The sequence below is a fragment of the Sylvia atricapilla genome, chromosome 1, assembly GCF_009819655.1.
Source record: "Sylvia atricapilla isolate bSylAtr1 chromosome 1, bSylAtr1.pri, whole genome shotgun sequence".
Taxonomy (NCBI): Eukaryota; Metazoa; Chordata; class Aves; order Passeriformes; family Sylviidae; genus Sylvia; species Sylvia atricapilla.
The window spans coordinates 31477160-31540459 of NC_089140.1; the positions used below are offsets into that span (position 1 = coordinate 31477160).

Genomic DNA, 63300 nt, shown 5'->3' on the forward strand with positions numbered 1-63300 from the left:
GTTCTTAGGATTGAAGAGAAGATTCACTTTGAAAGGAAGTCCTCTATAGAATCTTTCATCAGATGGTATGGAAGCCTTGCGTAACATATAAGAAGTGATGAAATAAGAAACCTTCAGATTTTGAAGTATAATGGCTCCTAAAATAAATCAAAATTAAAGAAAAAAAAAAAGGGGGGGAGAAGGAAAGAAAAAATATTAGAAAAAAATTAATAAAAGAGAATGAGAGAGAGAGTAAAAGTAAATAATTTCCTCTCCTTGCCATTTGCAGTTTTGTTTAGTTTGGGAGCCATTTGAACTTGTAAGCAACTAAGTATTTGAACTAAGCATTTGAACTGCTGTCCATGCTGCTAGGTGAGATGAGCAGGTTACTCAGGTCAGCTAGGTTAAATCTTGCCCAACACACTTATTCATAATGAAATCTCTGGTGAGCTGAAAGGTCTTTTCAGTCTCCATCTAGAACCTCATTTGGGTTGTGGTCATGAAGGCTTGGGAGACCAGAGGAAGTCATTATGTGGTTATACTTCAACACACAAGTAGTACATGTTTAATTTGAGGCTTCCCTGATAGAATGCCTGGTCTATGACATTTCTTAAGCCCAGAGGTTCATTTATCCACATGTGACCTGCAGTCCCCTCCAATATCCCCCTCCCTATACTATTGTCAAGCACACAGTGCCCACTGGCAGCACACAGAGTGGAGCAGGTGTTGACTGAATGCAAAAAAAGAAGTTGCCTTTCCACAAGCACAATAGAGCTGAACTAAAACAGTGCAGCACCCATAACCTGGTGAGTGGCATCTTTACCCTTGCTGTGTACTGCTGGCCTTTGGAGGAAGTGTGTCAGGGAAGTACTGTTTTGATCCCACTTTTTCCTTATTTGGCATACTCCCATGGAAGATTTAAGTTAACTGTTCAAAAATATGCTTTGTGCAAAGAGTAGTCAACATTTAATATGTAGAAAGAACAATTAATTTATGTGGAGTTTGCCTCATTTGTAAGAATCATAGTGAAAAAATGCAGAATCAGCACTGCCTGATAAAGACATGGCTCCTTCATCCAGGTTTTCCTCACCATTGGTGTAGAGTGGTCCTGTTCAGCTGTGCATTTGGAAAGCATTCTGGATAACCCCACATTTATGCCAAAAGCTCTGCGGTCCCATTGCCAAGCACTGTATTGCCAGAAAGAAATCCACTCCAAGCTTCCTAATGCAGGGCATGGAATATAATTTGTACTAGGCAACCTACACATTGTGTTGAAAGGAGACCATGAGAACAAGGGCCAAAAGCTGAGAGATTTTTGTGATAAAAGATGAGGACATGGAGAGATACTAGAAAATGAAATGCATAAAGAGGTACATCTGTATTTATCTACAAATTTTACAGTGTAAAAAAGAGCATTTACAAAATGTACAAGTGTTAAGTGCATGCAGAGTACTGAGTGCTTCTAACACGTTGATTTATTATACCATTTGACAATAGTTTCCCAGTAATGGATCCTAACTGTTAGTGATGGTTTTAGAATTCAATTGGAATGAAAACAGGACTTTGTCTCTTTGGTTTTTTATGAGTTGCACACCACATTAGAAGTGATCACCTGTGTTGTGGTATTCTGAAATTGGCCAGTGGCACAGTGTGTTCTATACAATGAATGCACAGACCAAAGTTATTTCATACTCTCCAGCTTTCCAGCTGTGTTCCCAAGTCTTACATGTGTACATATGCTCTTTAGAGATACTAATTTCTTGATTTTTATTTCCTGAGAAATTAATGCCATTAAGTAAACACACACACAAAACCCCAAATGAACAAACAAAAAATCCCTTTATCCAGCCCATTCATAATTTATGACAGTTTAGGTAATTTTAAAAATATTGCCCCACATTTTGTCTAGTTAAAAACTACTTCACACAGACCAAAATTGCAAATGAGTCTTTCATAATGCTTAACAACAGACATCCAAATCATCTACTTGATGAACAAGGTGCAGTTCTTAGGAAATTTGGGGCTCTCAGACTCAGGTGTACTGAAGAGACTGTCAGTCAGTAGCATCAAACAAGTGATGTTGGGTAATCAGACACAAAGGTCAGGAACCAATCGCTGTGCAAACAGAGAGATAGTGGTATTTTTTTTAACTTATATTTTCAAGTCTTGCATAAATGCTGAGGAGGAAATCATAGAATCATAGAGTGTTTAGGGTTGGATAAGACCTTTAAAATTGTTAAGTCTATCCATTAATCCAGCACTGCCAAACCTGACACTAAATTATACCCTTAAGCACCTCATATACACATTTTTTTTAATACCTTCAGGCACAGACCCTTCATCAGTTCCCTGGGCAGTCCGTTCCACTGGCACCCCTTTCAGTAAAGAAAGTTTTCTTATATCTAGTCAAACCTCTCTTGGTGCAACTCCTCTTATCTGGTCTCTTGTTACTTGGGAGAAGACACCGACTTCTACCTGGCTACAACTTCCTCCCAGGTAGTTGTTGTAGAGGGCAATAAGGTCTCCCCTAAGTGCCCTTTGCTCCAGGCCAAAAACTCCCAGTTCTCTCAGCTGCTCCTCATAAGACTTCTGTTCCAGACCCTTCCCCAGTCCTCATTGTTTTTCTCTGGACTCATGCCAGTACCCCAATGTATTTTTTGAAGTGAGGAGCCCAAAACTGAACACAGGATTCAAGTATGGATGGTCTCACCAGTGCTGAGTACAACCACTGTCCTGCTCCTGCTGGCCACACTATTGCTGATATAGGCCAGACTGGGATTGGCCTTCTTGATCACATGGACGCACTTGGAACTCATATTCCTCAAAGAACCAGTGGTGAGAGAGAAGAGAGGATAATGTTCTTGGGGAAAATAGATTCCAAGTTCAAAGTTCCTTGGAATAGCATTTTTTTTTTCAATGCTAGAAAGGGCTTTCAGACATTTAAAATTGTCACTCTACTATTGCTGTTACAAATACTAGCCTAGAAGAATTCACGTTGTATAGGCAAAAAAGGTAGTAAGGTCAAAAAAGGTTATATACACAAATATTCACCTTCTACTTTCCATCATCAACCTATAACATTCATACTTTTAAAATATTCCTTACTATGAAAACAAAGATCAACTTCAGCAAAGTTGGTGGCAGCAGAGATCAGCAAAAGAGGAGATGGGGCACAGTATACTGGACACAGAATTTTATTCAGAAAATGAGAAAAGATACTGCCTTTGGGAACTAACATGGCACACACCCAAACTGCAATATATAAAAAGAGCATCTCATCCACTCACTTTCTTCCCTGGCATAATTTTGGTAGCTATTTTCTTAAATAGGTCCAACTCTTTTTTTGCAGGTTTCAGCTAATTTTCAGAGCAGAAGCCAATGATTTCTCTGCAACTCAACTTTACATCCACAGTCACCAGTCACATGGGAAAGAGCTCATCTGCCTTGGAATATGCCAGGTATTAGTTCTTCTAGTTCTATTATTTTGTTGAATAAAGAAGAAATACTGTGAAAGTCTCCCATATGGTGTGCATTAGTACAGTGGTGAACATTAGTACATCACACCCAAAACTCTGCTCACTTCCTCAATCAGAAAGAGAAGGGTGACCTTCTTGTCTTTGTTAAATTGTCCAGTTGTAGCTGAACTCCCATTTCACACATTGGCAGAGCAGACCCACTGCTTTGTCCATTCTCATTTGTTTCAGTTTCTTTAGCTAGCTTTCCTTATGTGCAATGCATTTCTCATAAAGGTTTTTTGGGAGTGGGGGGTAGGAGGATGTTTGGGGTTTTTTTGTTTTGTTTTGGTTTTGGTTTTTTTGGTTTTTGGGTTTTTTTTGTGGGGAGAACCCATTCCCAAATGTTAATGTATGACTAATTAGAAATGACTCATATGCTCCCCTAAATTACTAACTCTGCTTACGAATGAAAAAAGCAGAAACAATGTTGAGGACTCTGGGTGCAAGCCCCTTACTTTTGTTATCATCTATTTAGAAGTCAGAGCAATGGTCTCGTTCCACGCTCCTGGCCCAGCCAGCACCGAGACTTCTGTCCAGGACCCTGGAGAGCGCCTCGCCCGTCCCCGCGGGACCGCCCGCTGCTCCCAGGACTTGGAGGAAAAGATTCCTGGAAAAAAGTCTTTTCAGAGGAGGAAAAAAGGGTATGGGTTGGGTACCCATCCTGTTAAGCGGAAGACAAAGCAGGTATGTGTGCTGCAGATCTTGGTGAGAAATTTCCCTCAGGGAATGTTGTCTTTGGTCACTATACATTCCACACTTCCTGTTCTTTGCCTGCAATGGGAAAATAGTTTGTTTAAGCAGACTTTTTACAAACAATCCATTAATTTATTTTTTTTAAGTTGTATCCTGAAATAGGACTTTTAAATCTTTTGATGGCATAGAAATGTCTCTGAGTCCTTCCTTCCTCCCTCTGAGAACTGCATAGAGACACTTTACCTGTCATTTACCTTTGCCTGCATTGTTTACATCCCCCAAACTAGATCACACAACTTTCTTGTGATAACAATAACAACTGCACACATGAGCACAGTTTTACAGAAAGTAAAATGTGTTTTTACCTGGCAGCTACACTGCAGAACACTCTTCTCCAAGGATTGTTTGTAAAGTCTGCAGATCACAGGGTGAAAACTTTTAAGTAGCGGTAGAGTTTAATTGTCTGGAAGATGGACTCTAAAGCCTATTCTGGTTTTGGAGATTCTTTACCCAAACAATTTTCCTGATAGGGATTTTACTAAAAATATCATCATTAGAATGACTTGATAGAATCCTAAAAATAGGTCACTGAGCTGATGTTAGCACACATGTCTGGAAATACGTGTTTAGTTTTAAATTGAAAAGCATAATTCAGATCACTTTTAGTCTCACAGTTTCATTGTGATGATCAGCTGGGAGAACTGAAGTGTCTCCTGCTTTTTAATGACTTAGGAGAATACACTATGAAGAGAAAAGAATGCGCAATGGGATTCCTTTTAATACTTAATCAGAAAACAAACCCACACTATTCCTTACCAGAGGTGTTATTCTTCACCAACACAAAGCACTCAAATTGCTTTAGGCATTCTCATAAAAGCAATTTCAGTTATAAAGAGAAACACAAGGTAAGGAGGAAATGTTCAAGAGCTGATGTTTTCTCTTATTTAACTGACAGGTTCCTTGAATACTTGGCTGGCTTTTTATTTCATATCTTTCAGAAAATTTATATTCCAGCTCCTGAACAAAAAGAACTCTGAGCACAATATTTGTTTACTAATTATGTACCAAATGGCTGACTACTTATTCTTGCACGTGGATAACATACATCAATATAGAGCACATGAAAACACACATATTATACATATCAATAAGCTTATGGGTGGAGGATCAGATGATCATTTTACATCAGTTACAACATTCCTTTTTGGTGACTGTCTGTGAGAGTGCACACATCCATTCATAACCCTTCCTTGTCGATGGAGGATAGGACATGACAGGCATTTAGTTACAGGTTATTAGTGATTTGAAAGAGTAGGTGTAAAATGGGGCTCTAAGAACAGCTGCAGAAAAGAGTTTTTATTTTTGTAGAGAAAAAAGAGAATGCTTCATAGTACTAGAAAACAACAGATTTGAAAATGTTCCAAAAGAATATCTAGAATTCCAGATCCTTTTCTAAGACCTTGAGCAAAAACCACTTTGTGGTTGCTGGCACTAAAGACATGCTATACAGCTTGAGTAAACCTAATGCTTCTATTCAAGACTCTCTCAAAGAAATAAAGCTAACTAAAAGATTAGATGGAATCTGAGTTTTAGATCAGAGATTCATTTGTAACAGGATTCCTTTTAATAGAAAATGCTATTTAATATTATTGATGTGGGCATTATGGTCCCCAGAAGCATGTCATCTTTTTGAAGAGCTCTGTAATTCCTTTGGTAAGATGACTGTACAGAAGTCTCCTTCCTTTTTGATGACTGTCCCAGAGGGCATTTACTGAGTTCAAAGAAAAGGCATATTTTTTTCTATTGCAAAGGCAATCTATACAGAAGAGCGCAAAGAATCTCACTTTTTTCTCATCTTATAGGCACTTTATTTAATATGTATATTCATGAATAATGCTTCTTTTTCTAAACTGTTGACTCATCTTTACTTAGGTGCATATTATCATACAGCATTCTGAGCAAGTGATGGCATAACCTTATATGTTATATAGGCTTATCCCAAATAACATTCTTTTTGTGTCAACTGCCCAAGAGAGCAAAAATAATTATATAATAAAAGAGACAGAAAATATGGGTGCTGAATTGCAGGTAAAAATGACTGTACAAGTTAATACAACAGTTCATGGAACTCACTACAGCTATTTTTTGTGATTCTGTGATTTTAGCCTCAAGAAAAACACAGGACTAAACCCTTGAAAATCAGAATGAATCTGTGATATTTTTTTTTCTTTTTCTTGACTCCTGAATACTGGTTAAATCTCTGATATGTTCAGATGTCCTGCTTTCCACTGGGATAAAGTTGTTTTTCTTCCTAATAGCTAGTACAATGCTGTGGTTTTGATTTAGCATTCTAATAGTGTTGATAACACGGATGCTTAGCTGTTTCTGGATTTAGCATGAGAGTATTGTTGATAACACACAGATGTTTAGCTGTTTCTCAGCAGTACTCATACTTTTTCAAGGACATTTCAGTTTCTAATGTTCTGCCTGAGAGGAGGTGCAAAAGAAGCTGGGAGACAACATAGCCAGGACAGCTGGACCAAACTAGCTGAGGGGATATTCCACACCATGTCCAGGATATAAACTGGAAGGGAGCTGGGCTGGAGGTTCTAATGAATGCTTAGGGCTGGGTTGGGCAGCAGTCAGCAAGTGGTGAGCAATTGTATTCTGCATCCCTTCTCTTGCCTGAGTTTTATTCCTGACTCTCATTCTCTTGTCTTCTTTTTTTATTACAATAATCATTAATATTATGTTTTTTTTCAAATATTAGACTGTTTTTTAAATTTTATTAAGTTCAAATTTTAAAAATATTTTTAAATTAATTAAAAGTGTGTTGCAACTATTTCATTTTAAAGGGAAATCTAAACTTTATCCCTTAATTATAATGCCCCTATATCTAAAGTTTTTACAGCAAATCTAACACTGTGTGGCAAGAACTGTAGCATGTGTTAATCCATTTATTTGTGTCACATTCATCATATATGCATGCAGAATCTGAATGCAATTAACTATACATACAAAATTTCTACTTACAATTCAAGAAAAGTACTCAATTTCAGGTTATTAATCTTGTATTTCAGGTTTCCACGCTTAAATTTCCTTAGATCTTGTTCTAGATTTATGCCAGCGATTAATTGCAAAAAACCCAGCATAAGTAATTTTCAGTTTCATATGAATATATTTTGTTTCTCATCATAAATACTATATTTAACGTATGTAACTCATGAAGGTACACAGCCAGTAAATTTTCATGTGGCAAAGTGCATTAAAACTCTTTCTGTATACCTTTTTATTACAGGCAAATTAATAAGACTTTCTACTACTAGACTGTCAAATAGTGTCACAAAGATGCTATAAAGCTACTCCAGGAACGAAGACATTATTTCAAAAGGTTATATTTTCCATTTTGCTAAATATACTACAGATCATATGAACAGTATGTTACAGTTTACCATTCATCTGCTTTAAGAGGGATAATTCTCATCTGAGAGATCTTGACTGCCTCTGTGGTTGTGTCAGATTTAATGGGAACGGGTGATGTTCATCACCATCCTGGGGTAAGATTTGAAGAGGACAAAAGACAAATCACTGCATTTCGCTGTAGACTCTGTAACCTGGCTTGGTTTTGAATCAGACCCCACATAATTTAAAGTAGGAAAATACCTCAATTATCTTTAAAAAGTAGGTTCTAAACAAACAATCAAGCACAGTAAGGCCACAGTAATCTCAGTTGCTGAAAGGAGTCTGATGCCCAGTTCCTGATCTGTGCTTAAGCACCTCCTGAAACAGATCAGCATACTCCAAGTGTAGAATTTCCTGGAGTAAAATAATCACCTTCTAGAGGTGTTAAATTAGTCTGTACAAGTCTATAGCTGCACTTTCCCTAGTGCATACAGAAACATCAAATACTGAAGACCAAACAGCGTTTAACATAGTTACTTATTACCTGTCAATCCATAGGTGGAGACATAGATCTTCCAGGGACTTCTACGACTTTGGTGCTGTAACTTGGTTTTTGTAAAGCAGGGTTAACCTTTACAGGGTTAAAAACCCTGTAAAGCCTCATCTTCTTCCCCGCTGCTCCTTTCCCTGTAGCAATGACAGATCAGGTAAAATGGGTAGCATTGACCAACTCCCTGCTTCTCCACAAAATCCACTGCACAGGCTGAGAAGGAAAGTGCTGGTGCTCAGACATGTCTATCACTATCCCAGTCCTGTTTCCCATCCACTCTGTGAATTTTTTAGAAAAGAAGAACGTAATAGATTTTTATCATATCCTATTCATATCTTCTTTATCTTTGCAAGCCGTTCTATGGCTTTCCCAGTCCTAATTCATGCTCCTACCCCCTTTCTGCTGGCCCACACAGTCAGGGATTCACAGCTCACATTGGCATCAGCAAACTGCTTTTTCAGCAAGATGATATTTACTTCAATATTTGAAGCAAATGCTTTAATAACAAATTAAGCAGTAAGAATAAAGTTAAAGATGCATGCTGAAGGCACAGAAAAATTTAGATTACTAAAGTGAAGCTAATGCATGTGGGCTGTTAATGAGTGATACGACCTCTAAGACTATGTGGGACAGTTGTTGAAAAGAGCTGTCATTCTCTCCTGCTACAGCCTGAAGGAAGCCAGCTCATTCTTTTGCCTTCAGAGCTTGATAATGACTGATAGGTTGCAGAAAAAGCAAAGAGTTTAGGATTCAGTGAGGAAACCAATAGTTTATATTTCCCCAATAATACACTCAGATGTAGACTCTTTCATCTAGGCTACTAGAAGATAGTAACTCTTTGAAGAAGACATTAGAAATTTATGAAGTATCTCAGAGATTTGATGTCAAATAACAGATGGCATTTATGCAGCAACTTTAAAACAAATAATCTTTCATTTTCTTAGAAGCTTCCTACAGAAATTAACCCCATTGCTACTAAATTTTTAAAGCACATCTGAGTAGCTTGTGTACCTCCTTGTACATCTATCTTTTCACATGTAAGTCAAATGAAATATTTAGGATAAATATTTATCACATAGTAAATAATAACAAAAAAAGGCCCAAGTAACCTTCTAGTTTTATATACCTTGTTTATTATCCTCATCATAAATACTATATTCAGCCTTTCAGCTTTATATAGTTGTGCTATGCTAAGGTTAGCACAGACATGAGGCTTATAGAAACCATCATCTTTATCATTAATTTTAGCCAAAGTTGCTCTATTAGAATGAAAATAATGATGGTAACCGTTAAAAAGAAAACTGTTAAAAGACAAATTATTTCTCTAACTTGGAATGGAATTGCAATGGATTTTTTTTTTCATTTTGCATTTTGAAAGGTTAAAAATTGAGATAAAACCTAGTGAAATTTATGCAGAGGTGTCTGTGGCAGACTGTCAGGTATAACACAGAGGGCAAATTGAGGCATTTATTTGTTCTAATCGTATTAGAATAAAATTCTTGCAATGTTTATGCTGCTTACATATATGAAAAATACAGAAAATGACAAGATTGCCCCTATAGAAGCAGAAAATATTTGCAGTAATGTTATCCATCATCTTTCATGTATACATCACCTGTTTGTGACGTATAATTTTCCAGGTTGCACCCATGAAAAAATACACATTTATGAAGACCAAATGTTTTGTGTTTTGCCATGAACTCTTTAGCTCCTTTTTCAGCTGAGAAAATGTTGTTGCAAAATTTGATTGGGAAGGAGTTGTTTTCATCTGTAGCCTCGTAGTGCCCGTGACTACCGAAATTCCAAAGAGTTTCTGATATTCTATGCTACCAAATGGTTAAAGAAGAATAATGTATTGTTTAACTCTCTTCAATATATTTTCCTCATCTGCCTGGAATTTCCTGTTGAAGACACCTGTTTTATTTCTCTGAAACAGATGGGAATGTTAGGGCACATCCTTCCAAGGGGACGCTGTCCTGGTTCTAGGTACTTAAGGAGTGGGTTTAGGTTTTCCTTTCACAGAAACACAGAATCACATTATGGGAAAGGTTGGAAGGGTCATCCTAGAGCACACTGCACAGAGCTGCATCCAGATAGGTCTTGAATATCTCCAGTGAGGGAGGCTCCACAACACCTCTGGGCAACCTGTTCCAGTGCTTGGTCACTGCAGAGTAAATAATTTCTTCCTCATGTTCAGGCGGAATTTCCTGTGCCCACTTGTCCTATTGCTCAGCACCCCTGAGAACAGCCTGGCTGCAGCTCCTTGGCACCCTCCCTTCAGACACTGACAGATATTCGTGATGTTCCCTTTCAGTCATCTCTTCTTGAGGCTGAGCAGGCCCAGCTGCCTCAGCCTTTCCTCATAAAAGAGATGCTCTGGTCCCTTAATGGTCTTTGCAGCCCTCTTCCAGACCTGCTTCAGGAACTCCATGTGTCTCTTGTGCTGAAGAGCCCAGAACTGGATACACTGCTACAGGCACAGCCTCACCAGGGCTGGGAAAAAGGGCAGGATCATCTCTCTTAACTTGCTGGAAATCCTCTTTCTGACGCCCTCCAGGATTCCTTTGGACTTCTGGGCCACAAGGAAACACTGCTGTCCTTGCAGTGGTAACAAATACAGAGCTGTGGCTAGAGAAAGGCTGGACAGACTACCTTGCTGGGGGAAAGCTGGAGAGCCCGAGGGCAGACTGTGGTTACTAATAGTCCTGTGAATCATTTGCATCAATGGGGGTTTTACAGGGCTACATCACCACATGTTTCATTCTCTCCTGACCACTTCCTCGTCTTTCAGCTTCTGCCACCTCCATTTCCTCACTCAAGACTACAATTACAATGAATGACTATGACTTCTGATGCTGCTTTGCGTTTGGCCTGACCAATATAGACAGGTTATTAAAGGAAGCTACAAGAAAGCTGTACACACCTACTGAGTCAGAACAGGTTTTTACATATGCAGCAAATCAGAGCCAATCCCATCATCCAGGCTGTGATCAGAACTGGTTTAAGCCTAGGCTACTTTGAAGAGTATGTCCTCACTTGAATAAAGCAGGAAAGCACTGACAAAATTAAGAATTATTCTAAGTAAAAAGTCTTCCTATTTGCCTTATGCAAGGAGTACAATCTTAAACGAAACAAAGCTCAAACTGGTGGGTTTTTGAACATGGTTAGATCAGTCTTTCTGCTATTAGATGTTGCTTTTATAGCCACTGAAGAAGTAACTAAAAGTGTTTTTGATATTCTGTGGAAGTGTCTGCCACATAAAATTAAAACATAATGTTTCCAGAAAACATTGGTAAGTTGGCTTTGCTATCTATCATTAAAGAATAATCTTTTGTGTTGTTTGCAATCTGATATACTTGTAACTCTCCTCTTCTTCATAATAATTGTCTTTTTTTCCACCTGAGTAAGCTAACAGAAGGATCTGGGGTTTGAGCTTGTCATTCTCTCTTCATTCACTCTTCCTTTCAACCAGGCACACAGAAAAACAGCTCTTGTTCAACATCAAAGTACTGGAGCCTGTCTTTTCAGTGCTGAAATGAAAAGCCACGGACTTTTTCTTTTAAAAAGCCACACTTGTCATTCTTCTTGTTCAAGCCTAATTACAGATATTTAAAGGTGTCTGACAGCCACAACTGACATTGCTTACAGTCTCTTGAAACATGCACTTCTTAACTTTAATATCCTTTCCAATAACTGTTACTTTTTAGTTTCGTTTTAAAAAGAAAACTGCTCATTTTTCAACAGTATTTCATTAATGCAAAATAATTATTTTTGATCTGGATGAGATATCTATTTATAAACCTAGCCCCTTCTTGTGCCTTCTGTGCAGTTGGCAGGGAAGCTAGCTGGAAGGGGCCAAGGGGCTGACCACAGCAGGTCACCTTTCCACAGCCCATTGTGCAAGGGCCCAGACAGGCAGATGAGACTCAGATGATCAGCTGTTCTAAATTAGTGCTTTGTTTCATTTATTTTCTACTTCAGTTGTCGTGGACCTACAAAGATCACCCAGTCCAACAGCCCTGACCACTTCAGGGCTGACCAAAACTTAGAGTATATCATTAATGGCATGGTTCAAATGCCTCATAAACACTGACAGGGATGGGTGATCCACCATGATCTACCACCTCCCTAGGAGGCGATAGGATAGGATAGGATAGGATAGGATAGGATAGGATAGGATAGGATAGGATAGGATAGGATAGGATAGGATAAGATAGGATAGGATAGGATAGGATAGGATAGGATAGGATAGAACAGAACAGAACAGAACAGAACAGAACAGAACAGAACAGAATAGAATAGAATAGAATAGAATAGAATAGAATAGAATAGAATAGAATAGAATAGAATAGAATAGGTTTGTGTTGGAAGGGACCTAAAGGATCATCTAATTCTAACCATCCTGCCATAGGCAGGGGCATCTTTCACCAGATTACTCAGCTCCATCCAACCTGGCCTTTAACATTTCCAAAGATGGGGCCTCCTTAACTATCCTGAGCAACATGTTCCCGTGCCTCATCACTCTTAAGGGAAAGATTTTTTTTTTCTCATCTCTAATTTAAGCCTACTCTCTTTCAGTTTGAATCCATTCCCCCTTGTCCTGTGACTACCTGTTTTTGTAAATAGTCCCTCTCCATCTCTCTTGTCTTTTCCCTTCAGGTACTAGGAGGTTGTAATTAGGTCACTGTGAAACCTCTTTTCCAAGCTGAATGATGCAGAACTTTGGCTCTGCTTCAGCTTGTTTTCATGCCTTCACTGATGTATACCTGACATTTACCACTGCCTGAAGTTATGAACACCTTATCATTCTGAGCAGTGATGAGAGGCTAGTTTGGGAGGAGATGAAAGAGCTGCAGTTTCTTGTATATGGGTTGGAAGGAACAAGCCATGTCATTCTATGTGGAATGGAAGCTAAAGACAGTGAAAGATATCTCTGCTTTCTTGCAATTTCAATTTCCCAGTTTCTCTGAACACCAGCTATGTAATTAGCTCAGTATTATCCAGGGACTAGGGATACAACCTGGAAGGTTCTCACTGTGCTTTGAACCCTCTCCTTAATAGGTAGTGAGACTGTGGGGAGAAGACTTGCTTAGTCTTCAAAACTTTGTTAGGTTGCTGTGAAGAGCTGATACTGCTAGTATGTACATGAACAGAATCTCAGAGAGCTAAAAATCACTTCTGTTAGGAAATGTGGGACAGCCTCATTAAAAAAAAAGGAGAAACAGGGCATTGCTTGTTGTAAAAATTTCTTCATTAGAGTATCTCCAGATAAATCATTTCAGAATAAAGCTGATCAAACAATTTCTAAAATTTCTTATTGGTTAATTCAGTACCATATTAAATGCCGTATCGAGACAATGCCTTCTTGATCATTTAATCATGGTTGTAATTCTACTGGAAGTCACTCAGAGGCTACAGTCCTCTAGGGCTTCCCCTATCTGTCTTCACAGTAATTGACCTAGTAAAAAAAAAAAACTTTCCTTTTTCACTAAATGAACTTGAAGTTACTTTAAGCAGGGTGAGCTGATGAAACCACTCCTCACTACATAAAAGGGAAAAACACTCCTTGTATTTCCCCTTCTCTATGCCCCCGAGCACCTGCTCTGACCATGTAGGTACCACCAGGCACCTCTTTGTGACCTATTCATCCCAGTGACACAGCAAAAACACAGGAAAAGAGAACGTTCTCTATGAGCAGTGAGCTTCTTGAGCAGTGAGCTCAGCTGGCTTGTGGAGGGGGCTGATGAATATTACAGCAAGTAGAGAAGGAGGAAGGACTCTGTGGGAGCAAACTGCTTGCAATGAGGCCCTGTGAGCACAGGAGGAGCAAAACCTCTCCTTCTCAAGGGACAGAGAAATGTTAGAACAGGGGATTATGGAAATACATCCCAGGAAATTTTACCCTCGGTTTCTCTCTCAAATGTGGCAGTGTTTACTTGTGTGAGTCTTACCAGGAATACTGTCCAGGGAAAGGAAAAAAGATGAAATGCAGTGGAAACAGATTGTTCTTTGTAAAATCACTGGAACAGTATTAACCCAGACAATATAAGAATAAAAATGTCACTGCATAATTCCAACATGTTTTTCCTTTTTAAAATACATTGCTGCTTTCCGATAATTTTTCATGTATGTAATATTTTTGTTGTTTCAAGATTACCCAGTAACAACTGTCTTTAATGCTAGCATTTAAAACTAGTTTCCAGTCATTAAATCAAATACTCTGAACATCCTGAAGAGAATAATTTATTATTATAATACATATAAATAGCACATTAATGTAGACTATAGAAAAAAATATTGAGAATAATCAAATACATTACTCATGGAACTGGCAAAATAAAAACATTTGAATACTCATTTTTCTATACACAACACATTGTATAAAATCAGTTTTATTAATAAAATATCATAATAAAAATTAAAATAAAATTAAAATAAAATACTACATTATGAAAATATAAAAATTTTATTGGGTGAAACTATATTCTGGAAAGTAGGACTATTCAGATTAGGTCATGCACAGACCTAAAGTTCAGTTCTGTTACCAATGATACTTAAAATTACCAGAACAAGGCAGGTCATAATAAAGTACATTTTGACTATGCCACCTGTTGAGAATTCACCTTTTTTTCTTCCTTTTGGTTGGTCTCCTATATAAAGCATAGGAGGGAGATTCGAGGTCCCACCAAGAATTCCTTTCATGTCAGGGCAAATTCCTTTGGAAAATGTTTGTTCCTTGTTTTATGCACTTTAATTTAAAATTTGCTTTCTTAGCCGTAAAAATTGCATGCAGGTCCACTACAAATATCTCAACCAAGCTGACTTCATATAAAATAGAGGCACAAAATTTAAACCCACGATTATACTCATAAATGATCTTAAACACTGAGAAGTATTTTATCATCAGTACACTAAAGCAAGCCCATAACACAAATATAGCACCTTATTTCTTCACAAATAAGATGTAACCTCAAAAATTGATTATTTTGTCTTTTTTTCCATGCTATACATTCTGAATAAGAGCAAAGGGTGTCAGCCCACTGGCTTTCTCAGTAACAACATCTTGTTCTAGTGCTATGTTAAGTTAATCTATGGATTACCTCCTTTATTTTTCCAGCAGAATGACTATCCTCTGCTGACTTCAAATCCCTTAGGGCTTCAGTATAACCCAGTATTCCTAATTTAAGCTTGTTTTTCATGTCATGGATAAAATTGTTTTTTTCCCCAAAACATTACAGCTTTTATTTTTCTTGCCCATAAAAGCCATCATGTGCATCAACAGCTATTTTATATCCTTTTTGCCCTCTTATGACCTACATTCAAAACTTTTCTTAGAAGAAAATCTTTCTTCCCACTCAAGAAAGTACTCTAAACCCATGTTTAAACGACTCTTTATTGCAATCTCAGTGAGACAGCAAAGTCCAATAGTAAGTAAGATCCTCTTGTATTTGGCAGATATAAGTTCAATGATCCACAAAAGCTCTTCTTAGTTCTCTAGACAAATCATCTAGTGAGATTCATGATCTTAAATAACCTTTTTGAGTAAAGACTTTAACATCTCTGGGCTTTGATATCCCAGCTGAAGTGGGATAAATAAAACTCCTTGTTTTTACCTGAGTGTTGTAAACATAAGAATGTAAAAATTAGAGGGCGCTTACACATCCTGGAATAAACATTTAGTGATAAGATCCTCTTTATGAGACTCGCAGGGATCTCATAGATTACAGACTCAAGCAATTTTTCACTATGTTTGTATATTGGAATGTACTAATTTTTTACAAACAGGAAGATCTTTATTAAATTCTGGTGCAAAATGGGAACTGCACCAAAAAAAAGTGCTACACAAAAATACACTCTTGTATTTTTAATTAAGAAATAGAAGTAATAATTAAATTAAATAGAAAAATGAATAACACTACAATCAGTGCACTTTGTACTATTAAATTATTAAATACCATAAATAGCTCAAGCTTTCCTTAGTGTTCCAATTAAGTTTCAACTGCATAATACTCTATTATCACTGGTATACCTGCAGCAAAGGCAGGCTTGAAGAGCATTAGCTTCCAGTTTTTGCCTTCATTAGTAATTGTAGCAATAGTGCTAACCAGAGTTTATAGAACCCTATTGATTAGTATTTTCACTGTCATTGATTGCAAGACAGACTGTTCATTTTTGAGGGATGGTTCCACAGCTCTAGGCAGCTGATCCAACACCCTTCCACAGCTGATGCACACACGGCTCCCTGCCCTTCCCACCCTTCCTTTCCAGCACTGACCACTCACCCTCGATGGTTGCACCATGCCAGCTCCACAGCTAATGAGGTCTTTTTGGGAACCACTTTTAGTCAGCAGCGGGCCATGTCAATTCACAACAAAGCCTGTTCTAACGGAACAAGGAAGGATGGATGCCTGAGGAGACAAGAACATGTGGATCAGGAAGAAAGGTAGAAAGGGCATGAGGAGCAAGGTTTTCTTGGCCACTGAGATCATTTGCAGTCACTGCTGACTCTTGCCTTTAATGTGTTCCTTCACTAATAGTATATGCAGGCTAAAAAGGTCAGTAGGCAGGGCAGGTTTGTTCATACTAAAGTGATACTTTCAGTGCTTCTTTTCTGGAAGGCATTTTTGGTATCTGCTGACATCGCATCCCAGGCATCTTCTCCAGATTTTTGGGTCTTCTTCTGATGAAATGAGAAGATCAGACACTTGGGCTAACACCAACAGGTTCTTCCCAACCTATGGCACAGCCACACAGCTATTGGCATCCTCTCCTCAGAAGCCAAATAGCAGAATTGGCAACAGTGGTCATTAACTTGTGACTGGGAGATACTGGGCTGGTCAAGAACCCCTTTTGGTTTTGGTCTGGTTTTTTGTTTTTAACTAGTAAAAATACTTGCAATAAAGAATTAAAAAACAAACAAACAGATAAAAACAAAAAAAAACACACACACAAAAAAGGCTGACATACTTTAGACCTGAAATTCTTTAAGAATATGAAATGTCCAGCAAAGGAACTTCTCCAAATTTTAGAGTACTGTAAGACTTGTAAACCCAGTGAAATGGTAGTGCCTGATCACTCAAAGCTTCAGCTTTCGGCTTAAGAGAAATGTCTAGGCGCAAGGCCAAAGAGGATACTAGACCAACAATCCCACATGCTACAGTAGCTCTCCAGTGTTACTCTATAGCACCAGTCATAGCAGCATTAGCCTCTCTGTAAATATCTGCATGGGCAGGGGGTCAGCTTTCACAAATTCTTTGAGAATGGTAACTGTTTCATCCTTCCTGCTTATTTTCAGGTTAAGCCACATATTCTGTGAAACTTTAATTATGTGCTTTAAAATCGTTATGAGACCACCACATGTCCTGATGCCACTCATATACCACATCTCATACTGAGTCCTTGTGAGGCATCCCTCATTCTGGGCTTGTTTGTTCACTAGGTATAACTTAAGCTAACTCTTCCCCATGTGTCTTAAGGTCAGACTAGTTCTTCCTGTTTGCATTTCCTACTTAGGTTTTCCATCCCAAGTTGACACCAGTCAATTTGTCCCTGGTATACATACACAGGTTGAAGCTGAAAACCAATGTGGAAAATCGTGGAGTCTGGGCTTGAAACCCAAGCTGAAGTAACAGTTCACGTGGGTCATGCTGCCAGCAAAGGCAGCTCAAGAGTCCAAACAGCATGCTTCTCTTTCCAACTATGATAGACACAACAGCACAGTCTCACAGTATGGCTGAGCCTCTTGCAAAGGACAGAAAGAGGAAGAAAGAAAGAATGAAACAAAGAGAATAGGTGTAGAGGTGTTATGCTAACCTCACAGTGAAGGAATGGTGTCACACCTCTCATAGCTGATCTACTCTGCTTCTGAAAGGTGCAATTCTAGTCTGTGCCTGGCCACATCTTCTCACCTTCCCTTTGTGTTGGGGCTGTGCTGCCTCATCACCACAGGCAGCTGAAACAGGCTTAGTTGAGGAAATATCTTTTGTGTGACTGTTTTTTTCAGTTGGGTTAAGTGAGTTTCTCTGAGTTGCTGCATGGCCACACTGGTACAACCACAAGGAAATAAATGTTGATGCACACCTGGGCAAGAAGAATAGTCATTCTTTTTGGATGTGTATCCTCTCAAGTTGGCTAAAGGCAGTTGTGAAGCCACACAGCTGAATATGAACCCAGCATAAGTGAATACATTGATGTATATCAGTACACTAAACTAAATGCCAAACCCAGAAGAGATTATTTAGTAAGTGTAGCACTGCATTTGCTAATGACTAATGCTGCAATGACCAGTGAGATCAGTACAGACCACAGTGATTTGAAAGATTGTGCCTTTTCTGAGATGAGCATTGTCAAGAACAAGCAAACTGAGAGAAAGCACAGAGGTTAAATGTTCCTGAAATCTTTCTGTAACTAAAACTGGGAGATTACAAACTCTGTCAAAACAAGAATAATTTAAAAAATAAAAGTAGAAAATAAAGAATCCACAATACGTCCTGTGATACAGAATAGTAGAAGGGATCAAAATGGCATAAGCTCCAGCGTGCCAGTTTTCTGCTTCTAGAGCTGCTACCTGCTCTGCTCTGCCAGCTATCTCAGCTTTACACAGAGACTGCAGAAAGTTTGCACAAAGTATTTACTGATCACATGGAACAGGAGGTGTCAAGTTTGGCTTTGGTTATCCTGGTTTTTCCTCTTCTCACTCTCTGTTTGAACCAGGAAAAACAGTTCATGTCAGCATAGGATTCCCTGAGGCAGGGAATTCCACTTATAATAAAATTTGTTGCCAAACTGACAAAATAGTTTAGCTGCTCATAGCAAAATATTTCACTTGCACCTCTATGTGGTTTCAGCAGCCACTGTCTGGCTGTTTTCTGCCTCTTCCTCTCCCCAATGATCGAATGCATACATTCCCAAGGAGGGAGACTAAGTCATACCCAAAGAGTTTGGAACGCCATTCATGCTCTTTAATCATCTCAGCTAAGCACCAGAGCAGAGCTTACTCTAGAGCTGTGAGGTGCCCTCCTGAAGCTTCAGGACATATGTCACTTTAGTGAGAATATCTTCAATCTTTTAATATGTAAAATATACACACAAAACCAGAAAGCTTCGCTCTTTCTCTCCCTTAATTATGTTTTAATTATTATTTTCTCAGGTAGGTAAAGAGAGAAACAACTTCCATATTATATTTTATGTTGACCTTTAGTCATTTGCTTTGCAAGTTCAATATTTCACTGTAGGGAGAAAAAAAAAAAAAGTTATCTTTCACTATCTAGCAACTGAATTTAGCAGCAATCATACATTTGTCATTGCCAGTATGTATTACATCAGGAAACCACGAGATTAATTAGATTTCCTGTTCAGCTTAGAGAGCAGCAGAAGGCATCTAGCCAGTGCAGAGTTGTTATCCACTGTTACAAGAGATGTAACTCTGACATTAAAACTGTTTAGTAGTTCTTCATCTGAAGACTAACATGAATGGGCTGCATGATGTCAGATTGGTTCTATTCATTTCTGTGAGCTGCTTGTTTCAATGTACAATAAATTCATTGCCTAAGAAAGCTGTCTTTCATGCCAAGCAACTGTGTCTGCACTCTAAAATATAAATTTAAATATACAGCTATAAATTGAGGTGTTCTTCTAAGGTGGATGGAGAGCTGTTCATGACCACATTCTTCTGCTAAGAAGAAAAACTTGAACTCTGCAATTTCTTAGCAATATCTTCTTTGAGTACCATGTAATTCCAAGGACTATGCAAAAGCAACTTCCTTTTTTTCCCTCACATAATAACTGAAACTTGATGAAAAGAGAAGAATTTTGTAATGATTTAGAATGTGACTTCTTAACTCTTCAGAAGTGAGTCTTGGCAATCTACATGAAGCTCTTTACAAACAAGAAATCATGTCTTATATTTCCACCATAATTTAACTCTAAAACAAGGTAAAAAGGAAACCACTAAAGAAACTATAAAAGCATGACCAATGTAAAATGACACATTCTCTTCACTGTTTTTTTGACATTTTTTTCTTATGAGAGAAGAAGGAACAGATTTCTGTAATCACCTCCCACAAACCACAGCATCAAATACCTGTATTTACTAGGCCAACAGCAAATGGGTGTTTTCCTCCAGAGAGGTTTAAATTTTATTAGCAAATATCAATTACAATTGAAAGGTTACAACTATTTAGTGGACAAGGTGTGGTTTGGGTTTTTTGATGTGGGTTTTTTATTATTATCTGGAGTGCCATCTGTGGCAGAAGAGTTACTCAGTTGTGTGATAAAGCTCACCTGCACACCCACAAAGATACTCAGAGACAGTAGAAGGATGGGGAACACAAATTATACCCTGTTGGGTTACCCTCAGACCCACCACAGAAGCCATCAGACCACTGAGGACCCATCTCTGCAAGTCCAGAGGAGTACAGGGAAGGTAGAGCAGCAGGCAGAAACCTAGAATCATACAATCAAAGAGTCATTTACATTGGAAAAGACCTATAAAGTCATCGAGTCCAATTGTAAATCCACCACTGACAAGTTCACCACTAAACTATGTCCTTAAGTGCCATGTCTGCAGGTCTTTTAAATACCTCCAGAGGGGTGATCCACCACTTCCTTGGGCAGCCTGTTTACAGGCTTGGCAATCCTTTCAGCAAAGAAATTCTTCTTCATATTCAATCTAAACCTTCCCTGGTGCAACTTGAGGCTTTTTTATCATGTCTTATCCCTATCCTATTCAGCTGGGAAAAGAAGATGAACTCTTCCCGGCTACAGCCTCCTCTCAGGCAGTTGTGTAGAGGAGTAAGGTTCCTCCTGAGCCTCCTTTTCTCCAGGATAAACAACCCCAGCTCCCTCATGGGATATGCACTCCAGACCCTTCACCAGCTCCGTTGCCCTTCTCTGGACACACTCCAGCACCTCAGTGTCTTTTTTGTAGTGAGGGGCCCAAAACTGAACACAGGATTTGAGGTGTAGCCTCATCAGTGCTGAGTACAGAGGGGCAATCACCGCCCTGGTCCTGCTGACCACAGCTCAGCCTGAACCAAGGACTACCAAGAAACAAATACTTTATTCAGGCTCCTCCCTGGACTGTCCCAGCAGGCACCCAGTGTCCAGGTGAAAAAGCCAACATGACAAGGTGCTACAAGCAAGCAGCTCTCTAGATCCCCTTTCAGACCAAGCAAAGGTGCTGCCCAGGGGTTGGATACATCATTCAATGCAGGAGAAAAGTGTTTTCAAGCTGTACAGGATTTAATACATAATGTTTAGGGGAGGATCCAGAGGCAGGAAAAGGGGACTGTTTAGGTGATTTAGGGAGAAGCAAGAGTGGGAAAATTGAGGGGCAAGGGGATAAAAATGGACAGTTGTGTGTAAACACAGTGTATTTCAATATTTCTATATCTCACTACCTATATTCGTTTTTTGCTCATGTTTTAATTCTTCTCACCACTGATTTATTACAAAAAAGCAATTTGGCAACCAGTAATTTATTATAATTATTATTCTAATTAGCTTCAGTAATATTTAGAAGGAAAAGTCTCTTAAAGCTGCAAAATATACTAATAAACTAGTTATAATTTCCCTTCTAAAAAGTCATTTTACTTTATTTTCTGTATTGCAAATTTTGTCTTTAAAAGCGTTCCCTTTATTTTCTCTTTTTGAAGCAAGTGTCAAATATTCAGAACAGAGACACAATTTTTATGTTCACACAGTACTCAAACATTCACCTCAGATATCTTCTGTGAAGTGGTACTAGAATTAAAACATTTATAACACTGCATTGCCATCACTGTTTCCAAAAATTCTTGAACAACAGGTACTCTGAAGAGAGGAGAATAAAATATCATCTTCAGAAAGGAAAAATCAGTAGTCACCATTATTTCTACTTCAAGAACAATACTCCAATAAATTATGAAATTGACACTTTTAAAGCACATGGAGAGTCAGTGAAAAAGAAACAGGTAGGAAAGATTTGTTGCAAAAATAGTTTGATAAACTGCTGTGTTCTCTTTCTTTAACAGATTATCTGGCTCATAGCAAAAAAAGGTAGCAGAAGAGGTATTGACTTACTGGAATCTTTGGGCACTATCTTACTTAAAATTCTCATTAACAGAGTAAAAAAACATTTTGTTCTGGGCTAACTTGCTGCACACAACAGGTGCATAATTTCTTACAGAAAATACTCCTAGACTTATTCATATTTTGCTTCCAAATAAAAAGGATATATAAATATAGAATTCTCCTAGGGTCTTTCCAAAATCTGATCCAATGCAAAATTTTCACTTATGACTTGATTGATAGAACGGAGATCACACTCAAAAAAAAAAAAAAAAAAAAAAAAAAAAAAAAAAAAAAAAAGCCATATAAATAGGTGCAAGGGAGATGAAGGATTAGAATTCAAAATTACTTTGATAAATGAGAGAAGTGGTCTGTAATCAATAAAATTAAACTCAACAAATACAAAGATCAAGTATTATATTGAGGCCAGAAAAACTCAAATGTATAAATATAAATTTGAGAATACTAACAGCACTGTAGAGAGATACACTGTAGATAGAGGTTGTTACAATAAACAACATATTGAATAGCATCAATGATACCATGCTGATGGAAAAACAGAAAAACTCATCCTGGGACATTCTAATAGATATGTCGTATGTGAGGCAGAATTAGTAATTGTTTTTCTTAACTCACCTTTCAGAAGCCTCAGTTTGGAGTAGTTTAATACAATAGTACATAAAAAAAAGAGTACTTTAAAAATGGTTTGAAGTATGGAAAATTATTGAAAACAAGAGAGGTAATATTTGCTCTAAAAAATAAAGCCTGATGGCAGGTGTGGAGGTGGTATCTCAACATTCCAACATGTAGAACATTATGAAAAGCAGGGATCCTGCTGCATGACTGTGTTTCACGACACTGAAGGCATGATAGAACTATGCTGGCTTTAATTGCAGCTGGAAAGGTCTAGGATAAAACAGGAAAATCTTCTGGCTCTAAGGGTAGCTACAGACAGAAACAGGTCTCCAAAAGCTGAGATAAAAACTCCATCATTCAACTTTCTAGGAAGAGGTTAGAAAAATACTCATCAGAGTTTCTCCATTCCTTTGAAGAAGAAGCAGAGTTGATCCTGCTGGATTTTCATTCTTGCTGCTTTTGTTACAGTCTCTAACAGAAACTTGTAACTTAAATTTGCTTTTTTTTTTTTTTTTTTTTTTTTTTTTTTTTTTTTTTTTTTAGTACTAAATGTCTTCATGACAGTTTCTGACAGCGACTTGCCTTTCAGAAATTCATGCCCTGTTGGTCTGCTCATTTTAAAAAGCAACATCTGCAGAGGTTAGATCTCTTGCTAACTTAAATCCATTCTCTCAAGACAGCCTAATGCATCTTTTGATGCCTGCAGGTCTTTGATTCCAAATATTTATCTTCTTTTGGATTTATTTCTGACCACTTGAATTTTACATTTCCTCACAGAACCTCTCTGACACATTCATCAGCTACAGAATTCAGATGACACTGTTCTTGACACTTCCCCCTGGCTTCATGGGGGCTGCTTTGAACTCTTTATAGGCTTATTTATTACTCAAATAAACTATCTAATGCAGTATGTTTGGTATTTTAATCACTGTACTATGGTGTAGGTAAATATATACCAGGTTGATTTTAAGGATTTTATTTTCCAAAATATTTTGCCTTTGATTTCATGGTTTTATGCCTGTGGACACCCATTCTACAGTTAGAGATCACTACACTAATCTTCACTATCTTGCAGTTTCTGTGACAGAGAGAGTCAGCTGTAATTACTTCTTAAATCAAATCTCATTTGTTACTTACAACTAAATCTCTTGTGCACCAGCAAAACCACCTACTGCTTAAAGCAGTCCCTTGTGGTAACAAAAATTGCTACTCTTAGCCATATCCTTCAGTGGTATTTAAGTCATTAATCCTGAGCACTTGAAATTATCTATTCCTACAATTTTACTTCTATCTGGATCCTCATTTAGAGCACTTTTACAAGGGTTGTTCTTCTACAATAAAATGCACTGAGACTTTGAGTTGGATAAAAATTGAGTCTATGGCTCATGTTCTCAGTTCCCTCTCCTCAGAAGTTTCATGAAAGTAAAATAGTATCCTATTGAAGAGTCAAAATCAGAAAATATATTTGAGACTACAGAATGTGCTGTTTCACTTGTTTTATTTTCTATTAGATTTCAAGGAAGAAAAAATCTACCTCCCATTCCCCCCTTATTCTGCTGTACCTGTAGACTTGAATTTCCAGGTACATTCATCGATTTTTCTCAAACAAGAACCAACATTGTAATTGGCATGTCCCTCATGCAGCTTTTGTCTACATTTATTAATACAAGACCTGTGCAGAACTGGCTCACTGGTACCACATACAAAATTTGGATTGCAAATAACACAGAGCATGGGGTGTCCTGTTTATGCCTATATGTATTACGGGCATGTTAACTAGTATCCTGATTGAACTTCACCCCACTTTCCCATCCTCTGTTGCACTTAGGAAACTGTCAGACTGGTTTCACTGTGAGAAATAAGTGAGAGAGGTCATGAGTTCACGAGTTGGACTCAATGATCCTGATGGGTCCCTCCTACCTCAGAATACTCTGTGATTTTGTCTTTGAACAGTTTAAGCTGAACAACTTTAAACAACTCACATAAAATGTCCTAGACCTATCACCACACCTGCCATCACAGTGTCTCCATTTTTGGAAGATGAACTGAGCAAAAAACATGTATGTGGGCAGGGCAGCAGTGCTTTCGGTGGCAGCACAGATGCAGGCAGACTTCCTGAGCCAGAAGCGCTTCCTGCACAAAATGGGCCACATAAAATTTGACTGCAGAGTTGGTTACATCAGACACAACTTTCTGTGTAGTCATATATTGTCAATGATGACAAAGACAGCATCATTTTGAGCACCACATCTGGCTCTATGAGAAGAGTTCTGCAAATGCAGATGGGACAGCTCAGCAGCAAAAAGAGATTTATAGAATGGGGAGTACAATATTAATGATAATAAGTTCAGGCCTTTTATTTTTTGTGAGAAGATTAGTGTGTAAGCATGTCGTTTAGCAAGTAGAGGAAATAACTAGTCATGCAGAGACCCAAAGCACAGTTTCCCCATCTCAGTGCCCTGGCAGCATTTTGGGACTGGAAAATCAACAGCAAGCAAGGTTATTTAGGAAATTAAAACAACCATTTTGATAGCAAGTGAGAGTAGACTTGGATACATCCTCAGCTGCATCAGGGTCACTAATGGAGAAAAAGCTCTCTCCACTATCCTGGCTGCTGCTGAGATAGAGTTATTTTTTTTCCTAGTAGCTGGTACATTATTATGGGATTTGTATTTGATAACATGCTGATGTTTTAGGTGCTGCTGAGAAATAATTACTCTAAATCAAGGACTTTCCAGTTTCTCAAGGTTTGCTAGCGAACAGGTACACAAGAAGCCAGAAAGGAGCACGGCCAGGACAGCTGACCCAAACTAGACAAAGGGATATTCCATACCACAGAATACAATGCCCAGTACATAAATTGGGTGGAGTTGACAGGAGGAGACAATTGCTGCTCAGGGTTGGACTGAATGTTGGTCAACAGGTGGTGAGCAACTGAGCAACTGTACTGTGCATCATTTGTTTGTCTTTATTTATTTATTTCTCTCTCTCTGTTGCCAACCTTTTCATTATTACTACTATTTTATTATTATATTTTATTTTATGTTTGATGTTCAATGTTTTATGTTTCTTTTTAATTATTAAACTGTTCTTATGTAAACCCGTAAGTTTCTCCTCCCCACCCCACGGGGCCCAGGGGGCAGTGAGGGAGGAGCTGTGTGTTACTTAGTTGCTGGCTGGGGTTACACCACCACATCCACGAGTTCAGATCTCCGTGCTCTAGATCAAAAGGAAGCAGTCACTGTGTTGCAAGCTTTTGTAACTACCCATGGAACACAAGGCTAGGGTTAAGTGACACATGGAGCTGCATGCTGTCTGGGCACCCTACAGCTCCTCCTGGCCATGCTGACACAAAGAGAATACTTCAAGCTCCCAGCACACTGAAATCAAAAGATTAACCCATCAGAGCCACTGGGGATTGTGCCTGCACCCTAGCAGTCAAGCTCATGAGCTCATCCATTGGCAATCTTTACTAAGACCTTTTCAGTTACTGATTTAATTACTTTCAAGTGGTTGCTGTGTGTAGCTGTCTACCTCAAAGAAAATTCCTTGATTTTCTGTCAGACTTTGTTCTACTCATAGCTTTCCTACTTTTTTTTTTTTAGCCCTGATGATGGTAGGATGTGTCACATATTTAGCCAACAGGGGCTCTCTGGCTTGGGAGAAAGAAGAAGGCAAGATGTCTGCAGAGACTTACACCTGACAGAAGCTTGGGACAGGAGGAGAGAAGCAAAAAATACCTTGTAGCAATGACAAGTAGAATCAAGTAATTCCCTGAGTTCAAGCATACTTCAGGCAAGACTTGATTTAGTTTTCAAACTTGTGATAGATTGGGCACAGAAAAGTGTACAAAACAGAATTATCACTCCCTTAAGGTACGCAGATCATCTTTCTGCTGGATTACATGATTCTGGGTGTTGGACAAACACATTTTTGACCTAGTAGGGGAAGGTCATCAATGAATGTCCTGAAGTCAATTTCCACACTGTGTCCTTGGATATGCTGAGGTCCTGGATTGCAGCTGTCACCTGTTATTGTGACAAGAAATAAAGTCTGATGTCTTGCATAGTGTCAGGTAGATTTCCTTTTCCGTTCCTAAGCTAAAAGCTCACTTTTACAATGTCTGATGTCAGTACCTGAGACACAACTGCTTTCTCATAGTGACTGCAACACAGTAATGCAACCAGAAAATCTTAGGAGAACATCAGGTGAGCGAGAAGCAGGTACAATGGAATATAGTACAAGGCAGGGCAGCTTTGTGTTTCAGGCCTGGAGAAGTTTGGGCCATGGCAATCAGAACTGAAGCATTCATTTTTACCACTGGTCTTCCTGAAGGCAGGATTCTTAATCCAGTCCTGTGCTGTCTGAGGTTCCCCAGGCTGATGCATTTGCAAAGAGAGGATACTACTGAAGAAATCATTGCTCAAATTCCCATGGTGTTGTCAATAGACGTTTTCCACAGAATCCAAGTAGGTCAAATACCTCTTGCTCATTTCATTTGGGATCGTGTGGAACAATGCCGAAGTGGCTTGCTTGCCAAGTACACAATTTCCACTGTGTCCAGGCTCTGTCTGATCAGCAACACTGGGTTATCACCAAATTCTTCAAAGTTGCTGTTGACAGAGTTGAGACAATTTACAACAAAACCACCAGAAGTATAAGAGCAAATACGCACCCAAACCTGTACATACTTCTTAGAAGACATTTGAGTTCCATGGCAAAGCAGCACCAAGAGCAGAAAAGGAACATGAAAGAACTGGCAAAAGAGCCTTTGGGCTGCCAATAAGCTTCATTCAGAAATATAGTTCCTGATACTTGATCTTACTCAAACCTGGCAGACAAAAATTACTCCTTCATATGTTTATATAAATATTCTCACCATCGCCCCCAGCTTCAGTCAAACAGTGTGGTCTTAGAGTAGTTCATCATCTTGTGTCTAAGGGCTGCAGCATTTTTAATCTAATACCAGCTACCCTACAACTGGACTCACAGTTTTGTGAAGTCACCATGTCATTACTGTCTCTGCTGTTTGCAGCTGCTGGCCTCTCATCTCTCAAACACAACCTATGTAAGTGCTGGCAGAGAGTAGAGAAGGGAACCAATGAAACTGGAGCACGCAGACAGCTGTCTTTCCCTCCCCCTTCACGCCCCCTCTTTTTTTTTTTTTTTTTTTTTTTTTTTTTTTCTCTTTGTAAAGATATTTGGATGTTGTTCTGTTCAGCATTTCAAGCCCCGCTGTGCTCTAGAGAGTCATGCCTAAAAAGGTTTAAAAATATCAGTCAGTGTGTTAGGTGAAAAATCAATGAACAATAAGACAGCTTAAAGAGCAAGTCAGAAGTGATAAAGAAGAGAGTTTGGGAGCTTAAAAAGGGGGAGAAAAAAAAGAAAAAAAAAAAGAACGTAACATACAGGTGGAGATTTGGGGTGAGAATATTTTTGAGGTGGAGAAATGGGTGGCTATTAGAATAAGGAAAGAAAGTAGCAAAAAAGTAATGGGAAAAGCAAGACTCAGGGAATTAAACTCACACAGGAAAAAGTTGGGGAAAATAAAGAAAATAAAAATATTAGGAAAACAGAAACAAAACATAGAAGAACTGACAAGAGATACAAAAAACTGCACACATGGATAGAGAAAAAGGACAATTAAAGTATCAAAAACAAGAAGCTAAGCTCTTTGTAGTTAAAATATATACACACTGTGAGAGACACAAAGCAATAGACTCAGAATTAAGTGGATTTTCTTAGTTTGGTGGCTGTTGTGCAAACCAGCCACCCTCATGTGATACTATGCCTGAGCTACATCTTGCCAGGAACCTCATATTTCAGTGGGTCTCTGCTCACCCACACATTTCCATGCTATGCTCTTTTCCTTGGTGACAACACACTTCTAAAGTTCTGAGCCTGAAAGAAAGCGGTGATGAAAGCTGGTTGACTTTTTTTTTCCCCCCCTTATATTTTAGTTTCATAGGTCCCATTAGCAGTTGGGACTCCTGTGCCAACAGACATACATCCTCAGACCTGATCTTGCTTTCATGTACGTCAACAGGTGACTGCTGCTGACTTCAATCAAAGCTCACAGAGAACAACCAGTGTCAGGGTGCAAAGGGAAGGCACTGGTTCATGTGGGAACAATGCTGAAAGGGGCAGACTCAGAAAGCTTAAGCTAGCAGAAAGAATTTGAGCAAGAGTGACATTTGGAATTTGGGAAAGAGTAGGTGGTATAGGAATAACTATGGATGGTAAAAATAAAAAATGAAAATCATGGTGCCCCTACTGAAACCACCTACACCACCACCATCTTTTATCTATCACTTCAATCACTTGCTGAGTTGAAACAGATTTTACTCTTTGCACCCTAGAGCAAATTTTTCAAAAGCACTGTACCTACAACCTCAGATGGAAATCCAGTAAAATTTAAAAAGTCTCCATAGGACTTAAAACCTCCATCTCTCACTGAAAAAAAAAAAAAAAAAAAAAAGAGAGAGTGACCTTGATAGCACATTTGCCTGTTCTTCATACATCCTCTCTTTCAGGTGTCCCATACTCTGCTTCCCAGAGCTGAGTGCACAGGAAAGCTATGATGCTCTGAGCAGCCTGATCATACACTCCCACACACTGTCCAGGGGGCTCTCATGGAGCTCAGCCCTGGCCCCGTGGTGAAGGTGGCCCAGTCTCCTGCTCATCTGATGACCACTGGATCACCAGCAGGTCCTGTCAGTACCTCAGACCTGCTTGGATGTGAGGGATGGTGCCTTGACCAGGAGGGCACTGCCCTGCCTTGGCAGTGGACCCTCTAGGGGGGAAGCCCTAGAGCTGTTAGCTGAACAAGCTGCTCCTTGGTACTGACTAGGAGGCACTGGGATTTGGTGAGCTCTAAACTGTGAGCTACTACTACTTGCTTGTCTGAACACAAATAATTTGGCATTTTCAGGGTCATGATCCCTTACCAACTGCTGTTGCTGTGAAACAAAAAAATGCCATGTAGATGGAGCAGGAATTCAAGCAGTTTTGAGGAATGTATACATTCTTCAATTCTACAGATAAAGAAGAAAGCTTTAATTACGTTCTCTAAAAGCACAATAGTGGGAATAGTTAGAATTCCAGTTCACAACAACTGGGCTGGACAGTTTAGGAGAGCAAGTGAAAATACACTTACACTGTAAAAAACACAGAGGAAGCAACCTTAATTATGTTACATGTGATGCCTTTTCTGTGTACCTTTCCTTGGTTTGTTGTTAGCAAACGGGTCAATTTCAGGAACGTAATTTTTAATTTTCACTATGTAATTTTTAATTTTCACTACTACAGTGGGTAAACTGATAGCCTTTCAAAAGTATGGAGCAATGCTCTGGGAATGAAATAACACCACAATGACTGACACACAAGAAAATTGTCTCTTTAGAAGACAGAAACATTTAGAACTATAGAATTGTGACACAGTTCAGAAAAATACTCTGTCTGGCCCTGTACTGAGGTGGAATCAAATACTCTCAGACCAGCCTGGCACAGGCACATCCTATCTTATCAAAAACTTCCTGTGAAGGAAGTTCTTTTGGCCCAACAGTTGTTCTGTTCTGATGTCTCACCATTACAATACAACATAACAGAGCAGACATTCAGAACATGGCTGTGTTATGTTCATAGTAGGGACAAATATAATTTGTTCACTGCTATGACAGTGTAACACTTGAGTTGGATTCCGTGATCCTTGTGGGTCCCTCCAACCCAGACTATTTTGTACTATAGTTTTCTACTTGTGATGTCTGTACAATGTTCTGGTGGCAGCCTGTACCATGCTTATGTTTATCACTTTCTTACTCTACAATGGTATTTCTACATTTCCTCTCTTCCAGAGGGTTTGTTGGTGGCCTGGACTAGAGATTGAGGGGAGGGTGGCCTCGTCCCTTTGAAGGATGAAACTGTTGAACAGTTGGTAAAGAACTGCTTTGGCACTTCATCTTTGACTTATTATAGAATCATAGAATGGCCTGCATAGGGAGGGAACTTAAAAATCATCTAGTTCCAACCCTTCTGCCATGTAAGAGTCCACTAGATCAGATTGCTCAGAACTCCATCCAGCCCACCTTTAAACACTTCCAGGGGTGGAGCACCCACAACTGCTCTGGGCAACCTGTTCCAGTGCCTCACCCCCTCCACTGTGAAGAACTTTTTCCTAGTATCTAATCTAAACCTACTGTCAGACTGAAGCCATTACCCCATTGTCCTATCACTACAAATAGTTCTTGCAAATAGTCTCTCTCCATCTTTCTTGTAGGCTCTCTTTAGGTACTGGAAAGCTGCAAAAAGGTTAAACCTTAAGCCTTCTCTTTTCTAGGATGAAAAAAATCTACAAAATCTCTCAGCTTTCCCTCGTAGGAGAGGTGCTTCTGCCATTAATCATCATGGAGCCTGGTGATTTTGCACTTGACAACCAATTTGGGCACATAGAATAGAAAATTTAAACTGACAAAATTTGCACACATGCACCAATTTTTTTTTCCAAATCTGGGTAAGGCTAGCAGGCTTTGCCATGGAGACTCTTCTTGTAGATCTACCATATCTTGCTGCCACCACCAGCTTCGGCTTGCCCAGATATCGCTCCAAACCAGTCAGGCTGAGCGGGGCCGAAGCCACAGCGAACAGCGGCACAAGCATGAGGGGGGAAACAACAGCACCACGGTAATTCATCTGGTTTTAATCTAACAAGAACCAGCCTAGCCCAGCACACTGTGCCGGGGTCTGACTCCCGCTTTGGAACCTGCAGCGGGGCTGAGCACTGACGCCTCAGGGCTGACCCGCCCCGAACCGCGCCGGAGGCACCTGCCGGGCACCGCCGCCACGCATGCGCGCTCGCCGCCACCGCCAGCCCAGAACTACATATCCCGGCGTGCCGTACGGGCCCGCCGCTGCGGCCGAGCCAATGGGGAGGGAGGAAGCAGTTCCCGCCTCCACGCAGCAGGTGTGGACGCGATCCCGGAGCCACCCCTCCCCCGCCCGTAGGCAGAGGCTGGCGCGGGAGTCTGTTACAAAGGACAGAGGCGGCAGAGCGAATAGGCCCTGGCCTCCGTATGGAAGCGGCAGGGGTGTCTCCTGCCCTCTCCCTGGGCAGCCGGGGAAGCGGGCGCGGGGGCCGCACCTCAAGGGAAGCGGCGACTCGGGGGCTTCCCGCGCGCTGTCAGTTAAGAGCGCGCGAGGCGGGCGGGCGCCACCGGGTTGGCCGGCGACCGCGCGCGGCCCCGCCCGCCCTCTCTCCGGATTCGCTGACGACAGGGGCGCGCGCGCCGTCCATCATTGCCCCGAGCCGCGGCGGGACCCGGGGCTGAGGGCTCGGCCGGGCCCCGCCCCGCCCCGGCCGAGGCTCCGCCCCCTGCCCGCCCCTCCGCCCGGCGCTGTCAAGCGAGCGGCGCGAGCGCGGAAGCCCGAGGCCGCCCGCACTTCCCCGCCCCCGCGGAGCGCGCGCCTCGGCGGACACGCCCCCTCCCGCGCGGCGCGGAGGGGCAGAGGACCGGGAGGAGGAGGAGAAGGAGGAGGAGGCCGAGGGCCCTGGGCCGCGGCCCGCCCCCGGCCCGCCCCCTGTGCCTGCGGCGTGGGGAGCCGGGCTGAGGCGGAGCGGGGCGACCGAGGGGCCGGCGGCTGGGCTCGGTTTCCTGCTCAGTGGGCGTCGTTGGGGTCCCGGCGGGCCCCGCCCCCGCGCCGCCCACCCCGGCCCTCGACTGTCACTCAAGGCGGCGGGCTGAGGCCGGCGGCAGCGGCGGGCGGAGAGAGAGGCAGCTACGCCACAGCCCAGCGGCGGCCATTCGTGGAAAAATAGGCCGTCCCGCTCCTCCCAGCTCCGGCTGCGACCGGCCTTCTCCCCGCTACCCCCACCCCACCCTCCGCCTCCTCCTTCTCCTCCCCCCTAGAGCGGCGCCTCAGCGGGGCATTAATGCGGGATGAGCGGTATGTAACCCCCTCCCTCTCTCCCTCCTGTGCACACCCCTCCCTCCCTCCGCTCCTCCCTCCACCCTTCATCCCCCCTCTATCCCGCCCTCCCGGGTTCCCCCTTTTCTTCCCTCTGTTCTCCCCCTTCTTACCCCGCTCTTCTCTCGTTGCCCCTCCGCCCATCCGTGCTGCTTCCTTATGCCCCCTTTCTTCTCTTCCTCTCTGCCTGCCCCTCCGGCTCGCCTCCTCCGTACCTCCCTCCTCCATTCCCCCTTTCTTCGCTAACCCTCCCTCCTGTGCACATCCTTCCCTCCTTCATTCCTCTTTTCCTCCCTCTTTCCCTCCCATGCACAACCCTCCTCCTGCCCCCTAAAGCATCGGCGGCCACTCAGTGGCCGTCGATGCTTTAGGGGGCAGGAGGAGGAGGAGGGTTGTGGGTGGTTTTTTCCTGTGTCTCTGGGAGAGGAAACCAAACCTCCCCTTTCTGGGTGTTAACTCTCCAGCCCCCATGGGTTGGGTTTCAAACCACGTTTCTTAGGACTCGTTCTTTTGTAATAATGATTTGTACTGTTGTTTTTATGAAGAGGCAAAACCGACAATCTGGGAACCGAAAAGGATATGCTTGTAGGTTTTGTTATTGTATAAATGAAGGTGAATAATTAACCTGTTACACTTGATATTTTTGCAGATCAAAAGAAGGAGGAAACTATGCCCACAGAGGGAGAGAAATCTCCCGAGGCAGAGAATAACAACAATAATAATAAAAAAGGGAAAACTGGAGGCTCACAGGTAAAGAACACACACCCGAATAGGGAAGTGCCCAAATTATTAGCATTTAAAATTAAATGTTCAGCTAACAGCATTTCCTGCTCAGGGCATCTTTCTTTGGGTTGGATGAAACACGGTTGGGTGCAATGTTTTTACTGCCTGGACATGTTTGTTTGATTGCATTTTGCAGTGATCAGCTGCTTTCCGTGTAATAGAAGCATTTTAAATTTTTTTTCTTTATTTTATGGCAAGGGGGAAAGACTAAATTGATGATGTAGTTGAGGTCTTGGCTGTGACATAATCATTGATAATTAGGGACTTAATAGCACTATGTTTAAAGAGTATTTACAGCAATTCATACTTCCTTATTCAGAGCTGTATCATTAGTCTCTATGCAGAAACACTTTTTTTTTTTTTTTTTTTTTAAGCTTCCTGTGGAAACCTTAGTGCTGACTTTAGATGGTTCATACTTGCACTCTTCTCCTGAATCCTTTCTGTTTTCTCTTTTTATGGCTAGGATTCTCAGCCTTCACCTCTCGCTTTGCTAGCAGCCACCTGCAGCAAAATAGGAACTCCTGGTGAGAATCAAGGAACTGGACAGCAGCAGATTATTATAGACCCAAATCAAGGTTTGGTGCAGCTTCAGAATCAGCCACAGCAGTTGGAATTGGTAACAACTCAGCTTGCTGGAAATGCTTGGCAGCTTGTTGCTGCTGCTCCTTCTGCTTCAAAAGAAAATAATGTTGCTCAGCAAGGATCTTCTGTTGCCTCAGGTGCAGGAAGTCCCTCCAGCAGTAACAATGGAAGTGCATCTCCTTCAAAAACCAAATCAGGCAATTCTTCTACAACGACCCCTGGACAATTCCAGGTCATTCAAGTACAGAATCCAAGTGGTAATGTCCAGTACCAAGTGATTCCACAGATTCAGACAACGGAAGGTCAAATCAATCCATCCAATACTACCGGTCTACAAGACATACAGGGTCAAATTCAGCTTATTCCTGCCGGGAATAATCAAGCTATCCTCACAGCTGCAAACAGGACAGCTTCAGGAAATGTTATTGCTCAAAACCTAGCAAATCAGACAGTTCCAGTCCAAATTAGGCCTGGTGTTTCCATACCACTGCAACTGCAAACTATTCCTGGTACTCAGGCACAGGTTGTAACAACGCTGCCTATAAACATTGGTGGGGTAACCCTGGCTTTGCCTGTGATTAACAACGTTGCCACTGGAGGAAGTTCGGGGCAAGTTGGCCAGTCTACTGAGAGTGGAGTTTCCAATGGAAATCAGCTGGCATCTACACCTGTCACTTCTGCCTCTGGTAGTACCATGCCAGAATCTCCTTCCTCATCTTCCACTGCTACAACCACTGCCTCAACATCTCTGACTAGCAGTGACACACTGGTAAGCTCTGCAGAAACAGGCCAATACACAAGCACAGCAGGCAGCAGTTCAGAGCAGGCAACTGAAGAACCTCAAACAACTGCTACAGACTCCGAAGCCCAGAGCTCCAGTCAGCTTCAGTCCAATGGGTTACAGAATGTCCAGGATCAGTCAGGCTCCCTTCAACAGGTCCAGATCGTAGGTCAGCCTATTCTGCAGCAGATACAGATCCAGCAGCCTCAACAGCAGATTATTCAGGCCATTCCTCCACAGTCATTTCAGCTCCAGTCAGGGCAGACCATACAGACCATCCAGCAGCAGCCTTTACAGAATGTTCAGCTGCAGGCAGTGAGCCCAACTCAGGTGCTCATCAGGGCTCCAACTTTAACACCATCTGGACAGATAAGCTGGCAAACTGTGCAGGTTCAGAATCTGCAAAGCCTTTCAAATCTGCAAGTTCAAAATGCTGGGTTACCCCAACAATTAACCATTACCCCTGTGTCTTCAAGTGGTGGCACAACCATTGCCCAGATTGCTCCCGTGGCTGTTGCTGGTACCCCCATCACTCTGAATGCTGCCCAGCTTGCTTCAGTACCTAATCTTCAAACAGTAAGTGTTGCCAACCTGAGTGCTGCAGGTGTTCAAGTTCAAGGAGTTCCTGTTACCATTACCAGCGTTGCAGGTGAGTGGTCCAACAAAGTTTTGGCGTTTTGCTTGTTTGTAGGGTTTTTTTGTTTCATTTTGTTCGTGGTGGTTGTTTGTGGCTTTGGTTTGGTGTGTTTTTGTTGGGTTTTTTTTGTTTGGTTGTGGTTTTTTAGTATTACAAGAATACCAGATGATTTTAGATGAGAACTCTTTCTTCAGAATTTTCTGTAATGAACGTTAAACCCTTAACTGTGAGGAAATATCTTACACTTATCACTGAAATTCAGATTCTAAAACAACTGACATTTTTGCTAAACATTGAAATCTTATTACCAGTTGCGTCAGTTGAATGGAACTGTTTGTATTTGACAAACTGTACTTAAATTCTGTCCTCCATCTTACTAAAGACATGTAGGCTCCAGAAGTGAACGTGAGACTTTACTGTTAGAGCTTTGATTTTGAAAAACAGCACAAAAAAGCTTTTTCCAACCAGGCAGAATTCCTTATCTCCTTTTTGGGGATGTAGAATGAGAAGTTACAACATGTAAGCTAGGATACCTTGTATCATGGTATGCATTCATATGGAACTACTCCTTGCGTTCTGCACTAGCTCATAAAGTTGTTTGAGTTCTGCAAAGAGATTGGGTGGAAAAATGTGTGCTTGCACGTAGTTTCTGTGGCTTGCTTTAAAAATAAAAAGACAAAAACAACTGGTGACTGTACTTCAGTACTTGCTGCTGAACTTTTGATATGTATTATGAAATGCCTGTTTGGTTATGCTGGTCTAATAGTTGGGAAAGGAGCTATTAAAAGGTTCTAGGCTGGATAACTGAGCTTTGTTTTACAGCAAACCCTGTGCAAGGTCTCTGCAGTGTCCCACAAGGACAACTCTTTTTGTAAAATTTGCTGACTTTTAATGTTTCAGATAAAATTTGATTTAGGTAGGAGTTCTCTTTGTCAGCTTGATAACTACATACCTATGCTTGGATTTATGTCATAGAAGTAAAAGTGTTCTATTGTAGTTACAATAAGCTACAATACAACAACAACCTGGCTATAGGCACAGTTTTTTACTATTAAAATGTCTTGACTTTTTATAATCATATGCTGACAAATGTTTAACTGGGCAAAAGATTGTTCTCTTTAATTGAAATGTTTTTGAGGAGACATAATTACTAACATAGTTTAGTAGTAAGAAATTTGCTATTGAGAATTTCATCTGCTATAGTACTTCTCAGCACGGAATGGCATGTTGGAATACCAAGAGCTGAGTTAGATGAACTAAACATGACTTGTTTAGGAAGTGTCACACAAGTGTTAATGTGGGTAATCAGAAGTAAAGTCTTGACCTTGTGTTTAGTTGTAATGGTTCAAAGAGAAGTTTTGGTTAGCTGTAGCTGAGCAGCTGCAGTCCTTTTTGCTTTGGAACACTTTTCTTGTTGATGAGAAGGTGCTTGTTGACAGTTTTCTTAGACAAGAAGTCTCTGCATTGGTAGGGGACTTCGTAGGAAGCCTGCTTTGGGAACAGCCTAGATTTTGGGGTGCTGGAAAAACCTTCTGCATGTAGGTTTTTTTCTCTGCCTATTAATGGTGTACTACTATTCAGTACACGCTAGCAGCTAGTACACACTAGCAAGAAATTCTGAATATCATCTTCATTGGTTATATTGCCCCTACTTGTGCTTTATGATGTCTTTTGGAAAATAAAGGAATTGGGATTGGTAACTTGAGGATGAAAAAAGGGCAATGAATCACAAGTACGGTCCTGGACAAGCCAAGCCTTAGTCATACAGTGTTTGTATGTTAACTAGACTACATTTTGTGACCACTGAATTCCTCTTCGCTGTGCCCTCTTTCTCCTGCCCTGCTCCCAGTAGGCGTTATGGCTGTTTCCATACTTTTTTGGCAGCAGTGAACCATAGAAACAGAGTAGGTTGTACTGAAAGGGACCTTAAAAGGTCATGTAGTTCAACCCCTCTGCAATGATCAGGGACATCTTCAACTAGATCAGGTTGCTCAGAGCCCCATCCAACCTGGCCTTGAGTGTTTCCAGGGATGAGGCATCCACCACCTCTTTGGGCAATCCAGTATTTTGCCACCCTCATTGTAAAAAATACTCTTTCTTATGTCTAATCTACACCTATCCTCTTTCACATTAAGGCCACTCCCCATTGTCCTATCATTCATGTCCTTGTAGAAAGTTCCTCTTCAAGTCTCTTGTAGCTCCTTATGTACTGGAAGGTGCTATAGAGTCTCCCCAGAGCCTTCTTTTCTCAGACTGAACAACCCCATTTCTGTCAGCTTTTCCCCATAGAAGAGGTGCCCCACCCCTGTAAGTATTCTGCCATTTTTTCCTTTCTTTTGTCAAAAAGGTACTATTTATCCCCCCAGACTTGATGTTATGGAGAAAGAACAACCTTTGTGAATACAAGAGATGAGTTTTAATTTCCTTCTCTTACTTATCTCTGCTTCTGTCCTATGAAACTTTCTGATTCTACACTCTGGAAATGGGAGACATGGTAGAATGGAAAGGAAAATAAAGAACATGATGTGCAGTCTTTAATGCTGTAGTAATATTCCAAGGAAAGAATGGTTATGAAATAGAAAATTGCAAACATGCTAAGGTCTAAACTTTGCTTGCCACCTAAATAGAATAAACTGACTTGATCAGGGCTGTTAACTTCCTCAGGTTTGCTGGGTTTTATTTGAATTTTACTTTTTGTTATTCCCAGGCATCATTACAGGAAACCTTTTGAAAAACAAACAACTCAGCTACCCCAATATCTGCAGACTGGTATTCCTTTTCTGCAGTACCTGAACTTACCAGTGTGAAGTGTCTTGAAAATTAGCTGAACTCTCCACAAGTAGATAATTTGCCACAAATGAGCAGTAGAAATAGGTGTTAGAAACAAACTGTATGGAAGATGTCCAGAAAATTTTAAGGAGAAGGCTGAGTGAAGAACTCATCCCGTGCATTGATTCAGGTGCTTTAATTTTGTTAGGAAAAAGAAGTTATTTTGTCTTTCAATCAAACCATCTTGAGTTTCTAGAAAAAAAAAACCTTTAAAAATCATAATAAAAAATCACAATAAATAACGGTTCTTGTATTTGTGTCATATTTCTGTTACATGCACAATCATTTTCCTAGTTATTTCCACAGTGAGATATTTCAGCAGTTTTTTCTTTAGTTTTTCAGTAGTACATGAAATCGTAAAGCAGAAAAATACTTAGTTTAAAATTATAACAGAATTGTAAATATATACAATATTTTGAGAAATGGAGTGAGTCATAATTTTTGTTGGGGTTTTTTTGTTGTTGTTGTTTTGTCGAGTGGATTCTAGATTCCAAAAGAGTGAAATTTCACACTGGGAAGAAAAACATTAAAGTCTTCTGGTAAATAGTATGTATTAGTCTACCTTTCATAACTTTTGTTACTCAAAGTTTACTGTAAACCTAGCAAGATGTATAAGTGTGTTTAGGTTTTTTTGTTGTGTTTTTCAGTTAGAAGTTCAGAAACTGATCCTGGTAAGTACCATACTTAGGGTTATATGTTGCATGTGGTCAAAAAGCAGGGCAAAGCAGAGAAGTTCTCACATTCTTTCACTTTCTGGCTGAGGGAAAACTTCAATGTCAATGATGAAAATGACTTTTTACTGCAAGAGCAACTGAGTACTGACACAGGCTGCCCAGAGAAGTTGCAGACTCTCCATCTTTGGACATCTTCAGAAACTGGCTGGACGTGGTCCTGCCGGAGCAGGGTGATGGGACCAGACGCTCTCCAGAGGTCCCTTAAAGTCTGCACCAATCTGTCATTCCATAAAATTTTATTGAAGTGTACCATGTGTCAGTCAAAGGCATAATTAAGTGTACAGAAGAAAGTTTTAATATTCTAATCCAGTTAAGTTTCTCAACATTAAAACCAGGTCTTTAAGTAGTTGTTTATTTAAGAGGTAGACAAACAACACGCTACATAAAAACCACTGTGGTTGCTTGAACATTCAGGAATCTATTAATACCTGCCTTGCTATGAGGTCAGTACCTGTCATAGCTTTTTACCAAGCTAGTTCTGCACTATTTCTTCTCTGCTCTGTCAGTTGTTGTTTTGCACATGGTTCCTTGTGGAAAGGGATAGCCTGGAATGTTATAGGTGGCAACTTCCTGACTTTAGCCCCTATGGTCTTGGGTAAAAGCAGATACTACAGAGTACCCTTGCCTTTTTTCAAGGCTTCTGCTGTGAGAGTTGCAGATGTAAGTTCAAAGGATTCCTGTCCCCAGCCCCTTTTTAAAATAAGGTATATTTTGCCTTTTTAAAGCTTATTTTCAGGTCCTTAATTTTGTCTAGATGTGTTAATTTACAATATGAGGGACTACGTGAAAGGAACTGATTTTAGTACTGATTTTAATACTAGTTGATTCTAAGAAAAATGCAGTTCGTAATATTTTTTCCTGTTTGTAGGCTATGTTGTTTTGTGTGATTGGTTGATTTTGGTGCTTTTTTGGTTTGGTTTGGTTTGGTTTTTTTTGGTTGGTTGGTTGGTTGGTTGGGTTTTTTTTGGGAGGGGGGTTTCTGGTTTGTTTGGGGGTTTTTTTGATGGGTTTTGTTTTGTCCCTCAGAAAAATTCCCTCTTTCTTATGAGAAAAAAAAAGTAATAGCTCAAACTCATATCTACCTTAATTGTACATCTCAGAGTAAATTTCTTACATGATGATGAAGGTGTTTGCCCCATACAAAACTGAATTAGATTATTTTGTTTTAAAATAGTGAAAAATATTATTTGTATTTTATGTATGCTTGTTTCAAGATTTTTTACTTGTTTTGAACAAAAGTCATCAGATTCCATCATCTTGCAACACAAGTTCAAGCCTTTTTCTTGAAGATGAGCGGTGACATGGCCTGAATTATGGAGAATTTGGAGTTCATCCACCCAAAATAACCTGGAGCAATGACTTCTGTTCAGTAGAACAGTCTGTTGCCTGGCAATAGTAAAGCTGGAGAGTTTTAAATCTTTTGTAGGGGTGTGTGATGGGCTCCAAAGTAGTTCTTAATGACAATGAAATCCAATGCCAAGTGTTCTTATTGGGGTACTTAAAAAATACAATGAGCCTTGTCATTCTGTTTCATACTCTGTAGTAATGTGAGCTACTAAGGCATTTCTCTCTTTGGCCAGATACTTTCACATCACTATGACTAGTAGTTACGCAATTTATCAGTACCTTGAGGTCTCCTGATTTCTTATGTATTTTCCCACTTGTCTGCATCCAGCTTCAGCCTGTCTTCAAGGCTTTCTCTTCCCTTTCTCTGTTTATTAACTCTTCTTGTGTGACAGTCACTAGTTTTAGGACTTGCAGTTCTAAGGCTCAATATATTCTTTAGACATGACTGTCATTTTGGGTCAAAGTTTGATGAGGAGTTTGAAGCATTTTACGCAATTCTTTAAACAGGAAAAAATGGGTTAGATTACCTGTATATCAGTCAGTGACTGAAAAAGAGAGACATCACACTGATTTTTAGAAGGTTAATAAGTAGGCCCCTGAGAACTACCAACCAATCAGCCATGTCTCTGTGTCTGGTATGATCATGGAACACACCTCCTGCCAGCTATGTCCAGGCATATGGGTACAGGGGTGGTTAGAGACAGCCAGCATGTTGTCCCAAATGTGCACCAAACATGGCTTCACAGAGGGCAAATCACGCCTGATTAATCCAGTGGCCTTGTGTGATGGAGTGACTGTATCAATAGGTAAAAGAAGAGCTGCTGATAATAATCTAATTCATCTGCCATGACTTACTGGTTTTTGACATAGTCCCTCACAAGTAGCCTTGGAGAGATACGGATTTTATGGATGATAGAGTAGCGGCTGGATGGCCATGGTCAGAGTTGCAATCAATGATTCTATCCCTAAATGTAGATCAGTAATCAATGATGTCCCCTCAGAGGTCTATACTGGTACCAGTACGGTCAGTATCTTTACTAATGATGTTGTGGGATTCTGTGCACCCCTTGGTAAATTTGCAGATGTCACCAAAATGAGTGGTGCAGTTGATGTGCTTGAGGGAAAGGATGCCATTCAGAGGGGTCTAGCAGGCTTAAGAAGTGGGCCAACTTGAACCTCATTGTACTTCAGCAAGGCCAAATAAAAGGTCCTGTGATGGCGCAATCCCTAATCTCAGTAGAGATTGCATGATGAAGTAATGGACTTCATCTCTCTGTGAGATGAGCACAGCTCTGTGGAGAAAGACTTGGGGATATTAGTAGACAAAAAATGGGATATTTGCTGATAATGTACACTTGCAGCCCAGGAAGCCCTGGGCTACATAAAAACAAACAAGGCCAGTAGTTCAAGGGATGTGATTCCCACTTTGCCACTGTTGTGAGACCCCATCCACAGTAGTGTGTCCTGTGCTGGGATCCCCATTAGAAGACAGACATGGATCTGTTAGAGCTGGTCCAGAAGAGGGCCATGAAAATGATCAGAGAGCTGAAACACATCTTGTGTGAGGACAGGCTGAGAGAGTTTGGGCTGTTCAAACTGGTGAAGAGAAGGCTCTGGGAGCTTTTAGATATACAACAGGATCTTGTCAGAAAGACAGACTTTTTTTCCCAAGACCTGCCTGCAGTAACTGCACAAGGGGCAGCGATTTTAAGCTGAAAAAGGGTAAGTTTAGATTGGACATAAGGAAGAAATGCTTTACTCTGAGGGTGGCGAGACACTGGAACCGGTTTTCCAGAGAGGTTGTAGATGCCCCATCCCTGGAAGTGTTCAAGGTGAGGTCTTCAAGCAACATGATCTAGCTGAAGATATCACTTCAGGGGGATCAGAACTACATGATCTTTAAAGGTGCCTTGTGACCCAAAACATTCTGTGATTCTATGAATATAAGAATCAAAAGTATTTCTGACCCTGTCTCATGCTGACTGCAAGTGATGCATACAAGAGCAGAACTGAGATGCTCTTCCCTCATTCAGTCATCTGCGTATTCCTGAGCCAAAAGTGAGATTTTATAAAAATAAGTTTAATAGTTTTTGATGGATTTATTTTCTCTGAATTTGTCTTTTCTGACTCTGCCTAATTGTTTATGCATTCAGTATTTGCCTGCAATATATCGTGTTTTAATTGTTGCATAAGGCATGTTTTTATTTAAAGTTCTTAAGTTCCTCTATTATGAAAACTTAAAATACCTGATTCATCTTCATACTATTCGCAGTCTTATTATTCTAGTACATATGCTAGATTTTAAGGGAAGGGAAAGTGTTTAATCTAAAGTCCTAGAATATTACACTTACATTGTTGAACAAAAGAAAATGTTGGGTTTTTTTAATAACATATCCTGTGGGGCTCCTGTTGTGTTAATGTAATAGTGATATGTCTAGAAAGAGAACTCAATGAGTGGTGTAACTAAGCAGGGATTCCTGTAGGTGGTAAGAAGGTGAAAATGGTTTAAAATAGCCACATTACATACAAGGAAACTGGCAAATAGAAACACCAAAGGCGGAAGTCAAAGGAGCTGAAGGATAGGGGTTGCATGATTTATTTTTCTTTAAATAACATGCAGTGTTTTCCTGGATGTTCATTGACAGGCAAGATGCAGCAAACATCTTGAAAGAAACAAGCTGCAAGCTGTGGAATCTGTGGTAAAAAGATAAGTGCGAAGTACTGAGCTGTATTAAAAAAAGAAAAAAAAAAACAACAAACCTCAAGAAGAAAAAGGAGTCTGTCTTGGTTTTTTACTTCATAGTATGTGACTTGGCATTCTGAGAGTGTAGAGGGGAGGAGTATAGAAATGTAGCATACTTTTTCCAAAGTCATGAAAGATCACAACTGTTCTCAGGCTGCCTTGAGCTGAGAATTGTTGCAGAACCACAGTGTTCTAAATATTATAGTACTGGCATCCTTTTCAAATGTTTCAAAGTAATTACAGGAGAAGCATTTAGTCTCCTAATGACAAAATTGCTTTAGTTATGGGATTTTCTTAAACTGAAATTCAATGCAGTGGCAGAAACATTTTGACAACAAACTGCAATTGAAAACAAGCATTTGTCATTGTGATGGTAGCATAAAAATAAAAGTGTCAATATACTGGTTCTGAACTGGATGGCTAAGGAATGTGCAATCTGCCTGTTCAGGTAAATTGCCAATGGAGAGTTACCTGGTAAATATGTCTCACTAAAATGAGTCTTTTCTGCCTGACTTGTGAGTAGCAAGGCATGACTTCATCACTACTTCTAAAATAAAGTGGGATGGGAAAGCATTTAACGTACCAACTTCGGTCATAATTGCCAGGTAAAATAGATTTATAATGAGCTATTTTTATGCTATAAACTTCAAGAACAAAATGTAAGCCTCAAAGTCTTCAAAGAAGAATGTCACTAAAGCTGTACTTCCATATTAAATTATGTGTATCATCAATACAGATGCACTCTCTTGAGAATATTGGGTTTTGCCATCCCCTCTCCTAATCTCTCTTGTCAGGAATTGGAGCATATAGAACAGGAAAAGAATTGGCTAAGCTTCCTTGTTCATAAAATGCCAAGCAGGTGAATTGAGAGATATGGCACGTCTTTATCAGTTTGTTAATATTTTTTTCTTTTTTAAAGCATACTTAGATCTGCAGTAAGCCAACCTTCTTGTTCTTCCATTACCACTAGAGGCAAGGGAAAGTTAAGATGCATATTCAAAATTTATTTTCAACAGCTTCCTCACTGTAACTTAAATTTTGGAATTCTAAGTCTCATATGATTTTGGAGCTGGTAGATGAAATAAATAATTTGTTACTGTTTTAATATACAAAAAATGGTATAAAACATTTTAATAGCAGTGTTGATTATTGAAAAAGCTAATTATATATGGAATGGGGTGTTGTGTTCTAAGAGGAGTATTAATTTCAAGTGAAACTGTTATTATTGCCCTGTGAAGAGCCAGGAGTTGGACTCTGTGATGCTTCTGGGTCCCTTCCAACTCAGGATGTTCTGTGATTATTGAAAAACAACTATTTTCTTTAGTAGTCAATGACTTTTAATGGATAATTCAGTTAATAAAAGTAGTTTGATTTATATGCTATAGCATAGTAGCTTTAGAAGTAGTCAGGGCTGCATAATGAAATGTAATTTTTAAAATTAATATTTTACTCTGGTTATGACACTTTCACCAAAACAGTCACTCTGGACATCTGTAGTCTCTTGAGAAATGTCGCATCAGAGCACATGCTTAGTTTAGTTTAGGGTATGGTTATACAGTTACATTGGTTCCTGTATGCATCTGTTCCTAACAGTGGAGTCTCCACTGATGTTTGATCAGTTGGTCATTGGGAAAACTGTATCGCCCCAAAATGCATATTTAATCTTCATAGATTGGGAGACTAGTACTATTTTGTTTTAAAGAGAGAGTTATCAGTTAATATCTTCCTGCCAAGAAAACCCTTGGGATACACGTTAAGAACAAGTCTGAGTTTCCTTAATTATAGTTTCAAATGATGATGTGATGGCTTTTCCCTTGAGAAAAATACTGGTTTAAGAAATATGGGCCTTGATTTTCTTGTTCCTTTGGTCATCAGGGAGTAACTGACAAAAGCGTGAAGCTTTTCAGCTTGTTCTGATCCAAAAAACAAGACTAGGTAAACAATTTTGTAGGGTTAACAGTGTTAATGTCAGAACTCATGGGTTTGGACCTTACAGATTTATGTGTCCCTTCTTTTGTGTTCTATAATAAGTAGTTTTGTTGCTCCTTGCCTGATGAAGGCTATAACGAAGTTTCAGTTTTTACATCTTTAATAAACAAGTTAGTTTTAATATTGGTCAGCCTATTTATCCATAGGCTTTAATAAAACCGAAGCTTGTGGCTCATGTCATGTTTGTTCTTGCTGTGTAAGATCTTTAAAAATGTTTTATGAATCTTGGCTTTTTTCCTGATGATATCCTTTAAATTCCTTTTAATCACCTTGCTGTTGTTGCTGTGTATTTACTTTTATCTCCCAAAATCCAAATGGAGTACTGGAACCTTAGCTTATATTTTTTCATGTTAGCCTACTACTGTCCTTTCAAGACTCAGTTATTACCACTGCATGCGAAAACTCATTAATTGAATGGAGATGGAGGAAATTACACTTTCTGAGTGTGTGTTTTTGTTTCCATATGGCAGAAGTGTGTCAGATAGGCATTTGATTTTTGGGGGTTTTTTTAGGATTTTTGTTTTGTTTCAGTTTGTCAGGTATTGAGCTTCTCTAGTCAGACTGTGGAGACTAACAGTCCACAGGTTTCCTTCTAGTCCTACCCCTGTTTGAGAGTTAGGGGGAAGGATTGGAGGAAAGAACTGGTCAACATTCTGTTGTGGCTATAAACTGTAGAATAATCTGAGGGATTGCGGCAAGGGGATAGGGGAGAGGGAGACGTTCCATAAAATTAAATCTAAGAATCTCAATTTCTTACATCTGCTGCTAGTTTCCATGCAATGTGTCTGATACATTGCAGCACTGCTGGTGCTTGGGCTTTCAGCTGTTGCTCTAAGTTTCAGCATGCAGGAAACTACTTGTGTTCATCTGCAGAGAAGCGTTTCTGGACACTCACCCTAAATATATTCCTTTTTTTTTTTTTTTACTATTTATTCAATAATGAAAATCAAGGGGTTTTTTAAAGGGTCTCTTTCTGTTAGTATAGCAAGTTACTTTTATGATTCCATCTCCTTCTTTAGAAAACTTAATAAATTGACCATATTTTCTTTTCATTTGAAGTCACAGTATCCAGAACAACCAGAGACATTGCCTTGCTTTAACTGAAACCTTCAGTTTGCTATTCAAGACTAAATTTTGTGAAATTGTAGCACTGTGATTTTTATATTGGGTTTTATATGTGTCTTTTTGTGTTGTATTTGTGGTAGTTCTTTCTTATGTTTCAGAAAGCAATAAAAAGTAAACTTGCTTTCAATTTAATGAAAGGTCCTACCAGCTGGGAAAAATTTATTTTCTGGCTCGAAGTACTGAAGTGCCCTCAGGTTGTGCTAAAGCACTTGGGTAAAGCTTTACATTTTTGAAAAATCATTAAAGTAACTTGGTGAAATTTTTGGGGCAGTAGTTTGATTTTTATGTTACCAATATGATTCTTGCACTAAAAGAAACAAACTTCATGTTTTTTAAGACGCTTAAACCCCTCAAGCTTTATTGCCTTAAGTTTCACTTTTGAAGCAGTACTTTCAACGAAAGTTAAGCGTAGTTATTATGCTGCTCAGTAATTTTTTAACACACTGAGACTTAAAAAGCTTTTGAAGAAGAATATAACAAGTTCTTACAAATCTTGACACAGCTAGCCATGGAGAAAATGTAGAAACTTGATGCAGTGCCCCTGTAGGAGGTAGAAAAGACTGATGTCTCTTTGATGCTGCAGTTTGCACTGGAAACTTTCTGCTTGTAGTAGCATGTGGACACCATGCTGTGATTTGTGATGACCCTTGTAGTGGTTGGGTGAATCCAATTCCTCTCCTTACTCCAAACTGATCTTCTCTACAGAATGTGGGTCCCTTGTATCAGTGCTTGCAGTTTCTATTCTGGGAAATTCTTCTTTTGTCACACATTTTTTCTTCATAAGTCTTTTTTAACCACTGCTTGGAAGAGAGAGCAGAATTGTCGGCATACTGCATAATCTTCAGTTTAAATATTTAAATTCAGCATTGTCATTACGTATATGTAATTTTTAAATATGATTTGTGCCTTTTTTTCAGCATGAAACCTCCTTCAGAGTAGTTTTTTTTTAAAAAAAAGAGGATCTCTATATTGACACATACTTTCAAACAATATTTTAATCTTGGCTATGTCTTAATCAAAGCATTCTATTATACAGGCACGTTATTATAAGTATATTGTATTAAAATAATATGTAAAGTATATCAATAAATTAGTGTAAATTATGTGTATGTCTTTGTGGAAAAAGAATATTAAAAGAGGTTTTCAAGCTTAGAGTACCTGGCATATGCAGGGGACGGGAAGATGAGACTTATTTTTTCCCATTGCTTTGTATCAATGAGTTGTTAATGAGTGAGTTGCTGCATCAGCTCTGATGCCCGTAGAGTTTTGAATCTCTGCAGGCTGTTCTGTAGTAATATGCATTGAATTATGGATTCTAACTGCAACTTTCTCTTTGCTCTGCATTTAGAATACGCAGTTGAACAAATTTTCTTTTTTGCGGCATTACCCACTGTGGCTCTAAGTACATTTTGCAAAGTGTTTAACAGATTTTGCAATAAGATGCACCCTACTGAGATAACTCTTTCACTGATGCTGTCATCTCTTGGCTGTTAAACATTGGTTGCACAACAGCAACAGGAAATACATAATTTTTTTCTGAGGAACTAGGTACCAGAACTTACAAGTATTCTTTTCGTTTTCTTCAAGATCCAGTGCTTTATTCTCATGATTTCTGTAGATCAATAGAATTAGGTCCTTTTCTTTCCCTTCTGCTGTATTTACCTCAGAGAGTAGTCTTTCATACCTGCTACTCCAAGTGAACAAGAGTAGGAAAGTAAGTGTAGTGTGTGGTAAAAGGAAGCTTGGTTTGACTTATACTGCATGGCCACTGGTCAATTACTCTGTAGAAAAGTACACTTTAGATACCATGTGTTAGCTTTCTTAAATTGTTCAAGTGCTGTTATGGTTTTGCAAATTAATTTTAACTGAAAATGTGATTGGTATGTGTGTATGTATTATTTGGTTTCATTGTAATTACTTAAAGTTGTTAAATTTTTTTGTATGAATGTGTTACAAACTCATGTATGGGAAAGCATATATGAGTTTTACCTGCTGTCTTGGTTAGGAAAAGACAGGTACCTGCCAGGGAAAAGCTGGAGCTTCCCTTAGAATGAAAAATATAAACCCCCTCCCTTCAAATTATTATAATTTTGCAATTAAGGGCCTTCAGGCAAAGATTTGGGAATAGGAATAACAGTTCCTTACTAGGAATATTTAAAAAGAATACAAATGTAGTAAAGCAAACAAACAAACAAAAAATCCTGGAAACACTGACAGAGTCAGGATGCGACCTGACACCCTGGTCAGGGTGTTGGGAGTAGTCCAAAAAAGTCCTCCTGGAGTAACAGATGTGGTTCTGTTGGACTAGAGGTGATCCTGTGGAAGAGTCCAGTGGTGGTGAGATGGGTCCGGTCTTTCCTCTGGGAATCCAGTGGAAAATAGGCTGTCCTGCTGTGCTGAATTTCAGCCTTTATCTAGGTAGTAACTGGTTGACTCCTCCCACTGGGTGGAGCATCTCCCAGTGGGATTATGTAATGTTATCAGCCTTAATGGCCCATTAACAAAAGATATCCCCCGGAGGGAGGATGGGTCATGGAAGAGAGAAGGAACATTGTCGCACTTGGTTTTAGCAGCTGGCCCATTACCAGAAGGCAGCTGCCCCCTCCCCTTGGAGTTGAAAGAAAAAGCATCTCTTGGTTTCAACAGCTTCTGAATAGAATACATACATTTGGTTATATATTGCAACCCAAGACACCTGCTAAGATCCAGTTTTACTGCAAAATTGGAAAGCTGAGCCAGTGATGCTGAAGAGTAAAGGATATGCAATCATTTTTCTTGATAATCCTGTATCTCGTGTTAATAGGTAATGCATTTACTTCATGGCTTAAATGGGAAAGATTAGTGACTAAGATCATGCAGGTTCTTTTAATAAGAAGATTAAAATTTTCTATTTAGTCATAATCATGTTTGTAATATTACAAAAAGCGAAACTTCTGTTGCACTTGATTTGTAAAGTAAATACTGTATCAGGTTTCCTTGTTGTATGCATTTTGTCTTATGGTCAAATAAATGGATACTATCCAACAGAAAGAGAGAACTTAGGTCTGAGAGGAAATGAAATACAATTGAGTATCAATTTTATTTTATATAAATTATTTTGTAACATTTGGTTGTAACTTAATATCCTGACAGTATGTATAATAAAGCTCAGACATATATATGCAAGTTCAGTGAGGATTTTTTAAATCAAGATACTTCACAATTTCAGAAATCATTATTGAAGAAATCATGGGAACTTGAGAAAGCTTTCTCTGTTCCAAAAGCAGGTGTCAGTGTGTAGTGACTGCTTTCACAGCTCATAGAGAATGACTGTAGATGAACTGAAGTGAGACTCTGTTCCCTCATGTGGTGATTTGTTTAGATTTCTTTCTGAAACCTGTGCTGAAACATGAGATCTGTTGTTTCTGAAGGGTTTGATGATGAATGAAGTGTAGAGATATCAGGTCTTGTGGTTTGGAGTATGTCAGGAAGAAGCAATTTCAAGTGATCTCCTGATTGTAGCAGCATTTCTGGAAGGCTTTAAATTGCATTTAATGCCTCTAGTAAGACTTGAAAGGAATATTTTTATAAGCCTTTTTGTCTCCATCTAAAAAGTGTCAAGAGATCATTTTGTTCCTATTGAGATAACTTTATTTCAACCACACGTTTTTAGAGTAAGCAGGTTTGTTTGTTCGGTTTGGTTGGGTTTGTTTTTTTTTGTTTTTTTTTTTCAAATAAGAAGCCAATTTAGACCTATATACTGTCAACTGAAAAATCCTCTCTAAAATAGGAGTCTAAAATACACTCCTATTATTCTCAAAGAACAAAGTCTTTTATGTTTAACAGCTTTAAAATGAGAATAGGTAATTTCTTACCCCATGTATTACTAGTGTGCTGGCTTGTTGGGGTGCTCTCTCAGGAGTTAAAAACAAAAATTAAGTCCAGTAATTGCATTCTTGAACTTCCTCTTGTTTTCTTATAGCTGGATAAATCTCTGACAATATTTATAATGCACATGTGCTTTCTTCAATTACGCTTTTACTGAAAAAACTAGATTTGCTTATTGAATGTTGTGGCCTGGTTCTTCAAATAAGGCAATTTGTATGATATTTTGAGAGCTTCAGAACCTTCTGTTCTGAATTTAGTAAGTGGAATTCAAGAGAGGGGAGTTTAAAATAGTGACTCCATGAGATCAATTTAAAGAAGAAAACTCAACATGCATATTAGAAAATATTATAACCAGTTAATGCTATCTAAAGAGTAGTCATCTAATTACTGTTTAACTGAAACCATGTGGGGAATTAATTGTCTGCCTGAGCAGCATTACTTGGAATTTTCCCCTTTGTATTTTTATTGTCATTTTTATGGTTATTGTGAAGAATTTCTACTCAAATGTGTCACTGTATTATGTTTAATAAATAGATTAAGATTGTTGCTCAGTAGTAAGTATCTTGTATTCCAAGATATTACCTGTCCTTACATGGGGAGAAGGAAAGTTCAGAAAGGTAGTGTCTGTCAGCAGTGGTACTTGATATTCTGAAGAAGTGTCAAAAGACTCTTGTGTAGTTAGTCATATTACTTGGACAGTGAAAGTTGGTTCAAATGGAATCAGCAAAATATATTGGATTTTTAGAAATGCTGAACAGGCTTCTCTATAAATGTGGGTTGGTTGTATCTTAGAATTATAGCCTAAATATTCTAATCATGGGATGAGAAAAGGAGTCATCCTCCTCAGAGTTCAAGTGCCTCCATTCATATCTTGCTTAAAAAACCTTGGTTTGGCAGCTGTCTTGGTTTAGGGTATATTTAGGGAAGAAATTTTTGAAGGGGTCTCTTTAGAAAGCAGATTTAAGCAGTCCCTCCCCCAGCCAGTTTGGGAGGTAAATTTTCTTCAATAGAAGTGTAAAAAACTGTTCATTTAATGAGCAAAGTACTCACAAACATGAAAAAAATGAACAAAACTCCTTGTTGCTCTCAGGAGATGGTAGATTTAGAGATTCAGAGTTTAAAGGGGTTTTTGTAGGTATGGCTTTTTTTGAGTTAGGAGCTACCAAGGCAGCATTCAAGGGGGGCGGGGGCGTGGTCCTCTCCACTCTGGGGTTCGCTGGAATGGGTTCTTGGTGTTGGTGCTCTGGACTGAAGCAGAATTGAACAGTTCCTCTGAAGAAGCCACAATCTAGAGAAAAGCTTTTTGTCTCGGCTAATGAACTAGAAGCTAGTTTAAAAGTAAAGAAAGACTCTCTGATTTTTCTTCCCGGCTTCAGGGCTGCAAATTCAGAGAGCACTCTGAGAGCTTTATATTTCTTTTGCTGTCTATGCTAGGCAGCACAGTCTGTGAGAAAATGAATTTCAGGGGAGTAAAAATGAAGTTGCTGCAGATAAACAGTGCACATCCTCTCCCCTCTGCTTTGTTTTCTTTGTTTCTCTGGGCCTAGTTCAGAGCTACAGGGCCCATTTCTGAGCAAAAATACAGATTGTGGGGATACCAGGATACCACATCTTAAAGTCACCTCAGGACAGCAGCCCAGGGAAGAGTTGCATCAAAACTTTAACATCAATTCAAGAAAATCACAGAGAAAGAGCAAATGATCCTTTTCAACTGAGTTCTGACCACAGACTGATTAGGTCTCAGGACATCTTTGCTCCAATTTTTTGTGACATAGATGGAGTCATCCTTCTAACAAACTGTAATAAAAAAGTATAATTCTTAACAATGTACTCAAAAATGTGACTGATAATGAAAATACAATAGGAGGCTGCAGTAGGTCACAATATCTTTTATATCTTCCACTTTTGTAGTGAACATTCACAGACCCTTCATCTGTAGTGCTGCTCTGTGAATTAATGGAGTTTGTACCTTGTGTATGTTTAGCAGATGAAGAGTGGATTGTGCTCTGCAAAAGACTACATGTTGAGCAAGTTCTTCCTTTTAATTTACCTTTGGCTCACCAGAAAGTGCAACTGGTTTTTATCACAAGCAATCACATTATTATGTTAATATTATCATATTAGGATAAGCATTAGATGTAAAAAAACCAAAACTATTAGCCTTTTTTGACTGTGGCTGTTTATAGCACTCAGTGAGTGTTTGAGTGTTCCAACAACGTAACATCCTGACAAGGAGTTGTCCCAGGACTAGCACTTTCTTTGGAAGCTCTGGGATCCCCTTCAGCCACTGTTAACCAAAGTACTTGATATTACTATTTGCATTTATATCATAATGCTCTTCTTACCCTATCATATTGTCCCTCAAGGATTATCATGAGTGCTTTTCTTTCCCATTAAAGTATGGAAAATAAATATATTTCCAGTACATTGCTATTCTGAAAAGAAGGACTTGATTCTGTCCTAAACATATGGGGACTTTGCACTCAAGGTTAAGCCTGTAATTATTTTTCCCTTTGCTACTGATACCAGAATCCTTTTAGACTTTTTGGTTTGTTTGTTTTACTGTCTGTCCAACAGCAAGTGTGGTTTAAACTCTGTCTCTTATGAGCTTGTCCTTGTTCTTTCCAGAGAACTGAAAACAGTCAGTGTCTGTCAGTTTGTGGCCTTCTTAAGAAGACAGGGAATTCGTGTTTATTCATATCTAGGCAGATCAGATACAACTTCCAGTCATAAACTAATGAAGATAACTGGGAAAATTTGGTCAGTGCTTCAGATGAAAACAACCTGGTACCAACCTAGGCAAAAACCAGATTTTTTCTATTTCCTGTTGCCTGCAGTGGCCTTTAGATGACAAATCAAGTCACTTTGGGAGGTTGTCTGTGTATCATGTTGTTCAGTCCTAACCTAGGTGTGTGTACATGGTGGTGTTAGGTGGTGTGTGTTAGGTTTTGTCTCTGGCTGGTAGCATGGTGTTACACAAGATAGTCTGTGCAAGCCTCTACTGCCCCTCAGCAATCACGTGAACAAAGCAGTCATTGACCCATGCTGGGTTGTGTATCAACTCAGTAGCTGGGCACTTCAGGCTTCAGAGAGAGCTTTCTTCTTACCCCATTAGTGGTGTCTGTTATGGATGCTACAAAAGTCATTAAATCCCATTCAAATATCTATGAATCATGTTATCCTCAAGGAATTTCTACATTTGAAATGAATGTTTTGATACTGAGGACTTTCATGTCTTAAAATACTGTATTCTGCTATAAAAAAAATCTGGTTGCCTGTTACACTCTCTAAATAAGGAGATAGTATTTCCTTTAATTTCACAGTTGTATGAAGGCAGTGAATTTTTGAAAATGGCAGCATGTAATTATATTTTGTCCCATTCCTGTTACTAGGAGAGCTAGCTTTCAGTATTGTCATATTGTGGCTGGAAGTCATATCTCTGTGTCAGGTTTAGTTTATTATATGTATTTTCTATGTCTATATAGTACTAACTTTTAAAACAAACATGACATTACCTTGTTGTTCAAGAAACTACACTTCTTACCTATACTGGAATAGTTTCTTTTGCTTTAATATCAAGCCAGTAATCCAGATTTCCTTAGATCAAGAAAGCCAGTGAGATAATGGACGTATGCAATGAAGCTGAATTCTTTGTTCATCAAGTCAGTCTTTTAATTTCATTTGATCCCTTCCCTGGGGAGGCTGTTCTAGTGATCGACCACCCTATCAGTGAAGAGCCTTTTCTTAATGTGTCACCTGAACTTCCCTGGTGCAGATTCATGCCATTCCCTCATGTCCTATCACTAGTCAACTGAAAGAAGAGAGACATCAGCACCTCTCCCTCCACTACCTTTCTTGAGGAAGATAAAGACTTTGTGGAGGTCACCCCTCAGCCTTCTCTTTTCCCACCTGAACTAACCAAGTGACCTCAGCTGCTTCTTTTAAGTCTTGCCCTCGAGATGTTTCATCATCTTGGTCTCTTCCTCTGGACACAGTCAGGCAGTTTGATGTCCTTTTTACATTAAGGCACCCAAACCAGCACAGAGTGCTTGAGATGGGGCTGCACCCATGCAGAGCAGAGCAGGACAGTCACTTCCCCCTTGCATGGCTCACCGCACTCTGCTGGATGCACCCCAGGGTACAGCTGCCCCTTTCGGGTGCCAAGGCACACTGTTGACTCTTCTACAGCTTGCCATCAACCCGAACACCAGAAGATCTCTTTACCCAGGGCTGCTATTACTTCTTGTCACCCCATTCATACAATTAACCAGGATTACTCCATCCTGAGTAGATAATCCTGCCAAGCAGCAGCCTCAAGAAAGCTTTGATGTGTTAGCTTGTTCTAGTCTTAAGTTTCTTTTTCATTCAAAAGTTCCTTTCTGGCTCGATGTTTATTCAAGACAGATTGTAAGAGAAATGATAATTCTGTAAGTGCCTTAAAACAACTTCTTAATTAGCTGATTGTAGTTTTCTGAATGGACATATAGTTCAAAGCAATTGACTGAACACTATTTCTGTGTAAGATTTTGTCTATCAGCTTTTAAGAAAAAGAATACATTTGTTAAACTAGTTAATTTTTCTTAGTATCAGTCAGTAATTTGTAGTCTTGTGCTGTTTTAATAACAAATTACATTAAACTAGCAGGTAAGTAGCACTTCAGGAAAATGGCTGGATTTAATATTTGTGGTTGCCATTAAGGTTAGGTGGATTTTTGTCCACCTTATTTAAATGGATGAAGTTTATTTGTGCATTTCACTTACTGAAATGACTAATAAAAGGTACGAACAATTTTTATTTTACAGGTCAACAGCAAGGACAGGATGGAGTAAAAGTACAGCAAGCCACAATAGCTCCTGTAACTGTAGCAGTAGGTGGCATTGCTAATGCAGCAATTGGTGCTGTTAGTCCTGATCAGATAACACAAGTGCAGCTTCAACAAGCTCAACAAGCTTCTGACCAGGAAGTGCAGCCTGGCAAGAGACTGAGAAGAGTTGCCTGCTCATGTCCTAATTGCAGAGAAGGAGAAGGAAGGTAAATGTAACTTTTATCAGTATATATTTAAGCATCTTATCACAGCTTGCCTCATTTGGGAATGAGATTGTCCTATATTGCCTAGATTTTTAATGCTTTTTATTAGAAAGCACATTTGTGTGGGCTTTTTTAGATGAGGATTAAAATTGCCTCTATTAGCATGAAATGTTTCTCCTAATAGCTGATAATGTTTTAGAATATAACTACTTAGCTGCTTAAATATGGGTTTTTTTAGAGGCAGCAATGAGCCAGGAAAAAAGAAACAGCATATCTGCCATATTGAAGGATGTGGAAAAGTTTATGGCAAGACATCTCATCTTCGAGCACATCTGCGCTGGCATACTGGTGAAAGACCATTTGTCTGCAACTGGATTTTTTGTGGCAAGCGATTCACGAGGAGTGATGAGTTACAAAGGCATAGAAGAACCCACACAGGTTGGTTGTCCTTCTCTGTGGCCATAGTACAGCAAGTCTGAATCATAATGGCTGTAGTTAAACAGTTGTATCAAGGTTCTCCCTTAGTAAGTTAGCTGGAAATTACCCTTAAATGAAAATAAAGTAACTTTAAAAAAGGAACTGGTAGATTCCAGTTTTCATTCATTTAGGCTGAATGTGAAATCATATAAATAAAAAAGGATCAGTTGCAACTGTTCTTTTGTATGTAGGGTAGATAAAGATGGTCATTTCATCAAAGATGGCTGATGTACATTAGCAAGTGCCTCATCTAAATGTAAAAAGTTTAGGTCAGGCACGTAGGATTGGCCATAGACCAGGGAGCATTATTGTTTCCTCACTTGGATTAGATCAGTCCTTAAGAAATTTATTAACCTAGTCCATACATTAGATTTGGTCTTCTTGGAAATTTTCCAAGAGTTTCAAGTGGGAACTGATAAAGCAAATTCTCTTAACAGTTTAGAATGGAAATGTCAGCCTTTTGAAAACTGAAAATTTTATCAGCCTTCATATTTTTAGCCCCAGGAGAGTGTCTCCCCGTCCCTGTCCCTCCTACCCCAACTTACAGCACCTGATGTCTACACACTAATTACGTTTGAACAGTGACAGGACCTTTTGGTAAATTGAATTTGTCTCTCTTGATGTAGATTTCATACATCTTCATGGAGCATTAGAATTCATGTTTCCGAATTTGCTTCCCATCACTGTAATCTGAATAACAAAAGTATTCTTAAAAAATGCTACCAGATTGTTCTTTGAGTGCTTTTACCTCCCTTGCTCTGGTAGGTTTATGGAAGTTTATGAAAATTTTCTGGTGTCCTGAAATTCAAACTTCTCATCGGGTAATCACAGCATAGCAAGCACTTGTTGAGAACAGTTTAGGTGTGAAGAGTAGGTGGCCAAAAGCCTGTGACTGAACAGAACACACCTGGAAATGGGTCAGATGGAAAAGAAAACGTGTCTTTTTAAAGACACTTACAATGTTGAATAGAATAGGGTGAGATTCAGATGGTCAAGCAGTGTTCAGTGCTCTCTTTCAGTAACATTTTGGTTTTCTTCTTTTTTTCAAAAAGGTGAAAAGAGATTTGAGTGCCCAGAATGTTCTAAAAGGTTTATGCGAAGTGACCATCTCTCGAAACATGTCAAAACTCATCAGAACAAGAAGGGTGGTGGAACAGCCCTTGCTATTGTTACCTCAGGAGAACTGGACTCTTCAGTTACTGAGGTTCTTGGTTCTCCAAGAATTGTCACTGTTGCTTCCATTTCTCAAGATTCAAACCCAGCAACCCCTAATGTTTCAACAAATATGGAAGAATTCTGAAAGGATCATTTATATGGACACCTAGTGCTGCACTTAAGTTTACATACCTTTCAGGATATGGAAGTGGGCTGGTAAAGTGGATTACAGAGCAGGAAATCTTTTTTTCAGTCATGACTTCTGTAAGTGTTCCAGGTTGGAGGGTCAGCATGGGAAGTGTACACCGGTGCAACAGGACAAAAATTTCAAAAATACAAACAGCGCAAATTGATGACTGGATAAACAGATAGAGGAATAATCTTTCCATACTGTACTTTTTTTAGTTATACATCTGTATATTCTGTAACAATTTTAAGTGAACTTTACCCCCTATTTTAGCACTGTATGTTAATGTGTTTATAAAATCAGATAGTATCAATGTAAAACTGGGTGGACCTTGACTAGGGTTACATTTATTGAAGGCACTTTGTTTTTAACATAAATTTGTTATATTCTCATGAGAGCGTCTTTTTCCCGTAAGGCACAGCAAAACAGAATACAGGATGAGCAACAGTGGATATATTTTGGGGTTTTGCTCAGTCCGTACAACACAGTGGTTAATTTTGGCCATCTTTTCTCAAGTTTTGGAATTACTCAAATAGCAGCTGCGTGTTGCCTGCTGCAAAGTGGTTCTGAGGTGGGCCTCAGATTAATTTTGACTACTACATTATAGTAGTGTGTATAAATGACAATCAGTGAGTTCTAATTCCTCTCTTCATGTGGAGAGCTAGGTTATGTAGAATTAGTGTAAACAGTAGGAAAGATAAAACCATAGAAAGATATTAACATAAGATTTACAAAAGTAATGTTATCTTTCTGTAGAATGAAAAGAAATCGTGTCAGTTTTTGGTGATTAATTTAGTTTTATATTTCCCTGCCCATGGCAAGGAGGTTGGAACTAGATGATCTTTAAGGTCTGTTCCAACCCAAACCATTCTGTGGTTCTGTGATTCTGTATCTTAAAACATCTGTGGCCCATTTCTAACTCATAGATACCTTGAATCTTAAAACCTCAACCTTAGGTGTTTGAATGTTTTAATTTTGTTAGAATTCATGGAAATCAATCAGACAACTGAGTGTTGTCCAGTATCTCCTCTCTGTAAATACTAGTTGTGATTAATGTGCTGAGTTCTTTGTGCTTTGACTTAATAGCCAAAGAAAAAAATTAATTATCACATTTTAATAAGATGTAAGCAAACATTTTCTCTTTCCCCTTAAATATTACCATCTCTTTTTTTCTCTTCAAGGATAATATGTAGGCTGGTAATAAGTACCTGTTACCTATCTAGTCTTATATTGACCCTCCAACCACAAAACAAAGGGAAAAGAGAAATATTATCATAGTTTTGGGACATGACTTTTGGTTTCAAAGGTTTGGTTACATTTTCAGATGTGACAGTGAAAATAGAGGAAATTAAAAAAAAAAAAAAAAAAAAAAAAAAGAAAAAAAAAAAGCAACAACAAAAATTGCATTTTCTATGTAAAAATTCCAGTAGGTACAAGGAGGAAAGATGGCCAAATATTTCACCCTCAGGATTTTTAATTACTTCCCCTAGGCATAAATATAACCTTTTACATCTACAGTCACTAGTTAATAAATTCTCATGATCAGTTTTTAAGGAGATTTATACATCAAAATATTTTTAATGTAACTGAAGGAAGTACAGTGCAAGAAGAATAAAATGTTTTTCTTTCCCCTACAAATTATGAAAGGAAGAATGTGTGTGGTAGCTGTTGGTTTGTGAGACATAACAGGTACCCTGTGCATTCCTTAAAGAGCAAATACTTCTCATCTGAACAATTTATCAATCTTGTGGTGTTTTCTGTATTTTTGAAGCAAAAGAAATACCATTGTTTACACTGTGTACACTTTAGGCCAGCCCTTTGTAGCAAAATACTAAGCTGAGGGTATTTTATACTTTCAGTTTACATAAAAAGCTTTGAGATTAAAGAAAAACAATTTTACACTGTGGTTATAAATTTCAAGTTTCTTAAAGCTTTTTTAGACTTGTAACAGAGTCTTTAAATTTTAGTTGGGTTTTGTACATTATTTTGTATATTTTATTTAAAGTACTCTTAACTGATGTATCTGGATTTAAAACGTCAGAAGCAATTAGGTGTTACATTTAATACAGATAAACATTAGGTAGTATTAACTGTTAATTTTATTATAAAGGAAATTAAGTGTCAAAGATATATTTTATCATTAAACTTCACAATCAGTGCTCTACATTACTTTATGCAAAGAAGAACTTTCCTAATGTTAATATCATATTTCCTAAAAGTTAACAGTTTTGTAAACCGAAGTTACAAGCATTCTGCGCAACCATTTCATATGTAATTTTTTCATGCATACTTATGTATGCAGATAGGAAACCGAAGTAATTTTTAATCTGCAATGAATCCCTATTATAGATGTATCCAAATCTAAATCTGGTTGGCTTCATAGCGTCTCAAGTACATTAACTTGTGTTAGCAGGTGCACATTTTACCACTGGAATTAGAAACATTCTGCCAGTCTGTTCTGCATACCATTCTGAATCCACTTTTCTGTCTTAAAAGGATCGTAAATTTCAATGTCCTTTATTTGACTCAGTGGGATATAGCTGTTGTAAGTAATAGGGCACAGATGTGCAGTAGTATCTTGTTTAATGGCATTTCACTGTTCATTCCCTTTGCCACCATCAAAAATTTTGCTTTATTGTAATTATCAGTGCAAAGTGTATTTACCATGGTAGAACTCCAGTGTTAGAATAGTTTTTTTCTTACAATATACTTTCTTTGGTTAGGTTTGTGTATGTGTTGCCGATTACATTAGCAATTGGTGTTAAGTCATTATTTATCACATTCTTTCACGAGAGCAGTAATAAAAGTGTGTAATCTAGGAGAAAAAGTTAATTTGTCAAAGTTAAGTAAGCATGATGTTTAGGTCCTATTTTTCAATTTTATAACTGTTTTATTGCAACAATATTTGTATTTAAGTCTTCATTTTAATGCCTTGTGGTGTTTTTTTATGCATGTCACTGAATTGTCATCCCGCAAGAATTGATGTGCAGCATAGGGTATTAAATCTACATAATGATTTTGAAACAGAAAAATAGTTGATGGTAAAAATGTAAATGTTTTGCAAAAATTCCTTATAAAAAAAAGTTTTGTAGTAATATTTCACTTGTAAATTTTTCTAAAAAAAAAATGGAAAAGGAAAAAAATGACAGTAACATTTCCCCACATCTAGAATTTAGAAATTAATTCTGCCAGCAAAGCCTGTAAGGCATTAATCTGACACTTTTACAATACTGATTTGTATAATTTTTTGGTGGGTTTGGAACTAAAATCATGTACAAGTTGTTGCCTGCAATAACATTTTGCAAGTAACCTATTAAAATTCCCTTGAGTTTCAAAGGTTTCTTCATTTAATTGCTTACAATATAAAGCAGCAATAAATAATGTTTGTATGATAATCTATTCATCAAGAAGAACACTAGAAAACAAATACTTCTCAATGGGGAAAGGTTGGCAGCAGCTTCTGGATTTGTGTAATTAAGACCTGTACTTGCTGGTCAGCGTTTCCCAACTGGCAGACTCCCAGCAGGGAATTAAACCAGCAGATTCTAGCTCAGCATGAATTCTGTGGGGTTTGTTCAGCTCTTGCGAATGGAAGCTATGGTTGTTTCTGAACACACCAAAGGGAAAAATTTCCTAAGGTAAGGAATATGTACATACATACACACACACACAGATAAAATACAAATTTAGAAAACAGAAGATAATTTGGTTTGACAGAAATAAATAATAGAAGTGTCACTGTATTGCACACAGGGAAAGAATATAACAAATAAATGGAAACCTGAAAGTACTGACTTCAACTCAGAAAATATATTGAGCTTCTCTTAGTGAGATGTCAACAGGCTCCTGCATTGTATTATACTAAAATAACTTTCATGGTATGCCAAATTTTTTATGATAATGTTATACTATTTTTTTTTAAATGCTGAAAATTTTTATGGTAGACTTTACTATATTTTTGCCATGAATAAGCAATGCTGTTTCACAAAGGAAGAAATACATAGAGAATCACAGGATCATTTCAGTTGGAAAAGACCTTAACATTGTTGAGCTCAGCTAAAAGGCTAACATTGCAAATCCCACCGCTAAAACACATCCCTTCCCTAACCACCTCATATACACATAAGAATGCCACTTTCTTCCATTTTCCTAAAGAAGATGAATTTATAATTTGGGACTTCTAATCTTGTACTGAAAAACAGAATCATCTTTCCTACTGAGATATAAAATACATTATTTTATGTTTGATTAAATACCTGTTAAAGTCTCAGTAACCTCTATTTGAATATCAAACTTCTGAAGTCAATCTATGTAATTCAAAGTAAATGGACATCTGACCAACTAATATGTCTTTATTGACCAGTTTTTTAGTATTGTGGCACTGGTGTGTTTTGAAGCAAATTCTACATTACTGGTAAGAGAGTAGTTCTCTGCTTACACCATTTCAAATATACAATATCAGAAAATAAGAAATTCATGCGTAAGGACATAAGGATGAACATGCATGCTACATTTTACCCTTTTAGTCCTTCAAATGTGATCGTTCTACTCTGGGAAGCATAAAATGTGACACTGAATTGAGTATTTCTCTCTGCAACTGTAAATTCACCACCATTGCTAAAATTATCTAAAGTTACATTTTATATTAATTTCATTAGCTTTATTTTCTGTCTGGTTAGGTAGCAAATATCAGGATTAATTCATATTGAACTTCCTAATGCCTTCCATGCGCTGCTTCCCAATCCTTTTCCTTTCCCCAAAGCTACTTGCATAGTTTCCTGATATCCTGAGATTTGTCAATGAAAGTGGAAGTGCTGTGTGGGCCTAGAGCTGGCATGGGCTATCTTTGCTTGCTAGAATACCTTCCATGGAGAGAGGACAGTGAGATACTTCTTCTAGAAAAGCCTCACTAAAAAGGACCAGAGGTTATCACAGAGGGGTGGATTGGTGCTTTGCCCAACTACTGTGGATTTAGTGATAGGCATTTTTCTGTTCATTTTATTATGGTTTGTTGGATGGTTTTCATAGCACGTACCAAAAATTGCCTACTTCTAAATTGCCAGGTCAAGGAACATAGGCATTTCTTTGACTTACATGAGCAACAATGTGCGAGGTAAGATTCATAATATGCAAATTCAAAGCTATGTCTTTGATTTCTACCTCCATGTTTGGAAAATGCCTTGCCTTGAGCATTTAATAATTTCTTACAACAATATTTAACACATTTTACTTTATTAAAAAATAAAAAAAGGTTTCAACCTTTATAGTTTGTCCTAGGAAGGAGAAACTCTTAACTGAAGTGTATCGGAGACCGTAAATATTCAGAGATTTCTTTACCAGATACACATTTTACATAATTTCTGGAATTTTTCACTTTTTCTCACATCTGTTCCCTCATGCATCTGTGCTGTGTTCTAGCCTAGGTGCCATTAAGACCTCTCTCATTGCATTTTCAACTGCTATAGCTTTTAATTTAAATAACCTCTTGCTTCTTGCTAAGCACATTGCAGAAACATATGCAGCAGACAAAAGAAGTACTTTCTCTTAAATATTTATATTGGAAAACTCCTTTGGGAAGTATTTCAGCTGAATGAGATCTCTGTTCCATCCCCACATGTTATGGAAACCTAGTCCAAGCTTGAGTTTAAAATAAAAGTTTGCAGGGCAGGGAGTGTTTATCAAAAAATGTTTGTGCTGCTGATCTAAAATTCTGTTAAAGCATTTATTTTATGTTGTTTTTACTTGCATGCATAGCTTTGTGTCACTTGTGTGTATTTTAAAGGAAAGTGTTGGATCAAATTCCAGGAAGAGCCCAATCTCAAAGCTGGCTGACCTTTTGGTGTTGACACATTTGTCAAAAGTTCTGAAAGAATTTTAAAACTACTGAAAGCAAGTAGCAAGCGAAACATTCTCTGCATAGACCTAGCCACATTCAGATTTTTTTAGAAAGTAAGTGAATTAATGATGTATTGATTTACTTTCACAGCTCAATTTCCTAACTTGAACTGATGCTGATAGGTAATATGCGTGTCTGCTAAGTGGGCATATACATCTTTCAGGACCTGACGATTCTTGAGTTTGTACATCAACAAGTACATAAAACACTATCCTCTTGCTAACTCCTTTTTGTCAGTTCTACTTCAGTCTTGCAAATACTGATCCTCTGCTTAGAGTTTTAAAAATCTAAGGGATTAATATGCAAAATTACACAGGTGAGTGGAAAAAAGCCAAGAAAATGAAAGTCAAACCCAA

The 63300-nt window shown here is 38.9% G+C and overlaps 1 protein-coding gene and 1 long non-coding RNA gene across 2 annotated transcripts; one reads left to right on the plus strand and one right to left on the minus strand.

The window, feature by feature from the left end:
• Positions 1-25788: 25788 nt before the first annotated feature.
• Positions 25789-33106, minus strand: LOC136360947 (uncharacterized). The gene is made up of 3 exons (XR_010743550.1): positions 32898-33106; positions 28522-28725; positions 25789-27437 (listed from the first exon to the last, which is right to left on the minus strand). It is a non-coding gene; the product is annotated as an uncharacterized lncRNA (long non-coding RNA).
• SP4 (Sp4 transcription factor) lies at positions 32227-60384 on the plus strand. The gene is made up of 6 exons (XM_066318530.1): positions 32227-32763; positions 33434-33534; positions 34031-35579; positions 55004-55232; positions 55468-55667; positions 56759-60384. The coding sequence occupies exons 1-6, from the start codon at positions 32757-32759 to the stop codon at positions 57004-57006; spliced, it is 2334 nt and encodes a 777-aa protein (XP_066174627.1). The 5' UTR covers positions 32227-32756; the 3' UTR covers positions 57007-60384.
• Positions 60385-63300: the final 2916 nt, after the last annotated feature.

What these genes read in the sequence shown, in the direction of transcription:
- SP4 (XM_066318530.1), top strand. An exon ending in GGAAAACTGGAGGCTCACAG is followed by an intron (nt 33,535 to 34,030) that starts GTAAAGAACACA and finishes TTTTATGGCTAG; the next exon opens with GATTCTCAGCCTTCACCTCT. An exon ending in GCATAGAAGAACCCACACAG is followed by an intron (nt 55,668 to 56,758) that starts GTTGGTTGTCCT and finishes TTTTTCAAAAAG; the next exon opens with GTGAAAAGAGATTTGAGTGC.